Raw genomic sequence first — 72,089 nt, forward strand, 5'->3', positions numbered from 1 at the left:
CCTTCTGAATGAATGAATGAAATTAGACAATTCCAAATATGAGACCTAACAGTTTTTCAAGTTGAGAGATAGCTGAACAGATAGCTCTTTATCATCCCTAGCATATAAATTATTGACTCAATCAGAATAGGGACCATTCTATCCAAATGTATGGATTTTTTAATGAGCAATTACGTTACATTTTTAAAAACTGTGTGAATATAAATATGGTACATTCATTTCAAGATACAGCTCAAGGGTCATATTTGGCAGAATGCTTTTCCTTTGATCTCCAGGTTAAGTACTCCTCCTCCGGCTGCCCATAATATCTTGCTCATAGTTCTTATAATATGTGTCGTACAGCACTTTTAACTTGTCTTCCTTGCTGGCCTGGGAGGTAGCTTCCACCTCATTTTCCCAGACTTCTCCACCATGGAAAATGGCGCCATCATCTGCCCAGTTACAACAGCCAGAAACCTCAGGCATCACTGACACTTTCCCCTTCCACTCCTACACTTTCACTTCCAAGCTGTCAGCAAGCCAACCCGTAAGACACATCTCAAAATGTTCCGCTTCCCTCCCCACTGCATTTTCACTCTAGATCAACATCTCTCCCCTAGTCTACTACACTGCTCCTTCCTAATCGGTCTCCTACAGCCACTCTTGGTCAGTCTAATCCATTCTCCACTCAGCAGCCACAACGATCTTTTTAAGTACATACAACTGATCAAATTACTACCATTTACACCCCTGCAATGGGTTCCTACTGCTCTTAGAATCAAAATTTCTTAATATGGCAAGGATGCCCTGCATGATCTGGCTCCTTCAGCTCCAAGCTTATCTCGTGCTTTTCTTCCCTCTGCTCCCCCAGTTCCCTACATGTGTGTCTTTTTTTGTTTCTCAAACTTGCTCAGCTTTCTCCGGTCACAGGATCTATGGAAACATTTTATTGCAATTCTGAAGTATGAGTTACATGACTATATTTTCTTATTAGAGAACTTGTACATAGTATCATAGGCTAGCCAACATTCTATTGGAGGTACACAATCAAAATGTTCAAAAAGTAGGGAATGGCAACATAAACTATGTCATATTATTCATATGGTTGAACCCTATTAAATCATCAAAATGTTTACGAATGTTACGAATTATTTTAACGACATGAGAAAATGCTTCCATAACAATAAGTGGAAAAAACAGACTATAAAATAAAATATACTGCAAAACTTTGTAAAAACAAACTATAGAGAAAATAGATTGGAATGAAGTATACCAAAAAGTTAACATTGGTTAGCTGTGTATGGTAGATGTGTGAATGTACATGTATCTATATCTATACACCCTTTTTCTACGATGATAATGTAATCTGGAAAAAAGAAGATTTTTTAGTAAATACATTATTCTCTAGATTTTGTGTTTTTAAATAGAGGTCACATTCACTTAATGCCTCAAATAGTATATACCTTATGTGTCATATCTGCACATTTTGGATAGGTTGAGCTCACCTCCAGGTTTAACTGTTTGATCTCCTGTTTTTGTTTTTTTTTAATCTACATGAAAATTTTCCAATAGTCTGGATTTGCTAACTCTAAACCCAACAGGGGTCCTCCAATATCTTACTTAATTACACATACTGGAAGGCAGAATATTCATCTCCACAGTACCTAAAACAGGTCCTTGAGCAAGTAAATGTTTAATTAATTTTTAAAAAATTGCTTCTATCAGGTAGAAAAACAAAAATACACAAACTGGTCTTCCCCTGGGCACCGTCTTTTTCACCTGTGGAGCCTGTCTCTTTTCTCAGCTGCTAGGAAGGTCCAGGTCGATGAGTGCTGTCTAATCAACATACAGAAGCTTGGGGCAGGAGATCTGATCATGATTTTCCTCATGGCTTTCCTTTAACCCTCCTATTCTTTGTTCCATATTCCAAATCCCTTTATTTTAAAATTTTATTTAATCTTCTATTATATATGTTTATTCAAGCATCTGAAATCCCAAATCTGAAATGAGAAAAAAAAATGTTTTTCTGTTCTTTTAAAAGAGAGGAAGGTATTGGGTTGGCCAAAAAGTTCATTCAGGTTTTTCTGTAAACTTTTTGGCCAGCCTAATAGTACCTATTCTACTGGTAACATCACAGAACTAGTTGCTTGGGATTAAAATGACAAATAAACATTATGTAAATTAAACGGTCTTTTATTCCCCAACAGCTTTCCGTGAAGATGAAAATATTGTTTTTCATTTCCATTCCCACATATTTTAAAAAGAGAACTGAATCTTGCTATGAATCTTGTTATTCTGACACTGGCTCAGTCACTACACAACTTAAAGACGTGTATAATATTCTCTGCACAAGTGCCTTCATTTTTCTTCTTCCCATTAAAACTACCTGTTTCTGGTACCACTCAACAACGCTCTGAATCAGAGACTACTGCTTCCCACTGAAGCAAAGGAACTGAAAAATAATATTGCATATTCCTTCCAGTAAACAGAGTATTTTCCTTTCATTTTCTATATTTAAGAATGAGAACTAGCCTTAAAGGGCAAACCTTCTCCAAACCAGGAACAACATTTTATAAAAACACAGACGGTAAGGGCAAACTTGCACATTTTATCAAAGTGAGACTCAAGAGAAAGCTGCTTGTGCACTTTCAATATTAGAGAGTCCTAGCAACCAATAAGGATTTAACGGTGCCATAAGCTTCGTGGAATATTAGAGAACAGCGCTCAGTATCTAACAGCCACCAACCCAGAGGATCAGTGACAAGAAGATGTTACCAGGACTAAGGCAGTAACCCCTGAGACAGTATGTGAACAGGGGAGTGAGGAAAGTGAAGGTGTACAGCCTGCGATGGCCTAGCAGAGGCCTGCTGCAGGCAAGGAGAACAGGAGCAAGATCAGAGCCACTCCAGCTGAGAGGTCGGGGCCGGGGGCGGGGCAGGGGGAGGCAGGTGGGAAGCAGAAGATAAGACCAGAGAATCAGTCAGGGGTGAGATGACACAGGGCTTTGAGCCATGGTAAGAATTTGGTTTTTATGATTCTGATAAGAAGCCACCAGGTTTTGAAGGGCCGTGAAAGTTCTGATTAGATATTTTTAAAAAACCACTGCTGTTTGGAGAAACACTATAGAGAAGCAAGGGTAGAAGCTGGAAGACCAAATCAGAGTCTTCACAGTCGTCCAGTAAAAGAGAATTGTGGTTTGTGTTAAGAGAGGGCACATAATACGTGGTCGAAATTGAGCTATGTTTTCAAGGTAGAGTCAACAGAGTTTGCTGGATGCTTGGATGTGCGGTCAGAGCTGAAAAGAGGAGTCGATGATGATCCCTAGAGTTTCAGCCTCACTGAATGGCAGTAACATTTCCTGTGATAAGGAAGGTAAGTGAGGGGCAAACAGAAGAGGACTGGGTGGGTGTGTATCAGTAATTCTGTTTGGACATACTACATTTAAATGCTGATCAGACTTCCTAGTGGAGACGTTGAGCAAATAGCTAAACACATGCGTCTAGAGCTCAGGACAGAAGTAAAACTAGAAAGAAAAATTCGGAAGTCATCAGCTTATAGATGTTATTTATAGGCATGAAATATGGCTTGGGATAGAAATTGCCTTGGGAGAAAGTTATGGCTCAAAAGAGAATATGGCCAAGAACCAAGCACTGTGGCAGTCTAACAGTGGTTGAGAAAAGAAGAAAAGCCTGGAGACACAGAAAGAGTGACCAGTGAGGTGAAAGGAAATGCAGAAGAAGGTGGTGGTGACCTGGAAGCCAAATGCAGAAAAAATATCAAGGAGGAGGGAGCGAACAACTGTGTCACAGGAAGTGGAAATGTACACAGACACTGGATTTCACAAGTGACATGGGGTGATGGAGACAAAAAGCCTGAGATGAGAGTGTGGAGGAGGAAACAGGAGGAGGAGAAATAAAGGCTTAGAGGCAAGTCTTTCAAAGAGCTTTTTCTCATTCTCTTTCTTTTCTTTCTTTGTTTTGTCTTTTTAAGTAAAAGGGAGCAAAGAAATGGGTGGGACCTAGGAGGAGACGTTTGGTCTAGTGGGGATTATTTAAAGGCGAGTTATTTATCAGCAGGTATTTGTTAAACGAATAAATTTAAAAATACCACAGGGAGCCAATGATTCAACAGATGAGGTGCAAGACATCCAAACATACAGCTGGAACTCTGAGTAACATTTACTTTGTTTCAGGAGAATGTAAGGCATTATTCTATATATGACCATCTACTTTCTGATTTCAGTGAGATATAAAATGGAGTTGCTTATCTCTATTTATAACCAATGCACTATTTAAGATTATTTTTAAAGACTTTTAAAACCAAAGTTTACTGCCATGAAAAACTGGAGAGGTCCTAACTAACAAAATTCTGAAAACGAGCTCACAGCTGCCAGCCCAAATTATTTTTAGCCAAATTAGCTTTGGGACAAGATCCCAAATCAGCAAACCAAAACCAAAACTTTCTGCACTGGCTCAAGTGTGCCTGGAGGAGGCTCCCACAGAACCTTTAAGCCCTCTGAGACGCTGGGCTCTTTGCTTAGGGTTCTGAGGTTTCTTTAAAAGATAGGTTTCCTAATCAAAATGAAACTTAAAAGACAGGCAGAGAGTTGGCGGGTGTGCTCCCTTCAGAGCGAGGCAACTCTGCTGGAAGGACGGCCGGCTCGCCCACCCCCACGCCTGCCCGGCCCCCAGCCCACCCGTCCGGACGCCCGCTACTTGCCGGGGAGGCGGGCGGCGCAGCAGCTCCGCCGTGGCTCCGTCCTCCTCGCCCGCCGAGCGCTGCGGGACTTCCCGTGGGCGTCGGGAATGCGAGGCGGCCCGCCCACTACGCGCCGCAGACCCCGCCCCACGCCCGCGGCCCCGCGCCGCGCGGAAGTCAGGGGGCCGCCGAGTCCCCTCCCCACGGGGACGCGCCGCCACTTAACCCTTCAAGGCCGGCCCCGCCGGAGGGAGTACGGGTTTTACGAGGCTGAAAGTCTCTGGGCGGCGGGAAGGAGAGCCCGGGAGGACGGAGGAGGGGAACTCGCGCAGGATAATTGTCCCTGCGCTGCATTTTGTTTTCTCTCTTTTTTTTTTAATGTCCCTTGAGGCCCGCCTTGGAGGCCAGGAAGGAAAGGGACTCAGCTGTCTGTTCCTTACAGACGTGAGTGCTGGCTTGGGAGCTGCATTCGCTGCTTCCGCGCCTACTTAGCGCGCCCAGCATTGAGCCTGCAGCGGAGCCCGGGGCGCCCAACAGAAGCCCCTAGACTCTAAAGGGAGGAAACAGCCAGTCTCACCCAAACAAACCCTCTAAGACCTTTCCCGAGGTACAGCGACTCTCCGGGCCCTCCAAGTTGGTCCCTTGGCCCTTCCTTTCTCTTTGGGGTTCTCTCACGGACTACTGCTGCAGTCAACCACATCCCTGGTTGGGGGTGGTGGCGTATCAGTACCTCCCCACTCTCAACACCAACCAAAAGCCACCTTGAGAAAGATTCCTTTCTCAGATTCTTTTTCACAGCCGGCTTTTTCACAGCCAAAATTGGAACTCCGCTTAATATTTAGGGAGAACAGAAAAGCAACCGAGTAATTCTAAGGATAAAATGCCTGATAAAGCCAAATATGTTATCCTACCATATCTATCTCAGGCTCCCAATCCCAGTCATTCCCAAAGAACCCAGTTCAAAAACCACATACCCCCCCAACCCCACCCCACCCCACCCCCGCCTTCTTTTCAGGCAATCCCTACTCACTGCCAAAGGAGGAGAACCCCATTACTAAACATCAGAGAAGACAATAGTACATTGGAATTGAAGGTCCATACCTGGATCTTAGAGGCTTACTACTGGTAGAGCTAAGTTATTTTCTCTTCCTCTCCCCACTACCTAACATGAGGATGGGCCATTGAAGGTGGCACTGGCAGACAGTAATTACTTGGTGAAATGCCCAATTAACCATCATGTCAATACAATTCATTATCCACTGACAGCTGGTTTCTCCTCCTCCCTCTATTGACTTTTCAGGTAAACAGTGGCCTCCCTGTTACTAAATCTGGTACTTTTTGTTGCCTTTATTTCCCCTTCATTTCCTAATCTCCCTTTGGCAATTGACAAGGTTGATCATTGTCTCCTCCAGATACTCTAGTTCCTTGATATTAACAACCCATGGGGCCTTCATGCTTATCCTACTTGTTAAAATTCTTCTCTTTCAGTCTCTTCTGCCTGTGCCTCTTCCTCTGGCAACCCTTCATACCACTGCTTTCCAAACTTCTTCATTGAAATATCACTAATGACAAATGCGATAAACATTTACTTCCCCATTCATCACCCACATCACATGCATAAGTGAACCTAAAGTCACTAATGTCAAGGGCAAATTTACTTGAATTGTCTCATTTTATGTTTTAAATTGCTCCAAATTTTGCACTGTTCTTCATAAATATTCACATGTTGTACTAAAAAAAAATTTCAAATTGGTTACAAGTTAAATTTTTCTCCCCAAATTATCAAGTATACATGTCAAGAAAATGCACCAATCACTTATGCCACAAATATTTAGAGTCTTCTAAAGGCACTAGGGATATAGTGTGAACAAGACAGAGATGGCCCAGTCCTCATGGAGATTTTGCAGTCTAGAGCAGGAGACAGAGGACAGACATTATGCACAATTTCAGATCCATTCATTGAAAAGAATGAATGGAAGAAAGCAGAGTAAAGTGGGGAGGAGTGCTAATTAAGTCAGGAAAGAGATGGCTTCTCTGACATGTAAAACGTCTTTCCTATGGCTTCATACCCTTGAAACCCTTGGCATTCAATGCTCGTGTTTTCAGGGTCTTGATCCACTGTCCTCTTTCACTTACTCTACCATTTCCCTGGATTATCTTACATATGTCCATCAGACTCACAGCTCAATCGGTAAGGATATAAATGATTTGAACATGATTAATGAACTTGACCTCATTGACAGATACAGATTATGGCACCCAATACAGTTTCAGAACACATATTCTTTTCACGTACATATGGAACATTAACAAAACCAGACCATGTTTTTGGCCATTGAGCAAGTCTCCACAAAGCAAATCAAAACAAATCAAAAGACTGAAATAATATGAATGTGTTCACTAACCACTAATCTGAAAAACAAAAACAGAAACGAGAAAAGCCCCTATATGTCTGGAAATTAAATGACACATTTCAAAATAAGCCGTGGGTCAAAAAATAAATCACAACAGAAATCATAAAATATTTCGATTTGAATGTTATTAAAAATACTAAATATCAAAACTTGTGGGATATAGCTAAAATACAATGAGAGGGAAATTTCTGGTCTTAAATGGGCATATCAGAAAACAAAGCCAGAAAGTCAACTGTCTAAACAACCACATCAAGAAATTAGGGAAGGAAAAAAACCCCAGGAAATGAAATCCAAATAAAAAGATAGAAATAATAAAAATAAGACCAGAAATTCAAGATTAGAAAAAAAATAACAGAGGATCAACAAGAACAAAAGATGGTTCTTTGAAAAAGACTAATAAAATTAATAAACAGCTGGTAAAACTAGTCATCAAAAAAAGAGAGAAGACACAAATAACAATAGTAGAAATAAAAAGGAAACATCACCACAGATCATGACATTTAAAATATGAAAGATATTAACAACTTCATTCCAATAAGCTATTTAGATGAAATGAACTGGGAGAGACAGTTACCCCTGTGTCTCTTATGTTCCTCTATGTCTTACTGAGTACGAGCAAGATCCTGACTACTCTTTACCTGAGCCATTTCTTAGGGTAGCATTTACAGTGAGCAACCTTGAGATATGAGGTACTGTCTCCTTCCAGGATAGAGAACAAGCTTGCTTACTGCTTGCTATAAAAGTGGTGGATTCCTTAAGCTCAGTGTTCCTCAGATGTGACACAGACCCACTGCACGTGGAGCACGGACCTGGGCCTCGTGTCACCCACAGGGGGCTTGTGAGCAAGAGGAACCATTGCAAATATGCTGATAGTAGTGCTGCTGGCTGTGTCATGAGTAACGAAATCCTTTGTCTCTGATCCAGGAGTTTTGTGTCTTCTGCCAGAATCCATGAGACAGTAATAGGCTAACTTATTAGATTGTAAGTGGGGTAAAATCAAATCCCAGACCTGACAAAATGGATAGGAGGGACTGCTAGTGACAGTGAAGATATCATCAAATTCTCTCCCCCCCAAACAAATATAAACTGGACAAAATTGTCAAAAACAATCATTTGAGGGCTCTGGAAATTGACCAAAGGAAAACAACAAATTGAGAACCATTTATTCACTTTAAAAAACTCTGCTGAATTTTGGGTAGGAGTAGTGGGAATCTGCAGCATTCTAACCAGAAGCTGCTCTTATCTCCCAACCCCCATATACTCCTCAGCTTTGTTGGGGCAACAGTGCTACCAGCATGAGGCCAGCAATGAAAGCCAGGAGCCCCACAGCTGGAGGCAGCCAACTTGACTTGGTAGAGTAGAGGGCAAAAAGTCCATACCTAGTGGTGCTGTCAAGAAAAATTGCACCCTTGGGAGGAAATAAATGGAGAAAGCCCATAGCTGTTAGCCTGAAGTCATGATCTCACGTGAGGTGTGCAGCAGACCAGTGGATTTAAGTTCTCTTTTGGCCAAAAATTTAACAGGGAGATCCTGGAAATGAGAGAGCCACTGAGGGTCAAGATAGGCTCTTCACTTATCTCTGCGTGACTGGGAGGCTGCATATACACAGGGAGACACAAGCTTGCCCCTACAAGCCTGCCCCTGCAGACATCTGCATTTGAACCCTGGTTCTAGCACTAATTGTGTGACCTTTGTCAAGTCAATTTAACTGTTCTGTGCATCAGTTTCTTAATCTGTAAAATGGGAAAAAGCAGTTTTTAAATATAATAGTTATAATAAATACAATTTATTTACTTGAGAGAAGTAAATAAATTATGTTGAATGCAGAACATAGTACAGCAGGCAATAGTATTACAAAAGTATTTACTATTATTACTTCTCAAAATGTGGTTTAAAAACACTTGCCTCAGAATTCTGGAGGGAAGTCCAAGATTCAACCCAGGTGTACTGAATCAAAGTCTCAGGTTCAGGGGAAGGAACCTGAGAAAGATCAGTTTTTTACAAGTTGACTAGGTGATTCTTACACCACCAATACTTGAGAACTATTATTTTTAGGTAAGATTTCTGGTTTTCTGTTTGGGGTCTATGTGCACATGCTTGAAGGTATAAATTATCATATTTACTTCAGTATCCTCATTGCCTAGCACACAGCAGACATTTAGTCAAACATCTATTAAATAACAGAAAGCTTTATTTAAAGTCCAGCTCTGCAATTCCCACAATGTGGAATAAATAACAAATTAGGCTTACAATTCAAACCTTTATATTAATATGAAAGAGCTAAAATTACTCTAATATCATACAGAGCAGGGATTCTTTAATACAACTTTTTGAGTCATGGACTCCTTTGAGAATGTGATGAAAACTACAAACTCTCTTCAGAAGACTGAAGATATATATTAAACTTTGCAAATAATTTTAAAGGGTTCACCTCAGGTTAAAAACATCTCATATGAAAACTGGCTTGTTGTCTGTCTCCTAGAACAAAACACTAAGTTCTTGTTTATCACTGAATCTCTATTTCTAGAAAAAAGGACAGAGCATACTTGGCACTAAATAAATATTTGCTGAATGAATAAATGAGTCACTGATAAAAGGATGCTATCTGGAGGTTATCTGGAACTCCTTGAGTCACCCAAGGGTGATGTACAGTAGAGAATGAAAGCACAGATGTTGTATATCTTATTCATGACCAAGATGTAACCTTGAATTTCTAGAGGTGGGTAATGAAAAAACAGGTCACTTGGACCAATGTTTCCACTTAAGATGAAATATGAAGAAACACAATAAGCACCTTGAAGACGTAAGACAGAATTTACCTCATCAAATTCAGGAAGAGGTTGAGTTCAGGAAGCTACTTTTGCCCTTCGGGTGGCTGCCAATCTAGAGAAATAAGTTGAGAAGCAGAATTGTACTGTCATCAACAAGAGTTGGAAAGGCAACGGTTGGGTTTGGTATTCACCGAAAGTGGTGAAACACCCCTTGCTCTACACTGAAGCCCAAGGGCGCTACCCTGGAGTGAGGGTACAAACCGCAGTGCAGTGGGCCCTCTGGAAGGCCATAAAATCTAAAGCCTAAGTTCCAGACTGCTAATGACCACAGGTACACAGCAGAAAGAAACAAAAACCTCTTAGGGAAGAGAAAATCATCCTAGATCTTACATTATTTCTGTTTTTTTTTTCACGTTTCTAATGCAAACAATCAAAGATAATGAGGTGGAAGAATAACCAAGACAGCATTAACTAGAAGCAACATGAACTACAGACAGCAGACACAGAACCAAAGCAGGCTATAGATATTGGGATTCTCAGACACAAAGTGTAATCCATGGAAATAAAATCCTTACTGAAAAGTGCAGCAAGGGACTGGATACCATAAAAAGTAACAGAGCAGATAAGAAAAAGAATCTAACAGAAAAACAGAATTAAAAAATATAAAAATAGAAATTATGAACTCAATGAATGAGTTTCACTGCAAATTAAAAACACCTGAGGGCTTCCCTGGTGGCGCAGTGGTTGAGAGTCCGCCTGCCAATGCAGGGGACACGGGTTCGTGCCCCGGTCCGGGAAGATCCCACATGCCGAGGAGCGGCTGCGCCCGTGAGCCATGGCCGCTGAGCCTGCGCGTCCGGAGCCTGTGCTCCGCAATGGGAGAGGCCACAGCGGTGAGAGGCCCGCGTACCGCAAAAAAAAAAAAAAAAACACCTGAAAAGTGAAGTTGTGATTTAAAAGCTACATAAGAAGAAACTATCTAGGATGATCAGAGAAAATAAATATAGAACATATAGAAGAAAAATGAAGAGATATAAGAAATACACCAAGAAGGTCTAACATATGTTTACTCAGGGCCCCAGAAGACAGGAGAGAGAATATTGGGCAGAGGCAATATCTAAAGAGATTATAGTTGAGAATGTCCCAGTACTGACATGTCAGCTCATCCAAGATGCCTAATAAAACCCAAGTGGGAAAATACAATGAAATTTTCACTTAACACAGCATAATTAAACAGCAGGAAATCAAATACAAAGACAAAATCTTGAAAGCAGCCAGAGGAAAAAAGACAGATTAGTTTCAATGGAGCAAAAGACTGATAGCTGATTTCTTCAGAGTAACAAAATGGAAGCCAGAAGACGATGAGAAGATATCCCCAAGTGAATTCTATGTCCAGCAAAAATCTCCTTCAAGAATGAAGCCAAAATGAAGACATTAAAAAAACCCAAAAAAACGTGCATTTGCAACCAGCTGACTGGCACTAAAGGAAATTCTAAATGTATTCTTCAGGTGGAAGGAAAATTATTCCAGATGGAAGCTCAAAGACACAGCAAAGAACAAAGAGCAGGACTTCCCTGGTGGCACAGTGGTTAAGAATCCGCCTGCCAGTGCAGGGGACATGGGTTCAAGCCCTGGTCTGGGAAAATCCCACATGCCACGGAGCAACTAAGCCCGTGCGCCACAACTACTGAGCCGGCGCTCTAGAGCCCACGAGCCACAACTACTGAGCCCATGTGCCACAACTACTGAAGCCTGAGCACCTAGAGTCTGTGCTCTGCAACAAGAGAAGCCACTGCAATGAGAAGCCTGTGCACCACAACGATGAGTAGTCCCCTCTCACCGCAGCTAGAGAAAAGCCCACATGCAGCAACAAAGACCCAACATAGCCAAAAATAAATAAATGAATAAATAAATTTACTTAAAAAAAAAACAAAGAGCAAAGAAGGTGGCAAATCCATGGGTAAATCTAAATGAATATTGGCTATATAAGACAATAGTAATGACTTCTAGATGCAGAATATATGACAATATACAAATTGAGAGGGTGGTAAATGAACTCATAAAGCAATTGTCAAAAAATTCCAAAGAATTTAAATCATATACAGAATATATTATCTGATCACAATGCAATTATGTTAGAAGTCAATAATAAAAGAGAACTTAAATACTTATTTTTGGAAAGTTAAGAATAATAGTTCTAAATAATATCTATGCCTCAAATTAGAATAATGAAATCAGAAAATTCTTGGAAATTGATGAATAACTAAAACAGATATCAAGACTTGTAGAATGGAGTTCATGGTAGGCAGAATTCTAAGATGGTCCCTGAAATCCCTCCCTATGTCCATATCCATATCTTTGTGTGGGCAGAACCTATAACTTGCTTCTTACCAAAAGAATATGGCAAAGGTGAAAAGATTTTGAAGATGCAGTTAAGGTCCTTATTCAGGTGACTCTAAATTCATCAAAAGGGAGATTATTTAAGGGTAGGGCCTCTGATCTCATCAGGTGAATCCTGTCAGTCTTTTCCTGAAAGAAGAGACTCAAAGCAACATATTTCCTCCTGCTGGCCTTGAAGAAACAGTCATGATGTGAAATGCTTGTGGAAAGGAGAAGCCTCCAGTGACTGAGGGCCTCAGTTCTACAGCTGCAAGGAGCTGAATTTTGTCAACAACCTGATGAGTTTGGAAGAGGACCCCCAAGCTCCAGATAAGAAGGCATTTCAGGTGACTACTTGACTGTAGCCTTGTGAGACCCTGAGCATAGGACTTAGCTAAGCTGTGCCAAGACTCTTGACCTATAAATACTGTGCAATTATAAAAGTATGCTGTTTTAAACTGGTATGATTATGGTAATTTGTTATGGAGCACAGAAAATTAACATGGAGCTAAAGTACAATAAGAGGTACATCTATAGTTTTAAATATGCATTAGACTGCAAAGTTAAAAATCTGAACTAAATATCCACTACAAGAATATAGAAAAATAATGACCAACTCAACCTAGAGAAAAAGAAAATCATAAAAAGCTGAAATCAATGAAACAGACAACAAGAAAAACAACTGAAATAGTGGCTCTCGTATATATACAATGGAATATTACTCTGCCATAAAAAAGAATGAAATCTTGCCATTTGCAACAACTGGGTAGACCTAGAGGGCATTATACTAAGTGAAGTCAGACAGAGAAAGACAAATACTATATGATTTCACTTATATGTGGAATCTAAAAAACAAAACAATGAACAACCATAACAAAACAGAAATAGTCATGGATACAGAGAACAAATAGGTTGTTGCCAGAGGGGAGAGGGGTGAGTGAAATAGGTCAGGGGAATTAAGAGGTACAAACTCCCATACAAGATAAATGAGTCACAGGGATGAAATGGATAGCACAGGGAATATAGTCAATAATAACATAACATCTTTGTATGGTGACAGAGGGTAGCTAGACTTACCATAGTGACCATTTTGTAATGTACAGAAATATTGCATCACTATGTTCCAGGAACTGGCATAGTGCTGTAGGTCAATTATATTTCAAAAACAACCAAACAATCTCATAGAAAAAGAGATCAGATTTGTGGTTACCAGAGGTGGGGATGTGGGGATGAGGGGTGAGGGGGAACTGGATGAAGGTAGTCAAAGGGTACAAACTTCCAGTTATAAGATAAATAAGCACTAAGGACGTAAATTACATGATTAATTAACATTGCTGTATATTATATATGAAAGTTGTTAAGACAGTTTTAAGAACTCCTAAGAGTTCTCATCACAAGGAAAAATTTTTTATTTTTCTTTCACTAAAATTATTGTGGTAATCACTGCATGATGAATGTAAGTCAAATCATTCTGCTGTACACCTTAAACTTATACAGTGTTGTATGTCAATTATATGTCAGTAAAACTGGAAGGAAAAAACTATTGGCTCTTTGAAGAAAACAATAAAAGTGATAAGCCTCTGGTAAGACTGGTCAAGTAAAAAAGAAAGAAGATACAAATATTTTACATAATACACAGTGGTATAAATTTGTATACTACAAATAGCAGTAATAGGAATGAAAAGAACATCAGTACAGATTTGGCGTATGATAAAAAGTGGGCAGGGATAACCCTGTGCTAATAAATTTGAAAATGCAGATGAAATGGACAGATTCTTGGGAATATTGCATTTACCAATATTATATAAGAAGTACTCTTATTAATAAAAAAATTGAATCAGTATCCCACAAAGACCAAACCAGACTCCAACCAAACACACTTCACCTCAGATTTGTAACAAAACATTTAAGGAAGAGTAATGTAAATTTTATAGACTCTGTTCCAGAAACTAAGAAAAGAAAGCCACTCTCCAGCTCACTGTATCAGGATAGATAATCTTGATATTAAGCAAAAATATTAAAACAAACCAAATCCAGTTATTAAAAACAAACAAATCACATCATGACTAGACTGGTTTTACCTCAGAAAAATGTTGGTTTAATAATAGGAAAGCAATTCTTTGACCACATAAAAAGAATAAAGAGAATAAAGGCGGCAAAACAATCATTTTTCTCAACAAATACAGAAAAAAATTGTTTTATAAAATTCAACATCATTTATGATCATAAAAAAAACTCTTGGCAAACTAAGAATAGAAGGGAAATTTCTAAATTTAGTAAAATTACTGTAAACTGTCTACAGGATACCTTGAAAGCATTCCTAGAGAACAGGAACAAAACAAGAATGCCTATTATGACCACTTCTATTCAGCACTGTACTGGAGGTCCCCACCAATGTAATTAGACAAGAAAAAGAAAGAAAAGGTGTGAGGAATAGAAAGAAGAATCTGTCCCGACTTGCAGATGGTACAACTATATACACAGAAAATTCAAAAGAATATACAAATTACTGTAATTGACAAGAGAATTTAGCAAAATTGCTGAATAGAAGAATCAATTTAAAAGTTGTATTTCCACGTACTAGCAACAAATAAAAAATTTAAAGATTATAATAGCATCAAAAATATAAAGAAAACAATATTAATTTAACATGGGACTTCCCTGGTGGCGCAGTGGTTAAGAATCTGCCTGCCAGTGCAGGGGACACAGGTTCAAGCCCTGGTCCGGGAAGATCTCACATGCCGTGGAGAAACTAAGCCCGTGTGCCACAACTACTGAGCCTGTACTCTAGAGACTCCAAGCCACAACTATTGAGCTCACGAGCCACAACTACTGTAGCCCACGCACCTAGAGCCCATGCTCTGCAACAGAAGCCATTGCAATGAGAGGCCCGTAAACCACAACGAAGAGCAGCCCCCACTCGCCACAACTAGAGAAAGTCCGTGCACAGCAATGAAGATCCAACACAGCCATAAAGAAATAAATAAATAAATTTTTTAAAAGATTAATTTAACAAAAATATACAGAATACTTCTATGAAGAAAATTACAAAACTTTATCAAAAGATTTAAGGAAGACCACAGCAATGGAAAGATGGGTTCATTCAATGGAAAATGCACTATTATAAAGAGGAAATTGTTCACACACTAAACACAATTCCAATCAAAATCCTAACAGATTTATTTTGCTTTGTTGAAACTTGTGCTAACTCTAAACTTTGTATAAAAATACAAAGGACAGATGACAGCCAAAATCTTGAAGAACAAGGTATAAACACTTGTTTTACCAATATTAAGAACTTTAAAAGCTTTAGTAATTAAGATAATATGTTACTGGTGTATGAACAAACTGATCAATGGAATAAAACAGACAGCCCAGAAACAGACTCAGGTAAATATGGGCATTTAATAGGTGAAAGACTTGGCATGGCAAATCAACAGAGAAAGATGAGTTTTTAAGGGGGGGCGGGGGGGGGGAACCTGGACACCTACCTTATCCCATATACAAAACTCAATTCAAGTAGAAGACAAAATCATACATATTTAGAACATAGTAAAGGAGAAGATATTCATGACCTCAGGATAGAAAAGTATTTCTTTAACAATACACAAAACACCAACAATATGGGAAAAGACTGATATTTCACTAGGAGCAGAAAGATAAACACAAACTGTGAGAAGATATTTGAAATAGTTATAACCAAAGGATTAATCTCCTGAATATATAAAGGAATCCTTTTAACCAAAGCATCCAATTATTTTTTAAATGGGCAAAAAATGTGAACAAGGACTTCACAAAAGAGGAAATCCAAGTGGTAGATAAACCTGTGAGGAAAAAAAAATTAACCTCATAGAAAAGCAAAGTAAGCAGCAATGAGGTATAATAGCATTTTCTTTAAAAAAATAACATATATCTACAAAAATAACTGAAACACATCAAAATGCATAATGGAATTACAGGTGGATTTTATTCTGTGAACCATTATTTCTCAAATTCTTAAGTGTTGCTTTTACGACATTACAAACTCATGAGATTTTCTGAAGTTTTAAAGTCTGACAACACGAATTTGGAACTTTCCATTGTTACTGGTGAAAGCACTGATTGATACAATTGCTTTAGAAAAGTCAGGTGTCACCTAGTAAAGATGAAGATATACGTACTCTATCAGCAAACAATTCCACTCCTAGATGTACTCTCAAGGGATGATACATATGTGCAACGACATAATATACAAAAATGTTCATAGTGGCTTTGTTTATAACAGCAAAAAACCTGGAACAATCCAAATGCCACCATAGTAGAAAAGACACATAACTTTGGTATATTTATATGATGGACTACTATGCAGTAATGAAAACTATAGCCATATGCATCAACATGGATGACAGCCAAACAAAGTCACAAAAGAATATGTGTAATAACTAATTCATTAAATAGAATATTCCATTAAACTTTATTTATTCAGGTTTACTTTTGCCTGATTTTCTTAGACGTTTTTCAGGAACATAAACATCAGTACTATTCAAAGTATGGTCCAACAACCATACTGAACTGTCAGTGGCTGATGAAGAGAGAAGCACATAAAGTGAGAGTAAGCATGCATAGAAAGTAAGCATTTGGAAAGGCTGATAGCAATTTGATATTACCAAAACATTCAAGCACAAGATTTTGTATTTACAAAATTATGAGTTTGTGATTACTTGGAAATTTTTTTTTTTTTTTTTTTTTGCGGTACGCGGGCCTCTCACTGTTGTGGCCTCTCCCGTTGCGGAGCACAGGCTCCAGACGCGCAGGCTCAGCGGCCATGGCTCACGGGCCCAGCCGCTCCGCGGCATGTGGGATCTTCCCAGACCGGGGCATGAACCCGTGCCCCCTGCATCGGCAGGCGGACTCTCAACCACTGTGCCACCAGGGAAGCCCGGAAATTTTTTTTAAAGTAGTTTGAGAAGAACTAGTATACATAACTGGTAAAAAGAAAAAGAAAAATTATTTTCATTACAAGCAGAACACTGGTTATCTCTAGGGAAGAAATTGAGAGATGTGATCAGGAAAGGATACATAGAGCCTTTTACGGTGCTGACAATATTGCATTTCTTAACCTGAGCATTGGTCACTATGAGTATGTGCTTTATAATTTTATATCTCTTTAAATTGTACATGTTTAATACCCTCTTCTGTATTATCACAAATTTCACAATTTTTAAAAGTTTACAAATTTGTTATAAATACCAATTCTTTAAAAATATATACATTTATCTATGGAAAAGCTGAAATACATCAAAGCAGATGGTGGATTATTGGCAGATTTTACTCCTCGAAGCATTATTTCTCAAATTCTTGCGTTGTCTTCTCTTTGTAAGGTAGTAGCAGTCACTAGTAATTACCAGCACTAAAAACAGATTATGCCAGGCCTAATATATGTTGATTTCAGCAAGGAATATAATCATCCTAATGATGCTATCTTATGGATAAAATGGAGAAACGCAGACTGAAAAATAGCACATTTGGTGGTTTAGGGATAACATCCCTATATTTTCCTCCAGAATTTGGAAACAACTGAGATGAAGTTATTCAGATCAAAGATCACCTTTACTAGTAACAAAGTTAAAGAACATGTTTTTTGATCTGTACCAAGGAGTCCACACCCCTGAATTAGGGATTAATTCACTCAATTGCTGGCCTAGCTAGACAACTATGCACCACTCCCCACACCTGGACAGGACAAAGCGAAATTCCTTAGGGAACAAGTCTTTTGATCTATGTATTTTCTCCCTCCTCTAGTATCCTATAAAGGTCTTAGAACCTTCAAGTCCATTCTGCTTCATGACTTGCTTAACATTAGTTTCTTACATAGCTATCCTGTCTCCCCCGACAATTATGTTCCTGGAGGTCAGATTATCTTACTCATTTTTGAAACTTCTAGCAGTCTATTATGTACATGATAGACTTTCATATTTGTTACATACTATTTAAGAGCCCATATGAGTTGAGGCTACAGTAAGAACTTTAAGAACTAAAGAAAGATCAAGTGATTAAATTGGACCAATGACAAAAATATAGCTATTATTTATTAAGGGCTTGTATATGATAGGCACTGACCCTAAGTGTTTTATGAACATCTCATTATATTCTCATTATAGTAGATATTACCTTAGTAATAAATGAAGAAACAGAAATGCCGAGTTAACAAAATCATTTGTGTGAGGTCACCGACCATGATCTGAACTTGACTATGACTCCAAAGCCAAAGCACTGAACCTCTATTTTTTTAATTAAAAAATTTTATTTATTTATTTTTGGCTGTGTTAGGTCTTCATTGCAGTGCATGGGCTTCTCATTGCGGTGTCTTGTTGCCGAGCACAGGCCCTAGGCGCCTGAGCTTAGTAGTTGTGGCTCACGGGCTTAGTTGCTCTGCGGTATGTGGGAGGCCGATTCTTAACCACTGCGCCACCAGGGAAGCCCCTGAACTGCTACTGAGGTATACTGAAATCAAGACTGCTAAACCTTTGAAGATCTATCCTTAAGTGGTGTTTGTAGATAATTACTGCATAGTGGTTGAGAAAGGGGGGTCTGGAGCCAGACTGCCATGGTTCATATTCCAGATTTTGTTAATTACTAACTGTGATATAGGCAGGTTTCTTAACCTCTCTAGGCCTCCCTTTCCTCATCTGTAAAATGGGAATAGTATCCTTACTTCATAGGATTATTGCAAAGATGAAACGTGTCAATACAAGCAAAAGACTTATCACAGCAGCTGGCACAAGGAAAGCATTCAATAAGTGTTAACCCATTGGGTTGGCCAAAAATTTCATTTGGTGAACGAATACGTTGCTCAATTTAGTTCCTGGTGAAAATGAAAAATGTCTTTTTACTTAAAACCGAACGAACTTTTTGGCCAGCCCAATATATTATTATTTCTCTGCTACTTTTGTACTTGTGCCTAGGAATCAGAACGTCCCCCATAACATTATAATGGGGAACAAAGTTCAGAAAACTTGGCATTATACAACCAAAGGTTAATTTACCTAAAAACTAAGAGCTTTTTAGGGAATTGAAGGCTTAACTTCCTTTCACCAAAACTTTCAGTAAGAAAAGGAAAAGTAAGGTTAAAAGTGAGGTGTTTACAGGTTGTATTTCTCTTCTTTAACTTTCTTTCTTGGTCAGTCCCTGAGATGTTCCAATGAAATATCAAGTAAATTATCACTCTCTTGCTACAAAACTATACTCCAGGCTGCAAGCTGATAAGGAGCTTCAAAAAGATTTAAATCTTGACAGAAATAAGTGAAGTCAGTGTGTTGAAATATTTTTTATTCTACAAGAATTGATTGGTGCAATCCTGCAGAACCAACATTTTTAATTTAGAGAAATTTTTCTTTTCAAAAGTAAATGAAAACCCCCTTTGAATAATTTATATATCAATTTGTTTAATTCTTGAAAACAACAGTCATAGGGTCTGCTTTGTCCTATTTAACCATAAATGTTACACATTTACAAACTGAAGCAAAAATGGATAGTACAGAGATTTAAATGAAATCTTTCAAAGAATAAAATTGCTTTTCAGTCCACTGTGTTTTCAAAGTTGATTATCATCAAGCCAGGATGAAAGCTGTGAACCCCAAACCATTTGTTTCCTTAATAAAAAATGAATATTTAGATTATTAGCAAAGTAATATCTTAAAATGTATCTTCACACAGTTGGAATTTTAGTATAAACTTATATATCAAGTCCCTTTCCATTATTTATTCTACTTTAAAAATATATACAGCTAATGATGTTTAAATATGTATTCTGAGCCATATGTCCAAACGTAAATATTTGGGGAATTCAAACTGTTGCAACAAGTTATGAAAGGATTAAAGAAAAAAGATGAGCTACAAATTATATAGGGGAAGGAAGAAAAAAGTTCTTACTTAACATTCATGTCTAGGTAGATATGTATTTTCTAATTTTAATATACATACCTAGTTGAGTATAGGCAAGCCATCAAACTTTAACCAGTTACAAACAGACTAGACTAAGTCAGTACTATTTTCTACAACAGGTAACAGTGGTGATTTAAAAAATTTTTAATATATCTCAATAGTTTCACCGCAACTTATCTGTGGTAATAATCTTTAAATATCATGAAGTTTTGATAGGCACAGATTAAATAACTGCATTATCTATGCCAAACTCGGCACACTTATGATACCCAGCTCTGCTGAATTATGGTGTAACTATCTGAATACAACAGAGCAGACAGGCAACCAGAAAAGGACATTTAACATACTCCCATGTTTATCACTTTAACATTAGTGTTTAAAATTTGCAAATCTAGAGGGACACTTAAAAAGCTACAGGACAACTCCAATACAAGAACCCCAATACATAAATCTGCAGAATCTTAAACTTCAGTTCTTAATCCACTGGTATATATTGTTGAAGGAGTAGCTATTTGGTCTTCAAAAATTTTAGAATTAAAAGTCTGAAAATATGTTCATCCCTTGCTACACTGTAGCACTTGAAATTAGCAAGCAGGACAACCTGAATTCATTTTGCTCTTACATGCAGCAGTGTATATGCATCTTAAGACAGCTTAGAATTAAGAGTTAACTTCTAGTCAGTAGTGGTAAGTGACTAGAATTGCTATCCAATCAGTATTCTGTGGTACCACATATCAAAGTCCTAACAATATGACAGTCACGTTCAGCACTCATCACTTTTAGGTGGGGGATAGAAGCATGGCAAAAAGCAGTTGCAATTTTTTTTTTTAACAGCATAAAAGCTTTAAACCCAATTTTGCATCATCTTGTATTCCATTCTAGAATACTTGGAATCTTATTTCAATCAGCTCAATGTATGCAAGTTATAAAACACAAACACAGTCTAAACCCTATAGTCTACAGAAAATGCACTAATACTCGTTAAATGCAGTACAGTCAATGAAGATTATCAAATAAGAAACACATACACGGCATTCTAAATTTTTAACATCATCTTAGGGCTGTTAACCAGAGATTGTACAAATTACATGTGCAAGACAAAAAAACCAAAAAAGAAAGAAAGAAAAAAACCAAAGTAACTAACTTCTCAGTGCATCACACCCATTAGGATAAAATCTATGGCACTTTTATAATACTATATTACAACTCTCAATTTAAGCTGGGAGTGACTCAGACATTAAAGCCACATAAGAGCAAGAACTAGCCAATTCAAATGTTTAAAATGAAACAGATCACCTTTTTTCTTTGTAAAAGCACTGAAAATGTAATATGTGCAGATAACTCACTAAAAGTCTTCTCATTTCATTTGCCCCCCATTGTAGTGTCTTAAATTATTCTGTAATTATTCTACCTGTTACAACAGTCTGACTTTTAAGGCCTGTGTAAACTCTATTATGTAACTGAAACATACTATTTTCTGTGTGGTAAAAATGTCTTTATGAAAAAAAATAACACATCTGGTTATAGATCATAGAATAAACCCAAACAATAAAAACGATATTTTCCAAGCTACTGAGAAATAAATTAAACCATGATGTATCAATTTAAAATTATATCAATATTAACTAACTAACATTTCTATGGTAGATTTTTTTCCTCATAAAATTAAACAGTGCAGAATAGGGCTTGGGCTATAGCTAATCACAACTGGTTTTCTTAAAAACAAAACTTTATTTCCTATAAACAACTGAAAGGTAATTTTCTTCCTCCACAACACATGTAGACATTAAATTGAAGGTTTTAAAAATCTCCACTACTTACAAGAAAAGTATTTTTAAATGGCTAAAAGGAACCAAAATACCAAATCAAAATACTTTAGTGTGCGAAGAGCAGATAGAAACAACCAAGAAAAGAGTAGATCATTGTGCTGAATATTTATGAATAGCCCAAAATAAGTCCCAAAGTTTTTCTACCTTTACAAATAAAAAAAGGTGTCCTTTCCACAGCTTGGGGAATGCATCGTACATCCCTCCACAACAAGTGTATGAGTAAGATTCTAAAAATGTTGCCAATATTAAGTTCTTCGGTACCTAAAATTAATTAGAGGACAGCAATATTACAGCGGCAATGGTGGATCAATTCTCAAAACGTAGTTACGATCCAACACGAGTTGTCGTGGTTCTTTTATCTGAGAAAAAGCTTTTCAGAAGAAATACCTGCCCTATGCTAACCACCAGAAGAATGAGGGCTTCTCCTACTGACCAATAGGCCACTCTTGTATTTAGATCCTCAGCTCGGCTTCGGCCTTGGGCCTCTCTCAAACGGAAATGAGTCTGATAGTCAATGACAGATTTCAGAGCTTCGTGAATTGAAACACAGGCAGATTCCATCTAAAGAGAAAGATTTTCAGTTAGTATGTTTTAATACTTTCTGTACAATCCATCTAGCATATTCATCTTTTCTTTTAATTTGATCGCAATTCCTCATCTGACTAACATTCTACTAAACTGGCACTCATTCATTCACTCATTCGTGTCAATGGTCCTGGCAAAGCAACGCTTCTACACATTCTCACTAGGATGACTGGTAAGGCTAGAGATCCCACGAAGCAGCTATTGCCCCAAACTGGAACGTCCCAACTGTGGCATCTGTTAAGGTGGCAGATGGAACATGAAGCTAACAGTAGGAGAAATACTAAGCAGTTAAGGTTGGTAGCTACCGAGTTTCAAGGCCAGGTTTCTTAAAGAGGAAGAATTAGGAGGAAGGGAATGGCAGGTCAGTAAATTTGACCAATTATAATGATATGAATCAAAGTCCAAATATATACAAAAACAAACGAAATATGGCATAAAAGTAGATTGTTAGTCAAAGTTATTTCAACTATCTTAAAAGCAGCCGAAACTGAAAAGTGATAGGTCAGAGTAGGAATTTTTTTTTCACGTTTACCACTTTGCTAAATAAGTCTTCCTCATGCCAGTCAACAAAACTAATATATACGTTCTCAACAGGACATAAGTTTCATTTTCACTGTGTAATGAGTTTGTAGGCCTTCATCTGATGACACCATAGCTTTTTCTAAATTACACTATCTGCTTTGAGATAGGTTAAGAGTAATTTTTTTGTTGTATACCAGTTTAATGTTTTTCTACTGCTGAAAACTTAATCCTGGTGATGAAATATATGCTTTATTATACTTATTTTACATCACAAACCATGTATTAGTTTTTTATTTAGACAGGAACACAATGCCACCCATTAGCAGAGAAGCTGCCTAAAGTCATACTAAGTTCACAGACACAGACACATACCAAAACATACCACTGGACACAGCCCTGCCACCAAAAGATCCAGCCCCACCCACCAGAGCACACGCACCACTCCCCTCCACCAGGAAGTCTACACAAGCCACTGAACCAATCTCACACGCTGTGGGCAGACACCAAAAATAATGGGAACTACGGACTTGCAGCCTGTGAAAAGGAGACACCAAACACAGTAAGTTAAACAAAATGAGAAGACAGAGAAATACATAGCACATGAAGGAGCAAGGTAAAAACCCACCAGACCAAACAAATGAGGAGGAAATAGGCAGTCTACCTGAAAAAGAATTCAGAGTAATGACAGTAAAGATGATCCAAAATCTTGGCAACAGAATGGAGAAAACACAAGAAACGTTTAATGAGGACCTAGAAGAAATAAAGAGCAAGCAAACAATGATGAAGAACACATTAAATGAAATTAAAAATATTCTAGAAGGAATCAATAGCAAAATAACTGAGGCAGAAGGACGGATAAGTGACCTGGAAGATAAAACAGTGGAAGTAACTGCCACAGAGCAGAATAAAGAAAAAAGAATGAAAATAATTGAGGACAGTCTCAGAGGCCTCTGGGATAACATTAAACACACCAACGTTCGAATTATAGGGGTCCCAGAAGAAGAAGAGAAGAAGAAAGAGTCTGAGAAAATATTTGAAGGGATTACAGTTGAAAACTTCCCTAACATTGGAAAGGAAATAGTCAAACAAGTCCAGGAAGCACAGAGAGTCCCATACAGGATAAATCCAAGGAGAAACACGCCAAAACATGTATTAATCCAACTAACGAAAATTAAATACAAAGAAAAATTATTAAAAGCAGCAAGGGAAAAGCAACAAATAACATACAAGGGAATCCCCATAAGATTAACAGCTGATCTTTCAGCACAAACTCTGCAAGCCAGAAGGGAGTGGCAGGACATATTTAAAGTGATGAAAGGGAAAAACCTAAAACCAAGATTACTCTACCCAGCAAGAATCTCATTCAGATTTGACAAGAGAAATTAAAACCTTTACAGACAAGCAGAAGTTAAGAGAATTCAGCACCACCAAACCAGCTTTACAACAAATGCTAAAGGAAGTTCTCTAGGCAGGAAACAAAAGAGAAGGAAAAAACCTACAAAAACAAACCCAAAACAATCAAGAAAATGACAATAGGAACATACATCTCGATAATTACCTTATATGTAAATGGATTAAATGCCCCAACCAAAAGACACAGACTGGCTGAATGGACACAAAAACAAAACCCGTATATATGCTGTCTACAAGAGACCCACTTCAGACCTAGGGACACATACAGACTGAAACTGAGGGGATGGAAAAAGATATTCCATGCAAATGGAAATCAAAAGAAAGTTGAACTAGCAATTCTCATATCAGACAAAATAGACTTTAAAATAAAGACTATTACAAGAGACAAAGAAGGAGACTACGTAAAAATCAAGGGATCAATCCAAGAAGATATAACAACTGTAAACATTTATGCACCCAACATAGGAGCACCTCAATACATAAGGCAAATGCTAACAGCCATAAAAGGGGAAATTGTCAGTAACTACAAATCGACAGTAACTACAAATTACTGGCACTACTACAATAATAGTAGGGGACTTTACACCCCACTTTCACCAATGGACAGATCATCCAAAATGAAAATAAACAAGGAAACACAGCTTTAAATGAAACATTAGACCAGACGGACATAATTGACATTTATAGGACATTCCATCCAAAAACGACAGAATATACTTTCTTCTAAGTGCTCATGGAAAATTCTCCAGGATAGATCATATCTTGGGTCACAAATCAGGCCTTGGTAAATTTAAGAAAATTGAAATCGTATCAAGTATCTTTTCCAACCACAACGCTATGAAACTAGATATCAATTACAGGAAAAAATCTGTAAAAAATACAAACACATGGAGGCTAAACAATACACTACTTAATAACGAAGTGATCACTGAAGAAATTAAAGAGGAAATAAAAAAATACCTAGAAACAAATGACAATGGAGACACGACGATCCAAAACCTATGGGATGCAGCAAAAACAGTTCTAAGAGGGAGGTTTATAGCAATACAATCCTACCTTAAGAAACAGGAAACATCTCAAATAAACAACCTAATCTTGCACCTAAAGCAATTGGAGAAAGAAGAACAAAAAAACCCCAAAGTTAGAAAAAGGAAAGAAATCATAAAAATCAGATCAGAAATAAATGAAAAAGAAATGAAGGAAACGATAGCAAAGATCAATAAAACTAAAAGCTGGTTCTTTGAGAAGATAAACAAAATTGATAAACCATTAACCAGACTCATCAAGAAAAAAAGGGAGAAGGCTCAAATCAACAGAATGAGAAATGAAAAAAGGAGAAGTAACAACTGACTCCGCAGAAACACAAAGGATCATGAGAGACTACTACAAGCAACTATATGCCAATAAAATGGACAACCTGGAAGAAATGGACAAATTCTTAGAAAAATACAACCTCCCAAGACTGAACCAGGAAGAAACAGAAAATATGAACAGACCAATCACAAGCACTGAAATTGAAACTGTGAATAAAAATCTTCCAACAAACAAAAGCCCAGGACCAGATGGCTTCACAGGCGAATTCTATCAAACATTTAGAGAAAAGCTAACACCTATCCTTCTCAAACTCTTCCAAAATACAGCAGAGGGAGGAACACTCCCAAACTCATTCTACGAGGCCACCATCACCCTGATACCAAAACCAGACAAAGATGTCACAAAGAAAGAAAACTATAGACCAATATCACTGACGAACATAGATGCAAAAATCCTCAACGAAATACTAGCAAACAGAATCCAACAGCACATTAAAAGGATCATACACCATGATCAAGTGGGGTTTATCCCAGAAACACAAGGATTCTTCAGTATACACAAATCAATCAATGTGATACACCATATTAACAAACTGAAGAATAAAAACCATATGATAACCTCAATAGATGCACAAAAAGTTTTCGACAAAATTCAACACCCATTTATGATACAAACTCTCCAGAAAGTGAGGGAACCTACCTCAATGTAATAAAGGCCATATATGATAAACCCACAGTCAACATCGTTCTCAATGTTAAAAACTGAAACCATTTCCTCTAAGATCAGGAACAAGACAAGGTTGCCCAATCTCACCACCATTATTCAGTATAGTTTTGGAAGTTTTAGCCACAGCAATCAGAGAAGAAAAAGAAATAAAAGGAATCGAAATCAGAAAAGAAGTGAAACTGTCACTGTTTGCAGATGACATGATACTATACATAGAGAATCCTAAAGATGATACCAGAAAACTACTAAAGCTAATCAATGAATTTGGTAAAGTAGCAACATACAAAATTAATGCAAAGAAATCTCTTGCATTCTTATACACTAATGACGAAAAATCTGAAAGAGAAATTAAGGAAACACTCCCATTTACCATTGCAACAAAAAGAATAAAATACCTAGGAATAAACCTACCTAAGGAGACAAAAGACCTGTATGCAGAAAACTATAAGACACTGATGAAAGAAATTAAAGGCGATACAAACAGGTGGAGAGATATACCATGTTCTTGGATTGGAAGAATCAATACTGTGAAAATGACTATATTACCTAAAGCAATCTACAGATTCAGTGCAATCCCTATCAAACTACCAATGGCATTTTTCATAGAACTAGAACAAAAAATTTCACAATTTGCATGGAAACACAAAAGACCCCGGACAGCCAAAGCAATCTTGAGAAAGGAAAATGGAACTGGAGGAATCAGGCTCCCTGACTTCAAACTATACTATAAAGCTACAGTAATCAAGACAGTATGGTACTGGCACAAAAACAGAAATATAGAGCAACGGAACAGGATAGAAATCCCAGAGATAAACCCATGGTTACCTTATCTTTGATAAAGGAGGCAAGGATATACAATGGAGAAAAGACAGCCTGTTCAATAAGTGGTGCTGGGAAAACCGGACAGCTACATGTAAAAGAATGAAATTAGAACACTTCCTAACACCAAACACAAAAATAAACTCAAAATGGATTAAAGAGCTAAATGTAAGGCCAGACACTATAAAACTCTTAGAGGAAAACATAGGCAGAACACTCTATGACATAAATCACAGCAAGATCCTTTTTGACCCACCATCTAGAGAAATGGAAATAAAACCAAAAATAAACAAATGGGACCTAATGAAACTTAAGCTTTTGCACAGCAAAGGAAACCATAAACAAGACCAAAAGACAACCCTCAGAATGGGACAGAATATTTGCCAACGAAGCAACTGACAAAGGATTAATCTCCAAAATATACAAGCAGCTCATACAGCTCAATATCAAAAAACAAACAACCCAATCCAAAAATGGGCAGAAGAACTAAACAGACATTTCTCCAAAGAAGATATACAGATGGCCAACAAACACATGAAAGGATGCTCAACATCACTAATCATTAGAGAAATGCAAATCAAAACTACAATGAGGTATCACCTCACACTGGTCAGAATGGGCATCATCAAAATATCTACAGACAATAAATGTTGGAGAGGGTGTGGAGAAAAGGGAACCCTCTTACACTGCTGGTGGGAATGTAAACTGATATAGCCACTATGCAGAACAGTATGGAGGTTCCTTATAAAGCTAAAAATAGAACTACCATATGACCCAGCAATCCCACTACTGGGCATATACTCTGGGAAAACCATAACTCAAAAAGACACACATGTACTCCAATGTTCACTGCAGCACTATTTACAACAGCCAGGTCACGGAAACAACCTAAATGTCCACTGACAAGATGAATGGATAAAGAAGATGTGGTACATATATATAATGGAATATTACTCGGCCATAAAAAGGAACGAAATTGACCATCTGTAGATGTGGATGGCCCTGGAGTCTGTCATACAGAATGAAGTCAGTCAGAAAGAGAAAAATAAATATCGTATATTAATCAATATATTCCACGCATATATGTGGAATCTAGAAAAATCGTACAGATGAACCTATTTCTAGGGCAGGAATAGAGATGCAGACGTAGAGAACGGACATGTGGACACGGCTGGGGGGGTTAGGAGGGATGAACTGGGAGATTAGGTTCGACATAAATACACTACCCCGCGTAAAACAGATAGCTAGTGGGAACCTGTGGTATAGCACAGGGAGCTCAGCTTGGTGTTCTGTGATGGCCTAGACGGGATGAGGGGTATGGGAGGGAGGTCCAAGAGGAGGAATATATATATATATACACACACATACAGCTGATTCACTCCGTTGTACAGCAGAAATTAACACAACAATTAAAAAAAAAGAATAGAATAAAATGTGATACAAATAAAAGAGGTTAAGCGGTCCTAAAAGCGTTTATCTATGTAGGTTTTTATCTACCTATCTATCTTGCCTACACCAGGTCTCAGTTGTGGCACGTGTGATGCTCGTTGTGACATGTGGGATCTTTTTTAGTTGCGGCATGCGGACTTCTAAGTTGCGGCATGAGGGCTCCTCAGTTGCGGCATGCAAACTCTTAGTTGTGGCATGCATATGGGATCTAGTTCCCTGACCAGGGATTGAACCCGGGCCCTCTGCATTGGGAGCATGGAGTCTTACCCACTGGACCACCAGGGAAGTCCCTGCTTAGGTTTTTAAAGCAAACTATCTTATTTTACAAATTAAAACTTATGAAGGTTAAGTTATAAACAATGGCCCCAAAGAAAAATCTTTTTACAAAGTGCTGTTCACACATAATGCTAAAATAAAGAGAACATTTCTAAAAATAAGAACATTTGAACACATCTTATTAATGCTTACAATAGGTGTATGAATTAAGGCTCTTACACATTCTTAAAAACTGCCTCTATCACTACATGATTTTGACCAAGAGACTACCTGGAACCTGGAAACAATGAAATCCAATTTAAGGTTTTAACAAAAAGGTGATAAATAATTCCTTTGAATACCAAACTACCTTTTAGACATACTCTAAGCTCAAAATGTATCTGAACTAGAAATAAAACAGCTCTTCTCATCACCTGAGCAGTATTTGTTCACTGACTCTAAATTTCTTTTGCTATCTTTCCCTCATTAAGCTATTCTTCAAAATAAAATCCAATTTAGTTACCTTAACTATTTTTGTTAGATGACTTACTATTAATCTTTACTAGTTTACCTTCAGTTACAGCAAAAGTTACTGTAACAGCAGTTTGAGTAACACTAAATACTGGTATAAAAGTATATATATATATATATATATATATATATATACATTAATTAAAGCATCATTTTTGCTTCCAGTTATACCAACCTGCTAAGTTATGGTAGCAACATTCCTCCATGAATTATAGAAAATGCTTCATAATGCTAGAGTACTGTTTAGACTTTTAAGCTTTCTTTGCCATTGATGTTTCTACCTAAGTGATCCCCCTATTTTAATGTCTATTTTCTTTTCATAAAATCCTTTAACACTCTTCTTCACTAAAAAAGTCTGAAGTTCTCTGTGAAATGCCTAATCTACTGTAAGAGTTAAGATACTTCTTAAAGGTTGAGTTAAAGTCACAAAATTCTGTATTCCATCAATGAGTTAATGGATATTAAATTATGCTTTTTTTCCCTTTAAACATATCAGTGTTGTGTTACTGACTTTTCATTACCTGGGTAAGAGCACTGACTCGGTTCTCACTAGGAAACAAAGGTGGGTCTTCTCCAACTTGAAAATCAAAATACACGGTTTTATGTGTGAAAGTAGAAAATTCATTGCTGAAGCAAAATTTGTATGTCCCATTTTTGGAGGCTGTGAAGGTAAAACTATCATACTGTTTCTTCATCTCTTTGTATAACACATTACCATCAGGATCTTCTAATCGACAATCTACATCATAGTGACCACCAGTAATCACCTACAAAAGAGAAAAAAACAAAAAATGAAGAGATCACTGCAACTAACAAGTTTGAGAAATCAACCAGGTTTCCTGTTGAAATGGCTATAAGGTTTTTTTTACCATCACAGGCAATTTTACATTTCTTCTTTTTTTTTTTTTCTTTGCAGTACGCGGGCCTCTCACTGTTGTGGGCTCTCCTGTTGCGGAGCACAGGCTCCGGACGCACAGGCTCAGTGGCCACGGCTCACAGGCCTAGCCTCTCCGTGGCAATGTGGGATCTTCCCAGACCCGGGCATGAACCCGTGTCCCCTGCATCGGCAGGCGGACTCTCAACCACTGCGCCACCAGGGAAGCCCCATTTCTTGATTTCTACCAGTGGATGGAACTTGGGAGGCAGATCTCAGTTCAACTAAAGCTTTACAGAAACTGAACAAATTTCCTCATGACAGGAGAGAGGGAACTAACCAACAATCCAGACAACTGTTCTAGTTACTAGAGGCCTCTTACATCACTTAATTCTCCCAACAACCCTACAAGACAGTATTTTTCCCTCAATTTGACAAACTGAGTTAAAATAAGTAAGCTACCCAAGATTTTTCACCTAGTAAGAGGCTGAATGCCAAATTCATACTCTTGACCCTTAAGCTTACTACCACGTAATATTTTCCTTCCTCCAATTTTTTCATCTAGTTTCCTATTAGCATCATCCTAGCACTCTCAGATAGTACAGTGAAGCACTTAAGTAGGTCAGTCCTTAGCCTAACACCCCATGCATACTTCTTTTAGAGAACTTAAGCTCATTTTACTGCCAAATTACAAACAGACTGTGTTTCTTAAGTTCTTTTATAGGTCAGTTATATGGAATTTGATACACTTTGTTTTGAATTACATTTTGAGCAGAATAGACTTGTGGCCTGTTCCAAGAGTATATAATTATTTACAAACTTGTTTCCAAGAGAAACATAAATGATTAAACTACATTGTTTTAACCCCTGTGATTAAAGCAAAACCAAAACAGAACAACATGAAAGCAAATAAATGTTTTGTTCCTCTGCACAGTCTGTGTTTAAGGCAAAGCATATGAAAGGAAAGCCAGGGGTAGGTGAAAAGCTTCTGAAGAGGATTTTGGAGCTATTTTCAAAGGCTTATGCTTAATCAGTTACAATTTGAGCCATCTGAGTTATACAAATGAAGAGAAGAGGGAGACATTTTTCCTGAGGTTACTTGGCAAGCATAAGAGAGGAAGAAGGAAAAGGATTAAAGAGGAGAAAAAACTCCTTATATGAGAAAACACTGACTGGGAAAAAGAGGGAGAGGAGACAGGAGAAGAAACATAGGGTGCCTGTATCCACCTGAGGTAATGAGGAAGAGACATTGGGTTTGGGGGTTTCCAACCACCATGAGATATATTTTCAAGCTTGAACCCTCTGGGTTAGCATAATATTGACATTCTACATTTGTGGAACACAGAGATCAAACTTTGGACTTCAGAGAAGATTGATTATTTATATGACCTTTTGTCACTAAAGAGATAAGATAAATAACTGAACTATGTTAAAAGATCATTTTGATAATTAAATGAAATATAACTAGGCACTGAGGAAACCGTAGAATACGCAAATATTAACATACAGATATAACGTTTGACATAAAAACAGTGTCTTATCAATTGGGCATTTACCCCTCCCCACCACAAGTCGACAACCTTTCTTCTAGTTAAAGTAATGACTTCATTTTATATACCCAATTATTCATACTTAACCATAGTACTTTGAATAATCAAAACATACATACAAACAAAAATATAGAACCAGAACTGATCATCATGCCACTTTTCTTCTATCAAACTTTAAAACAAATAATCTTACTTCAGATAAAAATCACCCTTAAAACCTATCTGGTCACATAAGAAAGAAACAGGGGATCATCTCAAATTATGTGTCTACCTGTCCAGTTAGTCACAGAAACCTCTCGATATTATTGCCTCTCTCAAATTCACCCCATCTCTTCCATTCCCAATCCACAATCCAGATGGGACTATTGGCTCAACTTCCTAAAAGGTCTTCCCATAATCCAATCTCTCCTCCCTCTAATCCAGGGTTTCTTAACCTCAGTTATTAGATTATCTGGGGCTGGGTAAGTCTTTCTTTCAGGGGGCTGTGTTGCCCTGCGCACTGTAGCATACTTAGCAGCATCTCCAGTCTCTAACCACCAGATGACAGTAACACCTCCCTCCCCACGTCTCAAAACCTTTTGATAATTCCTGTGGCCTACAGAAAAATCCAAACCTGTTAACAACAGCATACCACACCCCTGTACTTCCTCAAGGAAGTCTCAGCGCCTTCTACACCCTTTCTCACTCTATGTTCCAAAAATACCAGAAATTCTCTGAACAAGTCTCTGCTCTACATCTGCACTAATAGTGACAAATTACATGGGGTTTGTGTAGAAGAAGAATCACAGGACCCCAAATGACTACGCTTATAAATCTACAGTTTATGAGAGGGAGAGAATACAATATAAAACATCACAGCCAAAAGCTGTCTCACAGCAGGAGGACAGAAGAGATCAGGTATGGGCTCCTTTGTTCTCCCTCTGTGAGGGATGTGGCCAGAAATATACCCTCTCAGATCAGGAACCACCCAAGTGTGCAAGAACACCTTGGAATCAGTGAGCCCAAAGTAGAGTCTTGACTGGGTTTTTTTATATTTTGCTTTTCCACATAAGCATATTTTTGCCGTATAACTATTCTCAGTAGCAGATTTTCCGGGGGTCTCACTGAGACCAGGTACAAATCATCAATCTCACTGTCATCGATGAACAATGCTGACAAACTGGCACAAACCTCCCCCCTAAAGCCCTCAGACCCACAGTTACAAAGCAACCCTGTGATTCAGTATTTTCAGTGCCGACTCAGGTTAATTTTCAGGCTTGCTGGAATTAAGTCTCACAAGCATAACATATCTGGTGAGGAAGTCCCTCCCCCCTCTGCCACCCTGTAGAGTAACTTCTATTTATCCCTCTAGACTCAGCTCATACATCAGACCCTCAGCTAAATTTCCCCTGATGATCCTCCGTCGTCAGCCAGCACTATATCTAGTGGGTACTTTCATTATTGCATTTAACATTACATGACTATGTGTCTATGTAAGGTCCCTGAGGTCAAGTTCAGCCTTATTTGTCTTTGGGAGGTAGTAAAAGGAAGTGGTTAAGAGCTTAACCTGGGTGGGAGGGAGGAAGACGCAAGAGGGAAGAGATATAGGGATACATGTATACGTATAGCTGATTCACTTTGTTATAAAGCATAAACTAACACACCATTGTAAAGCAATTATACTCCTATAAAGATGTTAAAAAAAAAAAAAAGAACTTAACCTGGAACTGCATACTGATTCTGCTGTTACATTTTGTAACCCTGGGTCTCAACTTACCGAAGCCTCAGTTTCTTCATCAGTAAAAAAATAATAAAAACTCTCTAATAAACCCATCTCATATCGAGTTGTCCTGAGAATTAAGTAATACACCTGAAATGCTTGCTATACTGTCTGCCACATAATAAACGCTAATATTTTAGCCCGCAAGAGTAGTATAGTAGTACTCTCACCAACAAGCACAGCATCTGCACGTAGAAGTCAAGAAATGTTTGTTAAATTCAAACAAATAAAATTTTCACTGACACTTTATATTACAATTCTTGCTATCATCTTTTCTGTCTCCTGGTCCTAACCCATGAAGTTAAGCAAGCCTAAAAGTCATCCTTGGCCTCCCTCCCTCCCTCACTGTAGCCAAATCATCACCAAGTCCTGTTGCTTTTACCTAAAAAGTATCTCCCATCCTTTCACTTTTCTCCTTCCCCAGTGCTACCACCCTAGTCTCAGCCTGGACCACTACAATAGCCTCCTAATCAGTCTTCTACATCTACTTGGCAACACTCCATAATACCTTCTCTACCTGCACAAGTTAACATCTGTACAGCTACCAAGAATACTCAGAACTTGTCACTACACTGCTTACAACCCTATGATAGCTTCTCATACTCTTAGGAAAAACAAAAATCCTTTACCTGGCCAGCTGGGCACTACATGGTCTGGCCCCTGCTGACCTCCCTTCTTCTGGCTCCTTATTCCTCGCTATAGTGGACCTCTCTGTGTTCTTCAAATTCCCAGTCACTGTTACCACAGTGACCTTGCAAAGGCCATTCCCTCTTCCCCCTCCCCAAAGCATTTACAACTCATCTTTTACAGTTCAGCATCAAATCACTTCCTAAAGGAAGCCTTCCCAGATTCCAATGACCAGACCGTGTATCACCTATTCTCTGCTCTTAAAGCACAATTCTGATGAATGAACAGGTACTAATTAAGAAAAGAACTGTAGGATGGGTAGGGAATCAAGAATGATGGCAGCGACCCTATCTATTTTGTTCACTTCTCTATCACCAGCACCTAGTACTCAACAGCTGTTCAAACACGTTAAGTCTACCAACAAAAATAGAAACAGTAAAGACTGTTCTAACTAATTTAAGAAACTACGTTTTGTTAAATAGGCACTTTTTATATAATCCCTCAAATGAAAAGGGGCCTCTCATTTATCACAGCAATTCCTTCTACAAATCCTTTGGCAGATGGTCTTCTGGTCTGGAATAGAGCTCTTCCAACGACAGGAACCACATTAACCAATAATCCTAATATCAATGGAAAAACTGAAAAGCAACGGAGTTAGATGCCGGCAGCACTTGAAATCTGATTAAAGTGGAGGTGCGGATTAGACAGCGGCGGACTGACGTTGGGCACTATGGAACAGGAATACATTTTTCTTTTAAAAGGAAACTCTTAAAGAAGAAAGTTCAAAATGACGGACATTAGAGAAAAGACGGAAAAATCACAGCCACAGGAAGCATTTCTGGAATTTATATACCTTAACATCTGGTCTTAAATGTCTAATGCGCAAGGTTTCGGACAGGAAAGCCAAATGGCCTGCATCAGCTACCTAGATGTGATTCCTGAATCAGCCAAAGAATGAGAAAACAGTCTCGACCCTGGAACCGCGAGCTGGGGCCCGCGACCGCCTGAGCCCGTAGTACCTGGAACTCGAGAGTGCACTTGGTGCCCTGCGTGATGTCCTCGTAGAAACACTGCTTGGCATTGTCGGGCAGCTCGAACGTGATCTCAGAGGCGCCGCAGGGCCCCGGCACCAGCAACAGCAGCAGCGCGAGCAGCCTACAGCCCCAACGGCCCGCGACGGCAGCCCAGCGCTGCGCGGACCACAGCCGGGGCATCCCGAAGCGGCGGCGGCGGCCTCAACCGAGCTGCGGGGAGATGCGAGCTCACGTCTCCACGGACTCACGGCGCGCGGTAGGCCTCACCCCAAACGGCACCGCGAAGACGCACCGCAGAGTTGCTCCGAGCCCCGAGAGATTCGAGATGCGCAGCGAGTCGCTGGTTACAGGGTAGGGGTGCTGAGGGACCAGGGCCTAAACGCCAGAACGAGCTAGGGAGCGCAGATAAAGGCGGCAGAAAACAAGCGGAAAAGGCTTGAGATAGCCGGAAGCTGGAACAAGAGACTGGGGAAAGAGGCGGGGCTTGAGGCACCTGCTCCAGCGACCCGGATGTGCTCTCCCCCGGCCGCGGGAGTGTGTACGTGGAAGCTAGCAAGGCGTCAGCTAGGCCTCCGACAGCGCCTGGGCCGAGAGGCGTGGCCAGCATGGTGAACGTGGCGGGGCGGGGCGAGGAGAAGGGGTGTGGCCTGTGGTAGGAGCTGCCGGCCCGTGAGTGTTTCTGCTAGAGCTAAACGCTAGGGAGGCTCAGAGGGAGTGATGAAGAGCTGATGTTGCTCTAGAGGGCTAATCACCGGTGGTAGAGCGCTTTGTAATTTGCAGAGAATTTTCTTGTAAATAATAAGTTTGGGGGGAAGCAGCTTTGCTAGGAGCGCGAATTCTGTGACCACCAGACTGCAGTAGTTCTAATCCCTACTCTGCTGGTTACTGGCTGTGTGACCTTAGACCAGCTGCTTAACCTCTCTACTTCAATCTTTGAATTTGAAAAATGAGAAAAGTAATAGTACCTAACCCAGAGGGTTACTACAAGGCTTCACTATTTGAAAAAAACCCTAGAAGAGTGGTTGTCATCCAGGAAGCATCATACAGTAAGCATGTATGTAAGAGCCAGGCAGGGAAGTCAGAGGGTGGTGGGAAGGCCGGGTGGGGAGGTGGAGGCGTTTGATGAGGGGGGTGATGAAGGACCTTTAATGGCCTCAGGTGCCCAAAGCCTCTGCAGGGGGAAAGGAGCCCCCAGGAGATGAGATTTGGGGGAGATTGCACCTTCCTGAGACCAAGTGAAACAGAGCAGGACCCTATGGGGCCTTCCCAGGACAGACAACCCCATGCCCTAACTGCCCCAATAGTGCCATGTCCTCAGCCTGCCTTTTGTCTGTAGAAAAACTTTAGTCAAAGAACAAATTTAATCAAGAAGTGAAAAACTGCAGAAGCAAAAGAAAACCGTCAAACAAGACAAAACAGCAATAGTCATTAAACAATGTCAAGGACATTTCGTTCCTTCTCAAGGGCTATAGATAATATTCTGAGCCATATCCTTTGAGCAGCTGTCTTGTAGATAATGAAATCACCACCAGGTGGAAGAAATTAACTACATGATGACCAGACTGTAGCCATGACATAAGCTACCACAATTCCGAGAACTGGCCTCAAAGAAATGGGAACAAACTGACCCTGGAACTGAAGACTAACTGTACTTAAAACAATCGAGGTGACACTGGTCAGACCACTGCATGACTAATTGCAGGACAACTGTCAGAGGTGACTGTGCTGTTTCTGCATGTAGCCCCCTCCCTCCACCTATACACACCTGAAACTCCCCTTTAAAAGGTCTTGCCCACTGATTGATTGTCAGTGGAGAGTTGATCTTCGGAGGTTGCCGGCCTCTGAAATAAAGCAAACTTTCCAACCAATCTTGCCTCTCGATTATTGGCCTTCGAGCGGCAAGCAGCTGAACCCACTTTTGGTAACGCTAGGCCAGAAAAAGAAGTAGTTTTTTGTGTGTGTCTGTGAGTGGAAAGAAGAATGAATTTCAAAGTAGAAAGCTTGGGTTCTATTTTCTAACTCTTGACTTTTGGCAAGAAACATTGCTCTTTTAAACCTCCATTTCTTCATGCATCAAGTGGCAATACAAACAAAGAATGAATGAATGAATAAGATTAAGACCATAATGCAATACAGTACACACCACCAGAGAGGCAGATAGACAAATTTTTAAAAATACAGCAATACCAGATGTTGGCGAGCAAATAGGACAACAAGATCCCTCATACATCGCTGGTGGAAATGTAAATTGGCCCAACGGCTTTGGAAAACAATGTGGCATTATCTAATAAAGTGGAAGATACATATATGGCCTAGAAATTCCACTTTGCATATACTTTAAAGTACGTACTTTACAGCAGTGGTTCTCAAAGTGTGCCCCAAAGACCTTTGGGAGACTTTGAAACCCCTTCAGAGGATCTGAGATTATCTACTGGAGGTTGGATTTCCATCATACATCTCAACCAAAACAACATACAAACATATCGAATGTAAAAGCAGACGAGCACCCAGCTTCTTGTATGAATCTAGATATTAAAGAGATTCACACAAACGTAAAGCAATGTGATCCTTATCACTAAATTTTCATTTGGACAATATTTCTCTTTTTCATGTTAAAATGTGTTACCTATGTTAACATATGTAGTAGGTGAAACTGTGTACCCCAAAAAAACATATGTCCAAATCCTAACTTCCAGACCCTGTGAATTCGACCTTACTTGGAAATAGGGTTTCTGAAATATAATTAAGTTAAGCATCTCAAGATGCAATCATCTTGGATTTAGAGTGGACCCTAAATCCAGTGACTGGTGTCCTTATAAGAGAAAGGAGAGGGAGAACTGAGGCACACAAACACAGACACACAGGGAGAATGCCACGTGAAGACAAAAAGATTGGAGTGATGCACCTATGAGCCAAGGAATGCCAAGGATTGCCCACAGCCACCAGCAGATAGGAGAAAGGCATGGAACAGATTCTCCCTCAGAGCCCTCCAGAAGGAACTGCCCTGGAAATACTTTAATTTCAGACTTCCGGCCTCCTCAACTGTGAGAGAATACTTTTCTGTTGTTTTAAAACACCACATTAGTGGCAGTTTGTTATGGCAGGCTCAGGAAATGAATATAACACATAATGGGTTTATTATTGTTATTTTATTTGTTTATTTTTAATTGAAGTATACTTGATGTACAAATTATGTCAGTTTCAGGTATGCAACATAATGCTCTGACGATCAAGTACATTGCAAAATGATCACCACACATCCAGTAACCATTTGTCACCATACAAAATTGTTACAGTATTATTGACTATACTCCCTATGCTGTATATTACATCCCAATGACTCATTTATTTTATAACTGGAAGTTTGTGTCTCTTAATCCCCTTCACCTATTTCATCCAACACCCACCTACTGCCCCTCTGGCAACCACCAGTTTGTATTTTGTATCTATGTCTGTTTCTGTTTTGTTTGTTTGTTCCTTTGTTTTGTTTTTAGATTCCACATATAAGTGAGATCATATAGTACTTGTGTTTCTCTGACTTATTTCATTTAGATGACTACCCTCTAGGTCCATCCATATTGTTGCAAATGGCACAATTTCATTCTTTTTTATGGCTAATATTCCATTGTGTATCTATTGTTGTTATTTTAAATAAATTATTCAATAAATATTTTGTCTCAAATCTCTATAATTTAAAATTTTCATTAAATAATTTTTATTAATTTATTTTATTTTATCTGATTTTTAAGATTCTGGAATCAAAAATTTGAGAACCACTTATGCACAGGTATACCACGATACATAGGCAAGAATACTTAAAGCCAAAGTCTAATAATAGTCCCAAACTGGAAACAGCACAAATATCTATAAATTTGAGTGCAGTCTGAAATGCAACATTACATAGCAATGAAAATGAACAGATTATAGCTACACAGGACAACATGGGGGAATCTTATAAACACAATGAAAAAGAAATCATATAGAACATAAAGGCTGACATCAGGCAAAACTAAATGATACTGTTTCCCCTAATACACAGTGAAACTATGCAAAGAAGCAAGGGAATGATTATCTCAGAAGTCAGGATAGTGGGGAAGGATAGGGTGATAGGTGAGAAGCAACATTGGGTGGAGAATGGGGCAGCTTCTTTGGTGTTGGCAATGATCATTTTCATAGCCTAGGGGGTGGTTACATATATTTTCACTTTATAATTACTTGTTAAACTTATTTATTTTTATATGGTTTTATTTTTATATGCTTTTCTGCATGTGTGTTATATTTCACAGTGAAAGAAGGAAAACTTAATATGCTGGATACATCACTTAGCCATTATTGTGGTAAAAAACACCCCAGAAAGTGTGGCTTAAACAATATGTATTTATTACTGCTCGAAAGACTATAGGTCAGCTGATGGGTCTGCTCTCAGGTGGGCTCAAGCATCGTCTCTGGTCAGCTGGGGGTTGGGTAGGCAGCTGTGCTTATCTTGGTTGGGTTTGCTCTTATTTGGGTGGGACAGCTGGTTATAGGCTGGTCTAGAATGGCCTTGGCTAAGACAACTGGGTTCCCCTCTGTGTAGTAGTCTCTCATACTCCAGCAGGCTAGCCCTGGACGGTGCACGTGGCAGTTACAGAGTTCCGAGAGAATGTGCAAGGCTTCTAGAGGCCTAGGCTCAGAAATGGGCCCTGTCACTTTTGCTTCATTCTATTAACCAAAGCCAATCACAAGGCCAACCCAGATTCAAGGGACAGGGAGGAACTGCAAAGACATTGTGTCAGTCAGGGCTCCATTAAAAGAAGCAGGACCACTAGAAGAAAAAACGACAATAACAAATATATAAATGAGTGTGTGTGTGTGTGTGTGTATATATATATATATATATTTATTTATTTATTTATTTATTTATGTATGTATATTTGTTATTGAATATAAATATATTTAATATTTCTATAAATGTAAATATATGTGTGTAGACATATAAGATAAGGAGTTGACTCTAGGAATTTGACTTTATTAATGTGGGAGCAGGTTAAACAGTCTATGGGAGGCTGCGGCTTCTTTGTCTGGTTCTGGAGCCTGAAGTCTGTAGATAAAGCAGTCAAAAAGGAAAGATGGATATGAAGTGGAAGAAGAAACTGGGCCTGTGAGGATGGGCCACAACCCACATCACTTTCTCACTCCCTCCAAGCGTCTGATTTCAGTGATGGCAGATCTGCAGGAAAAGCTGGTGTTCTTTACGCACCTGGCTCAGAATCAGAGAAGATTCAGGTGTAAAAAGCGATATCGTGGCTGCTTCATCCCTTCTGTCTTTCCGAATGTCTTTTGTGGTTCACTAACCTCCAACTATGTAGGGAATGGAATTCTAGGAAAGACTAGTTCTACTTCAGCTAATTTAATACACTACAAATCCACCATATACATTTTGCAAAAGTGTTGGGGGAGGTAGGTGTGAGAGAAGAATTTTGTTGATTTTTGCAATCAATCTACTCCACTGGATAAAGACAGAAAATGAAGAAATCTATATTCTTGTCCTTGGAAGGTTCATAAACTAGAAAGTAGATATTTAATTGTGTTCCAGATTTTTAGTCTATCTTTTCACTTCTCAGGATTAATCTAAGAATCAGAAAGAATATATATGTGAAAAAGCTTCATAAAATACACAAATTAATATCATCTTTATGTCAGGTATACCTCCTTACTAGGCACTACAAGATATTATAAAAAAAATTAACCATTATTTGTTTAGCTTACGGTGCTAACACAGCAATGCAAATTTTGACTCAAACATAGTCTTTGAGCCTACATAATGTAGGAAGTATAATGTAGTGTAAGCTTGGGGAAATGACCTACCCTTTCTGATACCTAATTTCTTCATCCATAAAAAGGAGGTAATTATACCCATTTTGTAGGTGGCTGAGAGGACTGAATGAGATGAGATAATATCCATAACAGTGCATGAAATGCAGTAGAGATTCTCTATATAATTCTCCTTCAAAAGGTTACTATTTAAAAAACCCTTTATTTTTCTTTTTACTCCTATAGATGGGGGGGGCTCCTCTTATTTCTGTATGTTAAAGTATTAGATCAGATTAAGTAATTAGATTAGAAATAACATAAATCTAAAATCAAAGTTTCAAATGACAAGGTTTAGGCAGAGGGAAGGGACATTGCTGTGACCTCCTTGGCGTCAGCATCAGATACAGATCAGGGAAGCTCTAGGATTAAGCATTTGGCCTCGCAGAGATGAAGATGGCGGTTCAGGCAGCCCCTGACATAAGGGAGCAGGGACCGAAAATGTCAGCATCTTCATGATTCTCCCTACAGCCTGCATTCCTCTTTATCTGAATCTGAAATATTCCTGAAAACATGTTGGATAGAAATTTAGGCACTAGAGGTAGTCTATATTCTAGTATTTTATTTTATTATTATTTTAAAATTTTTATTTTATTTATTTTTGGTTGTGTTGGGTCTTCGTTGCTGTGTGCGGGCTTTCTCTAGTTGTGGGAGCGGGGGCTACTCTTTGTTGCGGTGCGCAGGCTTCTCATTGCGGTGGCTTCTCTTGTTGCGGAGCACGGGCTCTAGGCGCACAGGCTTCAGTAGTTGTGGCTCACGGGCTCAGTAGTTGTGGTGCGCAGGCTCAGTTATTGCAGTGCATGGGCTTAGTTGCTCCACGGCATGTGGGATCTTCCCGGACCAGGGCTCAAACCCGTGTCCCCTGCATTGGCAAGTGGATTTTTAACCACTGCACCACAAGGGAAGCCCCTATTCTAGTATTTTAAATGGGAAAAATAATCATACATTCCATATTCATACAAAAAATCCAACTAATTTTCCTAAATATCACTAACTACACTCTTTAACTTACATAACATTCCATTTATTATATCTACATGAGATAAGCATTTAAAATACTGATCATCCTATCACTTATATGTGGAATCTGAAATATGACACAAATGCACTTATCTACAAAACAGAAACAGTCTCACAGACATAGAGAACACACTTGTGGTTGCCAAGGGGGAAAGGGGTGGGGAAGGGATGGACTGGGAGTTTGGGATTAGTAGATGCAAACTATTATATATAGAATGTATAAACAACGAGGTCCTACTGTATAGCACAGGGAATTTTATTCAATATTCTGTGATAAACCATAATGGAAAAGAATTTTTTAAAGAAAGTATACTTGTGTATAACTGAATTACTTTGCTGTACAGCAGAAATTAACATGACATTGTAAATCAACTGTACTTCAATAGAAAAAAATTTTTTAAATAAAATACTAATCATCCCATTATTCAACACTTGATGGTTTTATCAATGGTATGTTTGTATGCAGCTCTCAAAGATAGTATCAGATTTAAGTTGTGTCTTCCTTCTACATTGCAATGAACATGCACTGTAATGTGAACAAACAAGGACGAACCATGTTAAAAATACATACTAAATCTTGGAAACTAAAATTTTTATAAAATGAGGCAATTTAAAAAATAGTTCCTTTCCAATTGCACAAGTGAGCTTCAGTGATGGGAGGGAAGGGGGACTGTGGTCTTGGTAGAGGTTTGGTGATGGGTGAAAGTTGAGAGAGAGTGAGCTAGTGAAGGAGTGAAGTAATGCAGTACATGCCACAGGTGTGTCCAGGTCTAAATTCAAGATATAGTTAGACAGTCTTCTCAGCTTGGCAACTGAGACTCAATGCCAAGGATTCTCAATTGAAAATCCTCACCTGAATCAAAAGGACAAATACTAAAACAGACAATAAAACAGCTCCTCAAAATGGATAACATTCCCTTATCTTGCAGTTATGTGGCTCCCAATAATAAAATTGTGCGTGGGAATGCATTTCTGAATGTAATACTTCTGCTCATGCTATAATCACAGTTATTTATAACACTAATCATTTCCTGTGCGTGAGCTAAAATATCTTTTAAACATCTGGCACAGGGTATTCAGAGTTGCTCTTCTTCCCCTTTCTCTTTTTCTGACTAACAGTGAGCCTTAAGTTGAACAAGTTTCCTTTAAGTTCTTCAACATTGTCCCTATGTAACTATAGCCATATAAATATAAGGTTAGAGTTATATAAAGGCATATACTTAGCAATAAATACATTTGATTAGCAGCATCTGTGATTTTTTTGCTTGCAGTTGATCACTTCCCCAAAATGTTGATAGTTAGCAACTAATTGGCAGGGTTGGTTTCCTGGAAGACATTTTTACTTAATGTTTCAGTGCATTTGGGTACACTGCTACAGACTGGGTAGCTTATAAACAACAGAACTTTGTTTGTCATAGTTCTGGAGGCTGGGAAGTCCAAGATCAAGGTGCCAGCATGGCTGCCCTCTAGTGAAGCTCTCCCTGGCTCATAGCCAGTGTCTTCTCACTGTGGAAGGACCTAGGGAGATCTGTGGAGTCTCTTTTGTAAGAGCACTAATCCCATTCATGAGGGCTCCAACCTCATGACCTAATCACTCCCCCACCTCCTAGTATCATCACTTCTGGAGGTTAGGATTTCAGCATATGAATTTTGGGGGGGTACACAAACATTCAAATCATAGCCCTTAATAATGTGAAGATGATATCTACAATGTACAACCCATGTAAACAGGGACAGCAAGGATTCATCCTATCTGGAAAAGGTCATTTATTACAGTGGGTTTTGATTTAGAGTGAATTTGGAGTAAAATTGTTTGCAATCTTCAGATGGTGAGAATTCAGAAAGTCAGGGATGCCTGTATTTTTGCCCAAGCTCATAGATTGCTCCCTAGTAAAGACTTAGCTGGTGTCTCTGATATTTAAGAGAAAGTCAAATGGGCACATTAATTCATTATTCTTCACAGTTCCTTAATCTATTTGAAGAGATAGACACAGAGATAAGCAGGAAGGGTACTTATTCAGACTCTTGTGAATACCCAAATCTGTGAGTACTATTAAGGCATATAATTTTTCCACAGGAGGCAATAAATTTGAAATTTAAAAATTGATGTCACCTCTTCAGAATCTTGCTGAGATTAACTGCCTACTTGATAGTGAATAAAGAACAAAACCACAAGGAAATCAATCCTGTTGGTCAATCATGTAAATCATATTTGTTTCTCAAGGAAAGAACAGATTCAGAAGCCACGGAGTCTCTCACCAATGGCTGAATGGAAAACACGGAATCTCTGGAAGCCAGGAATCCACTCCACTATATTGTCAACTCACCAGAAAGCTGTAGCCAGACCATGTTTTTCCCTCTCCAAAGTAATTTCTCAACATTGTAGAGTTAGGATTTCAGGTTATGAATATGTTATGGGGCAATATTTTAAATATGCGTTTGAAAAATGTTTTTGTACTTTAAAAAATTGAAGTTGGAGACAGTAACAAATATACCACCTTTCTTGCGAACATCAGTTCTGCATTCTCCAAAATGCAGGAAGCAATGAAGGAAGAATCTCCACTTGTAAATGGGCAAGTGGCCCTCTAACACACTCTGAGGTTTTCAGATTCACCTCTCACCCTCAAAGCCCCACCGACACCATACTGACCGCTAGGGGGTGCTGCTCCCTTTCTAATACTTCTGCTCAGGTACAAACATTCAATTGTTTCTTTTTCATCTGGAATTTACAGCTGAAATATTTAAGCAAAAACTTTGCTCAAGGGACCAGGATAACAAAAGAAAGATGAGGATGAAAAGTGATTAGTGAATGTATTACAAAACTTCTGGAAAGTCATGTTAACAGGTTTGGACTTTTTCCCAGGGCAATGCAGAACCATTGAAAAATTTTAAGCATGAAAGAAGCTAATTAAAGTTGTATTTTCAAAAGAGCATTCTGGCTACCATATAAAGACTGGATTAGAGAGGTGAAAATATTGAAACAAGGAGACCAATTGAAAGACTATTATAGTACCCAAGATAAAAGATAGTGGTGACCAGAAATAAAATAGTGTGTCTGGTGATGGCTGACTGGCACCTGTTGGGATGGGTGTAGGATGGAAGAGGATATGAGTCAGTACAGTAGGAGATGAAGAGATACTGGACAGGAACAACTGAGTAGAATTCAGAAGATGCTGTGGGATAAAGTGAAAGAGCAATTTGACTGACTGACCTGATGGATTTTCTCTGAGATTGAGGAAAGCGTTCCCTAACTGAAGCCAAGCTACTCAGCTATTCAGAGACATCCTGGTGATGCAAAAGAAACTGGAGCAGCCTGGCAGTAGAAAGCAGAGAGCTATCATTTCTGGGAAGACAAAAATGTGGCATTCTATAAATGAGCATCTCTGTTTTCTAGGCACTGTGCTAGGTGTTTGAAATATACAGAAGTCAAGCATCCTTATTTTTATTATAATTTCCTCCTTTAAAAAATCACATTATAAGACAGAGAATTGTCTTCCCTTTGCTCCATTATTTGGCACATAATAGGTGGTAAATAAATATTGGCTGAAGGGATGGGTGGATAGAGAATACAAATGATAATTGTTTGGATACAGAGCACTGTATCCAGAGCACTGTATACAGAACCGAGCTCTTTCCTTTTCTATTGTGGCAATCTTATTTTAGCCATTTGAAAATATTAGGATTATATATGTTTCATTTTCCAACAACTATATTGACTAGGTTACCCTTAATCAGATAATAATCATCATTTTCATTTGTAGGGATATCACAGTTGGAAACAAAATTGCATTGACAAATGCAGAGGAACAGTTCCAGATAGGTGGTCAGGGCGGGAAGCAATTGGAGAGAACCTTAGTTCATTTGCATTGAGCTTAACTGGCAAGGCTTACAACACATCGTGTCTTACATATCATATTATATAATTGGGTAGCAAGAACCAATAATAAAACAATGTCTTTTAGCTTAACATTGGCACCTGGAAAATTCAGCTGTTGTCTTGCTGAATGAGACAGTCGATGTGTGTAATTAAGAAGAGCCTAGTTAGGGCTTCCCTGGTGGCGCAGTGGTTGAGAGTCCGCCTGCCGATGCAGGGGACGCGGGTTCGTGCCCCGGTCCGGGAGGATCCCGCGTGTTGCAGAGCGGCTATGCCCGTGGGCCATGGCCACTGAGCCTGGGCTCCGCGGCGGGAGAGGCCGCAACAGTAAGAGGCCCACGTACTGCAAAAAAAAAAAAAAAAAAAAAGAAGACCCTAGTTAGAATTTCCTTTGAAAAGGTCATCCTCTAAGACCCTATAAACTACAAATTACTCAGGATTATACTGCTATATAAGACACATTAAACAGAAAAAAGAATACTAGTCTGTTTCTGAGCAATAGCCTCATTCTATTGTTGTCACATCCATTCCCCTAGAAATCTGGGAATTAGCCTTGATTTCTCTGTTTTCCCCAGTATTGCTTTGATTTAATGTTTTGATAGTGAGAAGGAGCTATAATAACTCCCATCTGGGGCTTCTTGCCATAATTTTCCTTTATGGATCAGAAGCCAACCTGGAAATGTTATCAATTGTTGTTATACCAACCTTATAGTCAGGAGCTGAGAAAATAACTACAGAATGTACCTTGGGCCCAGTTGGGCTTAAGGTGAAGCAGACTTGGATCAGAATCCCATTTATTACTTGCCCCTTATAAACCCCTGCTCTAACTGATGAATCACTGTGATGTTTAGAATTAGTGTTAGCTAGTTAGTATCCAATCATCCTTGAAATTAGAATTATTTCTCCAAGTGCATGATTTCCAAGGTAAATGGCCAAAATCCCTAAAAGGAAGGCAAGCTGTATGATCATGGAAAGGGATTTTCTCAAGGACATTCAACTTCTTCTTCAAAACGTTCTAGGGCTGGGTAGACTCAGGTCTGAAAGCAGACGAAGACTGTGGTTCTCTGGAGTGGAAGTTCAGGTCAGATTTCTCCCAGACTTCACCCTACTTGGAGTCTGTGACTGTATAAATCAAGTAGGACCTTGGTAGGTTGCTTACCAATTTTATTCATGTGGACCCCATGAATTAACCAGAACCAGAAATCTCGGCATAGCATACCCTATTCTAGGTCTAATTCACAAACCCACTCTGGGAACTTCCCTGGTGGTCCAGTGGCTAAGGCTCCACGCTCTCAATGTAGGGGGCTCGGGGTTTGATTCCTGGTCAGGGAACTAGACACAACCCCTCCCACATGCCGCAACTAAAAGATCCTGCATGCCGAAACTAAGACCCGGTGCAGCCAAATAAATAAATAAATAAATATAAAACCCCAATAAGGCTTAGGAAAAAACCCACTCTGCTGCGTGTTACAATGGGCAGAACCATATTTTTGATGACACGCTGTCTTTAGAGACCCTTCCGACCTCACTGAGCTCAGGGAGCCCATTTTTTTTAGCTTTTCCTACCAGTCTTCTCAGCTTACTAAAGACAGCCAGTAAAGCACATTTTAATGGCAGTGGTGTTTTCCTCACCGATCTAATGATCATGGCAAGATGGAGAGTCTTCAGGGCTGAAGTGATGGTGAGAGGGTGGGTGGAAAGGATGCTTATAATACTGAATCCAACATGGATGTCCTCTGAAGTCTTTGAATTCATGCCTCCACCTCATGCAAAGGAATTTGTCCTCTTCGATATAATTTAATGCAATCAGTCATTCGTTGTAGGCTTGTATTCGTTAATCCAGTCAACACACTTTTAGGATCACAGTTGATTTCCTGAGCCAGCTCAAAGAACGGCAACACTTGCATCGAAATATAAGCTATCTGAAAATATTCCCTCCTCAACCAAGCATCTTCAAAATCCATTTTCATTAATATTCTAAAAAATTTTATGACGTGAATTAGTAAATTCCTGCAATCCCTTATCCTGTAATCCTCATTCTCCCCGCTCTGGTACTATGTTTCACGCTGAGCTTGAATTCCGGTTATCAGCCAAGCCACAGTGAGACTCAGGGGGCTTGATTGTTAGCTTTCTTCTGCAAGGGAGGTGAGCTTCCCTAGCACAGGCAAAGAGAGACGAGCACAGGCAAAGAGAGACAAGTATCTCAGAAGATTTGGGGGGGGGGGCGGTTTAGACTCTCCACGTCCTAAGTGTGTCCTAATAATTGCTCTTCTAATTGTCAGGATCCTAGTTTTTCCTGATCCTTGTCTTAATTGTTTTACTTAATCCTGATCATTTTACTTGAAAGACATAGTGAGGTTGTGAATTCAACTAATATTGTAATAAAGCAGCCCTAGAATTTATCTTTAGGTTTGATTTTCAGTGACTTCAGGCTCCATCCATCACTGGAAAGATGTGGAGTTTCATACTGTGCTTTGAGGAAAACTTTTTTAAGATTTGAGAGTGCCTTTGAGAACAATTCTCTTGCCTAGTACCCCAGAGATTTGCCCCAGGTGAACACAAACTGGAGATTACCTGTCCCACCACTGGGTACTGTTGGCTTCCCAGCCTGGAATCTGAACTTTTGTCACTGCTTCAGTTCGATTTTTTTCAGTTCGAATATGCATGAAATATACTATAATAATCATTTGGGTCGGTGAGGGGCTTGTGATTTTTAAAAGTTGAACAAAGTGCTAAGTTATTGGGCATTTTGACATTTATGCTGACTATATGTGAGCTCTTGGACTTGTCTCCAAAGGCCCTGACAAAATGATGACAGGCCATCTCTTCAGAGAATATAGCTCATCAGATTGTGTGATAACACGTGCTCAGAATTTCATCTAATTATTGCCCATCTTCAATCCACTTTAGAATATGACACACATAAGTTAAAAAGAACTCTGATAATTAATGACTCATATTTTTGTTACCTCTAGCTTTACACTGATGATAGCTTATTAAATTTCTGTGACTTGTGACATATAGAATCTGATCCCCATCAAGAAAAGGCACAGAGGGGGCTTCCCTGGTGGCGCAGTGGTTGAGAGTCCGCCTGCCGATGCAGAGGACATGGGTTCGTGCCCCGGTCCGGGAGGATTCCATGTGCCGCGGAGTGGCTGGGCCCGTGGGCCGTGGCCGCTGGGCCTGCGCGTCTGGAGCCTGTGCTCCGCGACGGGAGAGGCCACAGCAGTGAGAGGCTCACATACCGCAAAAAAAAAAAAAAGAAAAAGAAAAGGCACAGAGGGGTTATGTAATGCATGCCACATAATCACCTCCAGAATATAAATATGATTAGACAACCCCACACTGACCTTTCTGAAGAGATAAAAGAAAACGTTCGTTGGCCATGCCCAGATGGCATCACTGGCTATCTGCCCAATATATAAATTTCTTACCATACAGCTGACTAGGTAAGAAGAAAAAAAAAATCTACCAGTAATTTGACAAACATTATATATAATACTGAGTGTTCATATTTCGTATTTTAGGTAGTCACTTAATTCAGATGGCAAATAGGCTCATCTTTAATTTTGAGACTTGTGATTTTCTTTGTGATAAAAATGAACCCATTCCTGGTTCCTCACTCACTGGTTACATGTGATGAAGTAGTTAATCTTGAGGGTGGGTGAAATTACTGAGCTTTCCTAATGCTAAACCATAATAAATTTTTATTTTATTTTGCTTTCAGTTTTATTTTATTTTTTTAACATCTCTATTGGAGTATAATTGCTTTACAATGGTGTGTCATAATAAGTTTTTAAATGGCTTTTAAAACAGGGCAGGGATGCAGTTTCTGAGTTAGGCTCCACCATATGTATGTATATATTTGGCCTGAAAATTCACTTCAGAGACAGGACAAGGAAAAAAAAAATGACAAGGTAGTGTGTCAGAGGTGAAGATGACAGAGAAAGGGCTAGGGTCTAGATAGTAATCTCACATCAGCTTTCTTACTACACAGGAATAAAAGAGAATATATTATTTTTATATCACTGTGGTCTATGTTGTCTATATGTGCTACTATATAATACTGTGTTTTCCCTAAGCCCATACATAATGATGCTTTTTATGTTTATACTTTTATAAAGTATAAGTTATACTTTTATAAATAAATAAAAGTATAACTTATACTTTTATAAATAAGTATAAAGCCCATTTTATACTTATTTATAAAAAGAAGCCATGTTTCTAAGGACTAAATGCAAGAATAAATACTACAGTAGGTAGACTAGCTCAGGGGGCAGAAATCAAAATTTCCTGAGGAATTGTGATTACAATGTGAGGTCCTGCCACAAAATGTGACAAGGAGCTGCAGAGAGCAGAGAATTGTAAATCTTTGGGGAAGGTGGTATGGAGAATTAAGTTTGGGTATGAGATGCAAACCGAAGCCTATGCATGAGGGGCAACCGTGAAGTGACGTGTCAGATTAAACTCATGTGCCACACCTAAGTGTGGTCTCCTCCACCCTCAAAATTGTAGCCTAAGGAATGCTTCACAGTGCAAAAGATTCTCTGTAGGGCTCCTCCTTTGTGACTACCCAGAGCGTATTCTTTTGAATTTATGGGCATGGAAAAATTTTAAAGAGGAAGATGCTTTTTAAGAAATAACCAAATATCATTGGAATGTGGACAATTTAACTGGATAGTGCTATTGTTTAGAAGAAGGGGAAAGAGAAAGGAGATAATAAAATAATAAAGATGATTTTCTTGCATATCTGATAAATTAATTTTAAAATAATTACATTTACAACTTATATATGCATGCTCCTATGTGTACTGCACATCTACTCAAACATTTATATTTATATTGATATAACACTACATTATGATATATGACATTGATATAACATTATATTATGATAATGATATAACAACATTACATTAGTTCTGAAAACAGGAAAAGTAATTAATTTCAATTTGGACTATAGGTTTTATGTGATTGATTCACATAGAGTATGTTCACAGCGCCCCTGTCAACTCTGGGGATGGATAAAAATTATAGAGAAACAAAATACATGGAGAAAGCATGAAACTTCGTGTAAAAACCATAACTAATGGTAGCTTTAACTGCGTCAAGACAGTAACCTTGTAAAAAAGGAGCTGACACAAATCAGCTCTCAATACACCATACATGAGATCAGTCAGTGGGTGGAGCTGCCACTTAGAGCACTTACTGTGTACAAAACACTATCAATTACTTTACATACATTATCTTGTTTCTTTCTCAGAACAGTCCTATTACGTGGGGATTACTATGATTGACTTTAAATAGAGGTTTAGAGAGGTGAACTAAGCTCACACAGCTAATTAGTGGCAAAGCCAGTTTTTGAAACTGTGTCTGTGGAACGCCAGATTCTCCACTCTTAATCCTTTAAATCTTCCTTAATGTTTTTGTAAAAAGTAAACAAGAGGTATTATAAAATGGATGTGTTCTGATTACATTGAAACCATTACTCTAAAGTCTGCCCTTGGAGCAAGTGCACACATGTGTGCGCATGCACACAACACTTAGTGACTTGCACGCGAGCGCATGCACACACACACACCCCTCATCCAGATGAATGAATTCCTTCTCTCTTGCCTTTTATCATTTGTCTTCCCTCACTTCCTCCCTGTCACCCTTCCATCAGACTCTGCCTCAACCTTGCCATTACTACTCATTTCACCTAAATCCCACCCTTACTTCTCTTTTTCCCCAAAGGCAGGGACCTTGGTGTGTGTGTGGGGTAATAGAAAGAGGTCCCCCACACCCAGCTCCAGGCCATGGATCCATTTAACTCTGTCTGAGAAGTCTCATTTCCCAGCAGACTATGTGCCTCAATCCCAAAACCCTTCTCTAATCCATAGGCAGAGATGCCCCGAGTTATCTCAGTGTCATTTTCCTCTGAATTGTACCATCTTCCTTTAGATCCTAGGAGGCATATCTTCACCATCTGTTTTCTTTTCTTAATGAGGTTAGGAGGGAACACATGGGAAGGGGTGCAGGAGGAAACCTTTGCTACACTTAGATGGTTTCTAAAGTGTGTTACACTCCTGGATAGAAATAAGCCTGTTAAAAGACTATTCAGTATGCAGTGCTATACGTCAATTATATCTCAATAAAACTGGGAGAAACAAAGTATTCAGTAAGTGGGGCTGCTGACCTGATATTGCCCACTCTGGGCACCAAGTCTTGACCATAATAGGCAGGAGGTCAGTGACTGTGTCTATCTTCCAAAGTGCTCTGGGGAAAGGGGGATGAGGTGGAGGGGGAATTCTTCGACTCCAGATTTCATTAAAGTACCAGCAGGATTTGTGAGAAACGACTGAATCCACACTATGGAATAAGAACTAATTTAACCATAATTATGTATGATAAACAAATGCTACACATTGTTCCTAATATTAATTTCCAATTCCTTTCTCAATAAAGAATTGCTCTAAAAATGCCACTGGTTAAGAATGGCTAAAAGAATAGTCTCTGTTCTACTCTAGTCCAAATGTCTCTTCTCCAATATGTAGTCCAAATTATCTTTTACTTTCATTTAAATTATTATTATTACTTTTTATGATACTCAAGACTGTTCCTGTCCCATACTGGGATGTCATATCTATCTCTCTGCTTCAGGGCCCTTGTTACTAATCAGTAAACTATCACTATATGCAATTGCTTAAAGTTCAGATTTTAAACAACAGAGTCATTATCATAGAATTGCCAACATTTGTTTTCAATATGTTCATGAAGATGCCTGAACTGAGCAGTTTTTGCTCCAGGAATAGTGTAAAGCAACTAACAAGCCTACCGAAATGAGCTTAGTGGGGAAAAGGCAAGTTAGCAGAAGGATACAGGGGTACCTTATGGTCTAGGATAGGACCTAGGATAGGAAATGCAACTAGGCTTCTTCAGTAGGGACTGGAACTTGGAACTGGAAAGTTATAAACCAGTTACTCTGTCCACATTCATGTGACTTCTTGTTTCTGCTTCTCTGTGTGCAAATGCTTCACTCTCTCTCTTCCAGATCAGCTTTCTGCTTCTCCCAGTGCATGGGAGAATGCGGCCACCCCATCGGCCCAGATTGTACTTCCCTTCCAATTCACACATTCTTTGAAGATCTGGAGTCTCTACAGACCAAATCCATATTTGCAAGAAAGCGAAAAGATTGACCAGTGGGAATCAGATTTCCACCCTGGGGCCAACAGAAACCAGGGTGTGGGCAATGATGGGAGTCAGGTTTCTGAGAAGGACGTGAGGGATGGTTCTTTAGGGAGGGGCTTGGGATGGGAAGAACAATGGCTTCTTGCTCTGGGATAAATGGCTTCTCTCATGGTATGGTGCTGATGGGGTTCCTGCTACCACTTCTTTCTGACTGCTCTTTTCTTTTTGCTTCCGTATCCTTTGGCTGGACAAAGAATTTTCCGACCAAAGTCAAAGGTGCAAACTGATCAGCCACTGGGCTTCATAATGAACTCCAGGACAAGTCCCAGGTATTACCATTAAATATGTCCCTGGCAACAGCAGCTCAAGGCTGTAGCTCATCGGCCATGTCTCCTCTTGCTTCGGAGACAAGAATAGAAGCAAAGAGGGAGGAGTAGAATCAAACCTCTTTCTTCGTAAGCCAAGAATGAAGGCAAGAGCAGTTAGAAGAAGACAGTGTGTCTCCTTCCCTGTTCTAGGTTGTAATCTCCAATCAGGATTTAAATCATATCCAAGGGAAGCTCTCTCCTCCACAGAGTGAAGTCTAGAAACTGGTCAATTAATAGAGAAAAATCAATTAAATGGGAAATTATAAAAAATAATACATGCACACCTTAAACATTCTGTTTTAACTTAAAACATGCATATCTCATTTGCAAATATTTTGATGTAGGCCCAAGGCCTTTTCTTTCAATATAGAATCATTGCTTGGTGTTTTCCTTTGTACTTTTTGCCTAATCCCCAGCCACATTCTATGATCTCAAGATTTGGTTTACTTAACATGGAATGAGGGACTTCCCTGGTGGCATAGCGGTTAAGAAACCACCTGCCAATGCAGGGCACACGGGTTTGAGCCCTGGTCCGGGAAGATCCCACATACCATGGAGCAAGTAAGCCCACGTGCCACAACTGTTAAGCCTGCGAGCCACAACTACTGAGCCCACATGCCACAACTACTGAAGCCCATGCACCTAGAGCCCGCAACAAGAGAAGCCGCCACAACAAGAAGCCCACACACTGCAATGAAGAGTAGCCCCCGCTCGCTCCAACTAGAGAAAGCCTGCATGCAGCAACGAAGACCCAACGCAGCCAAAAATAAACAGATAAATAAATAAAATTAAAAAATAAAATAAAATGGAATGAAGACCTTTATGAAACAGACTAAGTTCAAAACACTAGATGTTTACTACTTTTTCTCCCTCTTTCAAGAACATTTTTAGTGACTTGTGTTCATTGAGTCTTTCTGAAAGATTCAATTTAGTTTTCATCAAAATAACAATTCTCTTTCTTTTTGCCCTCATAATTCATGGTAAATATAATAATAAATTAAAATATGTAACTAGAGTGACAAATACAACTGGCATAAACATATGTGGGAACCAACCCAGCAGTTTCTTGGTAAAGAAACAACTCAGCTGGTGAGAGTGAAGTTGCATTGTGCACGGAAACAGTGCTGTGCAAACTTGAGTGTGCATCAGAATCACCTGGAGGGCTTGTTAAAGCACAGATTGCATCTCAAATATGACACAAATGAACTTATCCAGGAAACAGAAACAGACTCACAGACCTAGAGAAGAGACTTGTGGTTGCCAAGGGGGATGGAGGGTGGGGAAGGGATGGATTGGGAATTTGGGGTTAGCAGATGCAAACTGTTATATATAGGATGGATAAACAACAAGGTTCTACTGTGTAACACAGGGATCTATAGTCAATATCCTGTAATAAACCATAATGGAAAAGAAAAAAATAATAGAAAAAAAAGGAAAAAAATATAGAAAATTATGAAAGTCTAAAAAGATGGTTAACTTTAAAATGATCTAAAAATTTATGTTTCAGTTGGTTAAACAATAAATGTCTATTGCTGTCTGGTAGGCCTGGACTTCTCTTAATGGGCTTAATTCATTGAATGTTCTATTTTTTTTCAAAACTTGCCTTAGCTAATATTCTAAAGGATAATTTCCCAAAATAAAGTCAATAGATTTCTTCACATTAAAAAAACACACACGGGCTTCGCCGGTGGCGCAGTGGTTGGGAGTCCGCCTGCTGATGGAGGGGACGCGGGTTCGTGCCCCGGTCTGGGGGGATCCCACATGCCGCGGAGCGGCTGGGCCCGTGAGCCATGGCCGCTGGGCCTGTGCATTCGGAGCCTGTGCTCTGCAACGGGAGAGGCCACAACAGTGAGAGGCCCGCGTACCGCAATAAAAACAAAAAACAAAAAACAAAAAAAACACACACACATACATATTGTAGAACTTTTTCTGGTCTGATCTTGCATTTTTAACAAGTTATCAGAGGATGTTGATGCTTCTTGTCAGAGGGGAGGGTGGCAGACTTTGAGAATAACTGTTAACTGATGTAGGCAACATTTTGGACATTTTAAGAGTGATTGTTAGTGCCATACAATCCATAGGCTGATTAGATGAAGTGTGACTATGAGAACTCTCCCTGTACTTCTCTATCAGTCCCTCACCTGCTTATCCAGGTGTTCTGTGTTTAGCTTCAGAGGCTCAGTCACCCTGGGCTCTGGTCCTGTCTTTGCAAGTAAATGTGTGATCTGGGATGGTCACTTAACTTCAACAATCCCCAATTTAGTCATCTGTAGAAAATTGGTATAATAATCTTTTTCCAGGGACAAATGACTTTATTACTCATTGCACAGCAAGTGGCATGAGCATCAACATGTTCATGCTGGTGGCTTTGGCCACCAAGTCTCACCAGGTCTGACACAATATGAGCCAGATGGATGCTATGCACACAGTGGATTTGTGGTGCAACTGAGGAACACTGAGCTCGGAGAATGCACTGCTTTCATAGCAAGCACTAAACGAGTCTGCTCTTGAGCTAGAAGACATTATTTCTCAAGTTTACCATCTGTATAAAAGTAATCCTGAGAAATAGCTCCAGTAAGAGTAGACAGGGCTTTGTAGTCCTGGAAGACACAGCAAGAGTAGTACAAGAGGCCCAGGAAGGAATGTCTCTCCCAACACTAGGCACTTGTACAAGGTGCAGAATTGCTTTATCCAAGCATATGCACATTTTACAACCTGACACCCATTGCCAAATTGCCCTTCAGAGAACTTGTACCAGATTACATTCCCACCAAGACTGCACAAGAGGGCCCATTTCTCCACATTCTCACTGACACTGGGTATTACAAGCCTTTTTAAACAATTGAAGTACAGTTGATTTACAATATTGTGTTAATGCCAGATACAACACAGCGATTCAGTTTTATATATATATAAAACTATATATATATATATATATAGTTTTTCAGATTCTTTTCTATTATAGGTTATTATAAGATATTGAATATAGTTCCCTGTGCTATACAGTAGGTCCTTGTTGGTTATATATTTTATATATAGTAGTGTGTATCTGTTAATGTCATACTCCTAATTTACCCCTCCCCCCTTCCCCTTTGGTAAGCAAAAGTTTTTTTCTACATCTGTGAGTTTTTGGTTTGTAAATAAGTTCATTTGTATTATTTTTAGATTCCACATATAAGTGATATCATATAATATTTGTCTTTCTCTTTCTGACTTATTTCGCTTGGTATGATAATCTCTAGGTCCATCCATGTTGCTGTAAATGGCATTATTTCATTCTTTTTCATGGCTGAGTAATATTCCATTGTACATATGTACCATATCTTCTTTATCCATTTATCTGTTGATGAACACTTAAGTTGCTTCCATGTCTTTGTTATTGTAAATAGTGCTGCTATGAGCATTGAAGTGCATGTATCTTTTTGAATTAGAGTTTTCATCTTTTCTGGGTATGTGCCCAGTAGTAGGATTGCCAGATCAATGGTAACTCTATTTTTAGTTTTTCTTTTAAATCAAATAATGTTTTATTTGCAATTTTCATGATTATAGTTTCTTCATTTTTATCGTATTTGTGTTTTTTAAATTAATTAATTAATTAATTAATTTTTGGCTGCATTGGGTCTTTTGTTTTTTTAACATCTTTATTGGAGTATAATTGCTTTACAATGATGTGTTAGTTTCTGCTTTATAACAAAGTGAATCAGTTATACATATTCATATGTTCCCATATCTCTTCCCTATTGCGTCTCCCTCCCTCCCACCCTCTCTATGGAACCTCCAGACTGTTTTCCATAGTGGCTGCACAAATCTACATTCCCACCAACAGTGTAAGAAAGTTCCCTTTTCTCCACACTCTCTCCAGCATTTCTTGTTTGTAGATGTTTTGATGATGGCCATTCTGACCTGTGTGAAGTGATACTTCACTGCAGTTTTGATTTGTATTTCTCTAATAATTAGCGATGTTGAGCATCTCTTCATGTGCATGTTGTCCATCTGTATGTCTCCTTTGGAGAAAGGTCTGTTTAGGTGTTCTGTCCATTTTTTTATTGGGTTGTTTGTTTTTTTGATATAGAGTTGTATGAGCTATTTGTATATTTTGGAAATTAAGCCCTTGTTGGTCACATCGTTTTACTCTTTGCTAGTTTTATACATAAAAGGCAAATTGTCATTTCATTTGTGTCTCTTTGATCAATGGTGAGGTTGACCATCTTTTCATACTTACTCGCCATCTGTATCTCTTCTGCTGCAAACAGCATGTGCTTGTTTTCTCAAGACCAGTTGGCTCGGTTCTTCTTCTTGGGCCCTGGAAGAAGGCATCCTGATCATCAGTTTTAAGCACTGAGCATCTACTATGATCAAGACTCTGGATCTGCCTTTGGGCTTCCCCAGAGTAGCTGGGGAAATGAACCACACTCCAATAAAAAGGGAATTACAGTTGCAGCCTCTGAATGCTAAGGGTCAAAGATGTAACACACTTATTCATTCAGCTATCACAGAGCCCCTTCCAGTGACAGGTGATAAGAACCAAACAGAAATAGCCACTGTCCTCAAGGTATTCACAGTCTAGTGGAGAACAGGCAAGTAGAATAGTGTGAGGAGAGCTATGGTAATAAAGGCATACATAGGGTGCCATGACAGTAAGTTAGGAGATGATAATTTTTATCTTTTCTAACCTATGTAGCTTTTGTTGCATAATGACAATACATAAGAAAACATTATGCAAATGAACAGCTCTAAAAAATACATCTTATATATTCTTGCCCTATTAATTTTGTTGGTGTTTAGGCTTGGGCTTGACGATCCCTGGTAGGAGATCAGACAGAGGGAGAAGAGTAGACCTGAGGTATTTATCCACCCAGCTACCTCCTGTCAGGGCTGCCATGGGCTGGCACAGCATCTCTTGCTCAGTTCTTATTTTCCTATCAGGTGATTCTCTAAACTAGGTTCTGATGACTGCCCCCTCTCCTTGCCTCTTCATGAAACACTACTGTTCATAGTCCCAGAATATTGCACTATTCTTTGTGGTTTGCCTTACTCTGCCTTCACTTCTATAAATTGTCCTTTTGTAAAACTCTCTTTAACTTATCCAATTTGAAAGCACTGTCTTTTTCCTGCTGGGACTCTGATTGGCTCATTAATTGGTAGTGTAACTGGCCCCAGAGAACAAATCAGAATCTTTAAAATGGCATCAGATCAGAACTGGTTTGTGCAATATTTGAAGAGTACAGAGAAAATGGGGCTATGGGTAATCCTTGACATATAGTAGTATCACAATTACTCAAAATGTCACTGATGATGACGTGGAAGGGCAAAGTACTGGGAAATCAAGTGACTGTGGAACTTGATTTCTGAGACAACAATAATGATTTGAGGGATTATGGTACACTCTGGGTTATTCTGATATACCTAGACGGCAGAAGTAAGGAAAAGGAGAAATGAAACAATCGGATGAGAACTTGGGTTATGTCAGAAAATCTTGATAGCAGCTTTAAAAGAGTACCTTATTTCCTACAGTTGAAAAAAGATGTGTTTGAGGACCAAGCCTAGGGTCTGACTATATGGGTTGCAGCACCAGTTAAATGCTTAAACCCATGAAGTCTGTTACATTAAAATAGGGACACTTATGGGAAAATGAGTGGGGTACTGACCACTGAGTCCTGCATGGAGACATACTTTATAGCAAAGAAAGTATGACAATGATTTCACACTGATGTAATTCACGATCTTGCCATGTGCCCCATCTCCAGTTAGCCACAGGATTGCTAGCAAAGCAGAATAGCCTACTGAAGACACAATTTTGGCACCAGCTCAAAGAAAGCAACTTCAAGTTTAGGATGCTCTCTTACAGGATATGGCATATGCCTTAAATAAGCAGCCAACATATGGTGCATCTTCCTCCACAGTTAGATTGCATGGATCTGGGAACCAAGCAACATGTAACATATGCAAAAATTCATATCATATACTAGGCCACAAAGCGGGGCTTAATAAATTCTTAAGAATTGATGTCATATAACTTCTTTTCCAGAAAGGGTACAGCAAAATTAGAAACTAACAATAAAAAGAGAGAAGAAACCCTCATATGTTTTGGAATTTTTAGACAACATTACAAAAAACTTCATGGGTGCTGTACGGCAAGAAGAAATAAAAGGTGTAGAGTTTGGAAAGGAAGTAATAAAATTGTCATTATTTGCACCTAACCTGAATGTGTATGTAGAAAATCTAAACTACCCCCCACCACACCAAAAACTTGTTTAAATTCATATGTGGATTTAGTAAGGTTACTGGATGCAAGGTCAACATGCAAAAATCAATTGTATTTCTATATGATATTAATAATGAATATCAGAATACAAAAATTTTAAAATACCATTTTTGATAACTAAACAACAGTATTTTAGCTGTCAAAAATAGTACTGATAGCTAAAAAAAAAATCAAATGTCCAGGAATTAACTCTGGGAAAAAAAAAATTCAATGAGTAATTTAAAGCAGGCCTAAGTAAACTGAGAGATATGCCACTTTCATGGATTGGAAGACTAAATATTGATTAAATATCACTCCTATCCACATAGAGAACAGACTTGTGGTTGCCAAGGGGTAGGGTGGGAGGGAGAGGGATGGACTGGGAGTTTGGGGTTCGTAGATGCAAACTATTACATTTAGAATGGATAAGCAACAAGGTCCTAATGTATAGCACAGGGAACTATATTCAATATCCTGTGATAAACAATAACGGAAAAGAATATAAAAAAAGAATGTACATATGTGTATAACTGAGTCACTTTGCTGTACAGCAGAGATTGGCACAGCATTGTAAATCAACAATATGTCAATTAAATTTTTTTAAAAATATCAGTTCTATCCAAATTGATCTAGATTTGATGTAATCTCAATCAAAATCTCAACAGGTTTTTTTTGTTTGTTTGTGGAAATTGACAAGCTGATTTAAAAATTCATATGGTAATGCAAAGAATCTAGAATGACCAAATCAATCTTTCAGGAGAAAAAAGTTTGAGGATTTAGACTACCAGATTTTAAGACTTATCATAAAGCATATTAAATAAGACAATATGATATAAGCACATGGATATTAAACAATGGAAACAAAATGAGAGTCCAGAACAGACTCACAGAAAAATACCACTGCAATTCTTTGGGGGTAGGGGAGAGTTATCTTTTCAATATTCTTTTCAATAAATGGTGTTGGATCAGTTGGATAACTCTATGGAAAAGAAAATGAACTTTGATTCCTATATAATACTATCTACAAAAATTAATATGAAATAGGTAATAAACTTAAATGTGAAAGGTAAAACAATGAAGCTTTTAGAAGAAAATATCTTCATGATCTTGGGGTGAGCAAAAATTTCCCAAATAGGACATAGTAAGCGCTATCACTGAAAGAGAAAAATTAGATTTCATTGAGTTATAAACTTATATTCATCAAAAGATATCATTTAGAGAGTGAAAATACTGGAATAAGAAATTCACAGTACATATAACTGATAGAGGATTCATAATCAGAGTGTATGAAGAATTCTTACAACTCAAGGAGAGGAAGACAACTAATCCAATTTAGAAATAGACAGAAGTTCTGAAAAAATAGTTCATAAAACGAGATATGCAAATGGTCAATAAGCATATAAAAAAGGTGTTCAACATTATAGTCAGCAGGAAAATGCAGACTAAAATGACCTTGAGATATTACATACACAACCAGAATAGCTAAAATTAAAAAAGAAAAATGGACAATATCAAATATTGAAGGGATGTGAAACAATCAGAACTCTCACACATTACTGGTGGGAGTGTAAGCTGGTAAAAACCACCATGGAAAACTGTTTGGAAGTATCTAATAAAGCTAAAATATGCTTACCCTATGACAAGCAATTCTTCTGTTAGCTATACATCCAAGAGAAATGAGTACATATGTCCACCAAAAGACATTATAAGAACATCCATAGTAGTTTTATTCATAATAGCTCCAAATTAGAAACAACCTAAATATGCATCAAGAGTAGGATAGACGAGGGACTTCCCTGGTGGTCCAGTGCGTAAGACTCCGTGCTCCCAATGCAGGGGGCCTGGGTATGATCCCTGATCAGGGGACTAGATCCCGCATGCATGCCACAACTAAAGAGTTCATATGCCACAACTAGGAGTCCGCATGCTGCAACTAACGAGTCCACATGCTGCAACTAAGAGACCACATGCCACAGCGAAGATCCTGCATGCCGCAATTAAGATCCAGAGCAGCCAAAGTAAATAAATAAATATTAAAAACAAAAGAATAGAATAGACAAATGAGTATATTCGTTCCCAGTAATGGAGAGGAAAGAAAAACCAATCATTGCTACAACATGGATAAATCTCACAGTTATAAAATGGAATACATGATTCCAATTCAGGTGATGTTCAAAAAGAGGTAAAACTAATCCATGAAATTAAAGTCAACAGTAGTTACCTCTAGGGATGTATTTATGGGGAAGGAGCATAAGGGACCTCTTTGGGATGCTAGAAATGTTCTATATCTTGATCTAGGCAGTGGTTACACAGGTATATACATACATAAATTTTATTGGGTTACTTGCTTAAGAATTGTGTACTTTATGTATAGTATACCTCCATAACAAAATTTTTTAGAAGTTGTGGGTTAAAGAAAACAATTATACTGAAAATTATAAAATATTTGGAACCAAATGATACAGAAAGCACTACATGTCAAAAATTGTGGTTAACAGCTAATGCAGAACTTAGAGGGTAATTTATAGCCTTAATTGCATATATTAGAAAACAAGAAAGATGGAAAATTAATGAGCTATTCAAGTAAAAATTTGCTAGCAAAAGAACCATACAGAAATTCTAAAGAAAATTGAAGGAAATATATTGAAAGCAGAAATTAATGTAATAGAAAACAAAAATGGTAGCACAGAAGAGGAGAAATGCATTGAGAGAAAGCAATAAACAGAAGTCAATAGAGAAAAAAAAATGAAGAGCAGAAATGAATTAGTAGCTGCAGAGCAGAAGAAACAGAAGCACCAAAATGGATAAGTCCTACTATCTACTCTGTGATTCTAGGATGTGGTAATTTCTAGAGTGGATGTTCTGTTCCAGGGTTGTAGTAAGACTACTGGAGCTACAGCAGTATAGGGAACTATACTTCATTTCTCCATGAAGACGGTTGAGATTGTTTTCTGCCATCCCTCATTTTCACATGAACTCTTGCAATGAAATCTTGAAGTCACTTGAACTTGTCTCTAATTCTTGCAACCTGTTGTGTTTACCTGACCAACCTCCTTTCCCTCTTCTTTTGCTAACAGCATACCATTGAACCTTCGGGGAACCACTCCAAACACTTTCTGATTACATACAGTTTTGTTTCCTGAGATACTGACACAATCTTCCAGTTCTGTGTAGGGCCCATGATCCAGGCATGGTTAAGTAAAGCAAAACCTTACAGGAGATTGATCCAGGGATGGGCACCTGCTCAGTCAAGCCAGTCAATATCATTCCCATGATTTTTCTGAAACCACTGAGGAGAAGACAATCTCTTTCCTAGAGGTTACTAGCCTGGTTGAATGAAGCCTGGAGTTGGTGACGACCACCTTTCCAACACAATGGGAAGAATGCCTTGCTTGAGAATGAAGCCAACATAGAAGAAAGCAGAGCAGAGATGGAGATTGAGAGAAGGTGTAGGAGTCACTGCTAACAATATTGTTGGAGGTCCTGGATCCAGCAGGGTTTGTACCCATAATCAATTCTTTTTTTGCTAAAACGATTTTTTTTTTCTAGATATCTGCATTTGCAACCCAATGTCCTAATAGCAACTGTTGACCAATACAAAAAAAATCTAGCTCAACTACTTTTTTAATTTGTATCATTGCTCCTTCAGCAACCCACAGGGTCTCTGTATACATTTTCCCTTAATGTTACAATTATTTTTTCCGTTCAAATTAGTGCTTATAAGATGGTTTCAGTATTATGCATCAACATGTATAAAATTTTTGCCAATTGCATGAGTTTTTATTGGAAATTTTAGGAGATTCAGCCAGTTTAAGTTTAAATTTGGGAGATGAACAAAATAATTTGGCAGGGCCCATGTACATTCAGTAATTTTAGTACAAATATAGCTTCCCTGAAGAATAATTCTCCCTTCTTCCATGGAGCCTCCTGGGCATAGGCTGCTAAAATGAAATTTATAATTACTGGCACAATCAAAATGCTCAGAGAGATCAGGGCTCTTAGAAACTGTGTTGAGCTCTCATTATTTTTCAGATATTTAGAATTCAACCCTTCTGAGTGCTATCCTCAATTTCCCCACAAAATTCATGAGTAGAGGAAATAAAAATCTCAGCAATACCTACAGAGCCAGCAGAATAAATGCTGAGCTAATCTCCATTTCACCCTGGGATCTGCTCCCAGGCCAAGCCCTTGTCTAATACTCACTGTGTGTGCCTTCTCTCATGAATGTGCTCTCCTCCAGAAAAAAGCCTGCATTCCCACACCATAAAGGCTGAAAGGATTCTCTGGTGCTTTCAAAGCACACAACATGACACTAAGAAAGCTTGCAGTTTTCATTGTTATGGTTTCCAGTTCCAGTTTTAATAGCGTGAATTTTTATAGCAGCTCTTCCTTCTTAGTTAACGCTAATCAGAGGTTAATCAGACAGAACTTTAGAGACTGCAGATGACTGTATTATTCTTCCCTCTAAATTAGAGTCTTAACTAATGAAATGTACAGCCATTCAAACAACAGTCCTGCAGTTCCCAAGCAAACAAGTTCTACCACAAGAGCTTTGATAGGTTTTGTGTGTGTGATTTTTTCCCCCTCTGTCTCTGGACTAAGCAAGACGCATTCCCATTTTAAGAGATGTTGAAAATGAACTACTTTTTCAGCAGACAAGCAATAGGAGTATTTCTTTTGGCTTGCTGCCTGGCTCATTTTATTTCTAAACACTGATATTGTTGCATCAATTAAGGTGATATGCCAAATCAGATTTACAAACATTTAATTATTGGAATAAATTCAGATAAGACTAAATCTGAAGTTCTCCAAAGGACTGAAAAACAAGAAACATATCTGTCTCCTACCTGGAGTATCTAAGGCCTTAATATTTGCAAGTAACTTTTGCTAAAAATAATTTCATTTTTACTGATGCTCACCAATATCTCTGGTGTCTAGCATAAATATATCTTGAATAACTGAATCAATGAATGGACTGAATTCTAGTTCATCAGGGAAACTTTCACTTTCTTTTTATATCATACTCTGGCATTTAAAACAAACTTTTCATTTTTTGTATAATTTTAACAACTTTGGTTTGCAAATAGTTAACAATGAAATTTTTGCTGATTGAGGTCATAAACAGAAACTTTTGATTTATCACATGTTCAGATGTCTTCCTTTTCAGGAATTATTCCTTCCTTACATTTTGTCCCAGAAACCTAATAGGTAATGACTGAAAAGGAAAATTCAATATTTATCTTCTTTCTTAGGATTGGCCAGTAATTTGGTAGCCTGAGAGAATTTCCCTGTTCATTGATTGGTGGAATTCTTATGGATGGGTAAACAGTCCTTTGTAAGATGCTGATCTGCAAAATCAAGTCAGACAGAGTGTCAAATAAGAGGCAAAATTCCATTTCCCCTGAGGGCCAATGTGGTCTGAAGAAACAGAGCAAGTTTCTCAAGTTTTTACATTGCTCTACTCATCAGGTCCAAATGTGCTCTCCTCTATAATTTATCTCCTTAATTCCACCATGAATTTTTAATCCAGAAAGAAAACTTTTTCAAGCAGTTTTTAGTTATTTGTTTGTTCAACCATCTATTTCTTTTGCATGGTAATTGTCTTTTAGAGTGAGAATTAGGCCTATGGTGTGTGTGTGTGTGTGTGTGTGTGTGTGTTTGATTTTCAATGAACACATTTGTTTACCCAGCTCTTTTTTGTTGGTCTGTGGAAATACTTTTTTTTAATTGAAGTCTAGTTGATTTACAATGTTGTGTTAGTTTCAGGTGTACAGCAAAGTGATTCAGTTATATTTACATATACATATGTCCATTCTTTTTCAGATTTTTTTTTCCCATATAGGTTATTACAGAATATTGAATAGAGTTCCCTGTGCTACATAGTAGGCCCTTATCTATTTTATATATAGTAGTGTGTATATGTTCATCCCAACCTCCCCATTTATACCTTACCTTTCCCCTTTGGTAACCATAACTTTGTTTTCTATGTCTGTAGTTCTATTTCTGTTTTGTATATAAGTTCATTTGTATCATTTTGTTATTGTTTACCCAGTTTTAGAGCAGCATTCCTTGCTTTAACTGTTTCAGTAACTTCCAGAATCTATCACTATAAGGCTTTCTAAGAGTACAACTTGTGCAAGCAGGCACTCAACCCATACACATTTTAGCCTTTATTTAGAAAACAAAATCTGGACACACTATCCTTTCAGGCATTAGAGTTGTTTTGACCTTTTTGAAGCATCAAAGTCAAACACTGTGGTCGTGATCACCTTTTCTCTCTGCTGTTATGCCACTAGCATCATATTTTCTCTTACCCATCCTCGCTTGAGGATCAACTCTGATTCCTACAAAATGAGTGATTTTTTAGTATTTATTCCATGTAAATTATGATTTCATTTGAAGAATTAAAATTATTTTTATGAAATATGAATGTTTTCTTCTCCTCCACCACAATTTTGTTATTGCCATATTCCAGCCTCCTGGTCTCTCTCCCGCAAGGTCTTTGTGCTTGGCCCAGTCTTCATCTCTAGCTGACCACATCCTGAAATGTCTGACTGTCCATCGCCAATCAAATATCCTAGCTTCTGAGTTCCTCATCCTTCTCAATGCCAGGCATCTTCATCTATAGCCCACAAAAACAGTTCCCATGGGCCATACTCTGTCATAATTTAAAGCTGATCTTCAGGGCTTCCCTGGTGGCGCAGTGGTTGAGAGTCCGCCTGCCGATGCAGGGGACACGGGTTCGTGCCCCGGTCCGGGAGGATCCCACATGCCGCGGAGTGGCTGGGCCTGTGAGCCATGGCCGCTGGGCCTGCGCGTCCGGAGCCTGTGCTCCGCAACGGGAGAGGCCACAACAGTGAGAGGCCCGCGTACCGCAAAAAAAAAAAAAAAAAAAAAAAAAAAAAAAAAAGCTGATCTTCAGTGATATACCCTAAATATTAACAGAGTAACCTCTGTCAACAACCTCTTATTCTTGTGGCTCACTCTTTTCTCCCAATATATCTAATCTTATCCATGTCCAGTCCTCTGAGCCATTTAGTTTTCTTCCAATTTACCATCTTCCCCTTGATGGCATTTTTGGTCCATTGTGGTATTTGCTGACTTGTCTTCATGTCCTTCTGTTTTACTGGACTCAAAATCACAGCCCAGGATCCATGCCATCATATTTTTCATCTGTTCCTATTCATAGGTGGGCGCATATGGTGGACAAGATTGTACAACATTATAGACGAGAAACACTGGTAAATAATTGTCTCCAATCATAATGCTGAGCCCTCTTTTACCTCTGGCCTCAGTCAGTAGATGACGTTGTTCCTGACTTCATTGAGAAAATCCAAGTCATTGCATAAGTATGCCCTCAAATGACCAACCTTGCCCCCTCCAAATGCATCTTACCTGCACATTCTTATCTCCTTTCAGGCTATCTCAGTAAAAGAGGCTCCTTCCTCCTGAAAAGGGGTAATCTCTCCACATTAGCTTTTTTTTTTTTTTTTTTTTGCCACTTTGCACAGCATGCGGGATCTTAGTTCCCCGACCAGGGATCAAACTCCCTGCAGTGGAAGCACAGAGTATTAACCACTGGACCACCAGGGAAATCCCTCTCCACTTCAGCTTTTTATCCTGTCCCATGACTCCTCTCTTTCCCATCACTTGCCTACTCCATGAGCTCCTTCTTCTTCAGCAAATATTTACTAAACATTTAGTTCTTTCTTTGCACCACACTCCCACTACCTTCTTCTGGGAAAATTACTGCCTTTCTTGAGAAATGCTTCTGACCCCTTATCTAACCAGGTAGCTCAGCATCACTGGCCATGTTCTCACATAATCTTACATGCCAGTCACAGCTGATTCTCAAGGAAGAGTTTCTATATCAGCCCTGGAAATAAGCTGAAGGTGAGACCCCAAAGACCTGAGCATTCATTCACAGTTGCCGTGCCTTTGGAAAAGCATTAAAGCTCTTTGCTCTGAGAGGCTGGGTTGAATTGGTTTGTTGTTCTAAACAAGGGAGAGAAAAAAACCAAAAGCAGGGAGAATAGGAGGATCAAGATGAACAAACAAAATGGGGGCTGGCTGGGACTAGGTGGAGAGTGTTGGTGAAACCCCAAGGTTGGGGAGGGAGAGGGGCAGGCAGAAGGGGAAGGAAGGGAGTGGAGAAAGTGGCAGGTGAAGAACATTTTAAGAATGAGAAACCTAATCCTTTATTTGCAAGTGTTTGTGTGGCTGTCGTTTCACTCTCCCTCCATCTTCCTACACATCTTCCCAAAACATCTTTCTGAGGGGATTTTGTTGTTGATGGTGGGATTTAAAGAGGTATTGAATTTCTCACCTGCATTGCTGTTAGGCAGCACAGAGGCCTCTCACATGGAAGAGAGAATCAAAAGAAAGTGATCATGAGATTGTGAAATGTGTCCACCTGCATCCCACCCGTGAAACTTACAGAAATCATGAGAAGAGCTCGGACTTCCATGTGATTGGGGTTCAAGTCAACTTTACTATTTTTTCTGAAAGGTCAGGGGGAAGGCCCTGCTGACACTGGGTTATATGTTATATTTCCAAGTAGATAAATGGCAATCCGTGTGCAGTTGCAAAGCAAAGCAATGATTCTCAAAATAAGATCTGCCAAACACTAATGGGATTTGGGATTCGTCTTTGTGCAAGTCCTATTCTTTTTTTTATTATGAGTGAGTAGTGCACAATTATATAGACTTATTTTCCTAAGTGAATACTAAAATTAACTGGTTAGCAGAGTTTAGTGGAGACTAATACAAGACACCTGGCTACCACTGAGTGTCATAAAATTCCCTTTGTACCTGATGCACAAAAAGAACAGAATTTCCATAATTCTCAGACTGAACCATATTATCTCCATCAACAATGCTGACATGAGTGGGTCACGGTTTTTATTGCTGCTGTTGCTGAAATAATGAATATAAATTAATGATTTTTACTTTTGTGGATCATTTTGTTTTTATGTAATGGTAATTTTTGTGTAATTTTTTGTGTAATTGCTGCAATGTTACCATCGTTATTTTAAGTCTTTGTTATCACCAAGTTCTTTGTTCCAGCAGGAGATGGTTACAGCTTGGGTAGGTAGGCTGCAATGCCTTTTGTCCTATGTTGGCAGATTTCCAAGCAATTTTAAAACCACTAATCTTAGGGGCTTTCAGTAATGCCTTTGTAAGCAGCTTTTCATTCTGCGCTTCAAAGAGATGGATGCTAGAGGATGGGAAAGTTGTGCTCACTTTCACTTTGGAAAGGTTGGCAGCCTCATTTTGATGCATCCATTTATTTGTGTGTTTCTAGGGTCAGTAGTGATGTCTCCTCTTTAATTCCTAATTTTATTAACTTGAGTCTTCTCTAAATTTTTTAATAAATTAATTTATTTTATTTTTGGCTGCATTGGGTCTTCTTTGCTTCTAGCAGGCTTTCTCTAGTTGTGGCGAGCCGGGGCTACTCTTCGTTGCAGTGCGTGGCTTCTCATTGCGGTGGCTTCTCTTGTTGCTGAGTTTGGGCTCTAGGCACGTGGGCTTCATTAGTTGTGGCACACAGGCTCATCAGTTGTGGCTCAGGGGCTCTAGAGCAGAGGCTCAATAGTTGTAGCACATGGGCTTAGCTGCTCCGTGGCATGTGGGATCTTCCCGGACCAGGGCTTGAACCCATGTCCCCTGCATTGGCAGGTGGATTCTTAACCACTGTGCCACTAGGGAAGCCCTCTAATTTTTTCTTGGTCAGTCTAGCTAAAGATTTACCAATTTTTATTAAAGTTTTCAAAGAACCAACTTTTGGTTTTGTTGATTTTTCTCTACTTTGTTTCTATGCTCTACCTGATTAATTTCCATTCTAATCTTTATTATTTTCTTCCTTTTTCCTTGCTTTAGGATTACTTTGTTCTTAAATGTATTAAAGTGGGAGGTTAGGCTATTGACGTGAGATCTCACTTATTTTTTTAATTAAAAATTGTTTTTTTCCTTCTAGTTTTGTTGAGATATAATTGATATACAGCACTGGATAAGTTTAAGGTGTAGAGCAAAATGATTTGACATACACATCATGTGAGATCTTATTTTTTTAATATAAACATTTACACCTATAAATTTCTAAGTACTACTTCAGCAGCATCCCATAAGTTTTAGTACGTTATGTCTTCATTTTCACTCATCTCAAAAGATTTTTAAGTTTCTCTTGTGACTTCTTTGACTCATTGACTATTTAGGACTATGTTGTTTACTTTCCATATATTTGACAATTTCCCAAATTTTTTCTGTTATTGGTTTCTAATTTCATTCCACTGTGATTAGAGAACTTACTTTGTCATTTCAATACTTTTAAATTTATTGAAGCTTCTTTTATGGTCTAGCATATAGTTTATACTAAAGAATGTTCCTTGAGCTCTTGTTAAGAATATATATTCTGATACTGTTGAGTGGAGTAGTCAATAGATATCCATTAGGTGTAGTTGGTTTTTAGCATTGTTCAAGTCTTTTATTTTCTGCTTATCCTCTGCTGAGTTGTTCTATGCATTATTTATTTTTTCAGAGACAAGTGACTATTATTCACAGCATAGCAAGTAGCATACGCATCAGCATAAGCATCAGGGAACTATAGTTCCCTGAGCCTCAGTTCCCAAAGGACATTGTGAAGGGTGTCAGGTGATACCTGCAGAAGTAATAGGGTACATAATGGGGGGAAAAATCCCCAAATTAAGGTACCTGAGCCTTTTATGATGGGCAGTAAGTCTGTCTGATCTTTGCTCCTGAGAGAGACATTATCTTGTTTACTGGAGAGTAAATAAATCTACCTTTTGCTCCAAGGAAAACATTATTTCTATCTTCCAAGACTATTCACAAACATCCTTGAAGAGATAGCAAGGCAGTTAGTACCTCTGCAAGACATGTAGAAATGTGAGGCCCGTGAAGAATTGTTTCTCAACACTTACCTAAGTCTTTCTCATCACTAAAAAACACTCCCTGGCTCCCTTTCCCCTCCAATTACTACCGATCATTATTGTTTCGTCCACAACAAAATATCTCAGAGTGTTTCCATTTTGTCATCACCCAGTCACTTCTCAAGTCATTGCATTTTGAATTTCACTTCCACTCTTGAATACAAGACCCTTTGCCATTCTGATCTAACTTGTACTTTCAGAAACTTTCACACTTATAACAACACTCTCTTTGAGACTCTTTCTTCCCCTTGTGACTCTTTCTTCCCCTTGCTTTCTTAAGATGAAATGTCTGCACCTTTCTTCTTCTTCCTTCCCGTTACTCTCCTCTCCTCCTTTTATTGAGATATAAATTTACATATCAAAAAATTCACCAAAGTGTACAATTCAGTGGTTTTTAGTATACTCACTATATCATGCAATTATCACCAGTATCTAATTCCAGAATATTTTTCTCATCCACAAAAGAAACCCCCTACCTATTAGCAGTCAGGCTCAATTCCCTTCTTCTCCTATTCCTGGAAACCATTAATCTGCATCCTGTCTCTATAGATTTGCCTATTCTGAACATTTCATATAAATGGAATCATGCAATATGTAGATATGGTCTTTTGTGACTGGCTTCTTTCACTTAGCAAGGTGCTTTCAAAGTTCATTCATCTTATAGCATGTACTGATATTCTTTTGTTATGGTTGAATAATATTGCATTATATAGATACATCACATTTTGTTATCCATTCATAAGTTGATGGATACTTCGGATGTTTCCATCTTTTGGCCATTATGAATAATGCTGCTATAAACATTTGTGTACAAATTTTTATGTGAGCATATATTTCAATTCTCTTGGGTTATACCCATTATTGAAAATAGAATATTGAAATCGCTATCTACTATTGTTGAATAGTCAGTGTTTGCTCCATGTATTTTGGTTCCTGTTATTAGGTGCATATGTTTATAATTATTATATCTTCCTGATGGATTGACCTGTTTATTATTATAAAATGTCTGTCTTTATTTTTGGTAACATTTTTTGTTTCATTGTCTATTCTGTCTGATATTATTATAGCCACTGCAGGTTTCTTTAATTGCTACTTGCATGGTATAAATATATTTTTTACTTTCAACCTATTTGTATTTTGAATCTAAAGTATGTTTACTGTAGACAG

At 38.6% G+C, this 72,089-nt stretch overlaps 1 protein-coding gene across 1 annotated transcript; it reads right to left on the reverse strand.

Annotated features, from left to right (window-relative positions):
- Window positions 1–19,532: 19,532 nt before the first annotated feature.
- On the reverse strand, window positions 19,533–35,936 carry TMED7 (transmembrane p24 trafficking protein 7). Its single transcript, XM_082650153.1, has 3 exons — window positions 35,437–35,936; window positions 30,129–30,374; window positions 19,533–22,554 (listed from the first exon to the last, which is right to left on the reverse strand). The coding sequence occupies exons 1-3, from the start codon at window positions 35,629–35,631 to the stop codon at window positions 22,318–22,320; spliced, it is 678 nt and encodes a 225-aa protein (XP_082506279.1). The 5' UTR covers window positions 35,632–35,936; the 3' UTR covers window positions 19,533–22,317.
- Between the last annotated feature and the right edge of the window lie 36,153 nt (window positions 35,937–72,089).

This window comes from Grampus griseus (assembly GCF_964374135.1).
Source record: "Grampus griseus genome assembly, chromosome: 3".
Classification (NCBI taxonomy): domain Eukaryota; kingdom Metazoa; phylum Chordata; class Mammalia; order Artiodactyla; family Delphinidae; genus Grampus; species Grampus griseus.

What these genes read in the sequence shown, in the direction of transcription:
- TMED7 (XM_082650153.1), bottom strand. Translation starts at nt 35,631, where the DNA reads ATGCCCCGGCTGTGGTCCGCGCAGCGCTGGGCTGCCGTCGCGGGCCGT. An exon ending in AGTGCACTCTCGAGTTCCAG is followed by an intron (nt 30,375 to 35,436) that starts GTACTACGGGCT and finishes TCTCTTTTGTAG; the next exon opens with GTGATTACTGGTGGTCACTA. An exon ending in GAGTCAGTGCTCTTACCCAG is followed by an intron (nt 22,555 to 30,128) that starts GTAATGAAAAGT and finishes CTTTCTCTTTAG; the next exon opens with ATGGAATCTGCCTGTGTTTC.